Raw genomic sequence first — 72,089 nt, forward strand, 5'->3', positions numbered from 1 at the left:
CACTGTACCACCTGCTGTCGCTGCTCCGTCCTAGCTGGAGGCTGTCGCACGCGCTCCTCGTCGCGTCGACGGCCATTGTGCTGGCCTGGTGCTACTCCCTCGAGGAGTCCCCCGTCTGGCAGCTCGCCACGTGGAGAGTTCGCCAGGCTGAGAGCACCGTTCTGCATGCGGCCAAGTGCAACAGAGTGGATATAGCCAAGGCCAGAGCCACCTTCACAGCGCTCAAGCGACAGCTTGAGAAGCGGGAGACATCCTCCGGAGCAGGGACAGGTGGATCGGAAAGCATCTTCCCTCCGGCTTCCTTTCGCCAACGTGCCGCGTCTATAATTGTGTCCTGGTTTGGAGTGAACTTTGCCTTCTATGGTGCACGCATGGTCCGCACGAGTTTTACAACCCACTGGGCAGTATCGTCACAGCTCTTCAAAATTCTACTCCTCATCGCTACCTACTATAGCCTTAAAAAAAGAGGCCAAAGATTCACGCTCTCCGTTGTGCTGGCGCTGCTCTCTCTTTCTGGCGTGTTTCAGACAGTGTCCTACGAATTAAAGTTGACTATCGCGATGCCATTATCCTCATTGATGGTCTTAAGCGCCACTACTGCGGCTATGTGCGTCAACTATAGCTATGCCGGCGAAGTGTTCCCCACTGCTATTAGAAGCGTTGGATTCTGCATATCCTATTCCGTCGGCCGCGCGGGAGTCCTTCTGGCCACATTGATTGGCGCTTTCGGCGGACACCAGCGGGTATTAGCTTTGAATATTCTGATGACGGTACTGAGTTTGTTCAGCGCGGTGGCAGTTCAGTGGCTTCCCGAGATATTCTACCATCAAAAGAAAGACACGGATCCTGGCACGTTGGACGCACGGGAGCGCATGGAGGCCCTGAAGGCTTTCCTCGATCCATTTCGAGCATCTGAGAAAGCGGGAAAGTCAGGCAAGCCGGATAGGTTCCGGAAGTCAAAGCAGGCGCCGGCAAGCCTTGTTGCGCCTGCAGCGGAATGCGAAGCGACATCTGTGGCGCCGTCTCCTGCGTTAGCCACATGCCCTCCGCAAGGGACCGGAACGGCTGCTGAAAACCTTGTTTTGCCTTTGAGAAAGAGCGAATCAGCTTCAAAAGCTAGTCGTTCGGCAGGCTCTTCACAGCTCAAAGCTGGATCACGTTCACAGAACACTGGACCACCTCTGGTAAAGGCTACATCCACTACGGAAGATGCCGGAGCTCCCCTTGAGAAGTTTGCGCAACCTTCGCAGGAAGTTCGATTACCTCTGGAGAAGTCTGCATCATCTTCGCAAGATTTGCGGGCTCCGCAAAAGGCCGCATCGAAGAGTAAGAAGGCGCGAAAACACAATACAGCTTGAGGTGCTGGCTTGAACTGAACATCAGGACAATGTGGTTCCGTATTGTTTCTTTGCGTATTGAGTTCTCATCAAGGAACAATTTCAGGTAGACTTGCTACGAATTTTCTAACATGTCGGCTGCTAGAACCAAAACCCACCAAAGATTTTGTGTTTAAACATTTTCGCTATGATTCGCTTCTTGTGTGTTCCGCTCCTTGTCGAGAAGGACTACTAGTGGCGGGCCAACGTTAAGTTTGCTATCAGTATTTTTGTGAAGTGGCTGCTCTCTCGCTTACGGTTACTGAAGACAATCCCAATCGTCATTACATTGCTCCTGAAGTACGCTTCGGTAGTCCTGTGTGCTGTTTAGCCACATTTAATACATTGTAGAATTTAGTATTTCTTCGCATTTTGAACTGCGTAAAACCCTGTCTACTCTATGCGTTTGTGTTTTATGACTGTTGCAGAACATTAATGAGAAAATTTTGAGGGAATATTAGATGCGTCGTTATGTGTTTTGGAGTAATCCGTGACAATAAGCAACGCAGTCTCAGCGCATATTGAGTCGCCCAAAATATTACTTGCCTTGTTTGTGTTTGTACAGTGGACCATGCAGATTTTATTTTTTTTTATGATGGAGCTCGTCACTGGCGCCAGTATAGGTGCTCAGAGCAGAGAGCCGGTTGCTGGTGGCCAATGTATTACGAAGGGGTATTGAGATTCCGGTGTGTAAAAGAGGAGGAAATAAAACCAAATGAACAATTTGATACATTTGTTGTAATTACTTTTTCAGTGGAGGAGAGAGGCCATAAAGCCACGACAGCGGCATGACACGGGTCCTGCCCCCTTGCAGATTGGCGTCTTATAGATACGGCTATGGCACAAGTGATTCATAGGTAAAGAAAAAGATAGAACGCAGAATTATTACCAACTTTTTGAGGAGTTATGGAGGCCACAGCAAGTATCGAAAATGAATGTGAGTAGACATGAAGAAACAGTCATCAAAAAGTTATGTGGGAACGACCAAAACATACCCCACACTTCACTTAGGTAATGATGACGAAAATTACTTAGTAATGAAATTCGGATTAAAAAAGGACGAAATGACACTTACTGCAACCTATTTAACAAAGTGGGCAGTAGTATGATAATGATTCTTTGCAGTAGTTTACTCGTGGCGTGTGTACACTTCACGTTTGAGCATGACGAGACAAGGTTCTTGCTTTTCCAGCTGCGCATTTACGCCAAGATGCTATCGTTGGTTTTAACACAGAACTTGAAGCATTCCAACAACCTGTCAATGGTTTGGTTTGGTTTATGAGGTTTATCTTCCCAAAGCGACTCAGTATACGAGGGACGCTGTAGTGAAGGGCTCTCGAAATTTCGATCAACGGGGGTTTTTGAACATGCACTGGCATCGCACAGTACGCGGGCCTCTGGAATGTCATCTCCAATAAAATTCGACCGCTCTTCCCGGGATCAAACCCGCGTCTTTCGGATCATCGGCCGAACGCTAAAGTACGGATCCAGCGCTTTTTGCATTTTTACAAGGGCTATGTGAAATCTGTTCAAATCTTTCAATTTGCCGTTTTTAATAACAATAGATGAAAATACTACTTCACAGTCTTTTGGGCTGAAAAAAAAATGACTTCAAACTGGTATTATTTGACATAGATGCCTGCGCATCAGGTGCTAAGGTGGTAGCTGGATCAAGACATTCGATACCCCGCGGTGCAAAAAAATTGGCAGTGGTTTAGCTCTGGTTAAACCTGGACGATTGCGAAAGCAACGACGAGAAAGAGAGAGGCGATGGAGAGCGCGTGGCAGCGACGGCGGCCCCGGCACGCTAGCTATTCGCGCCGCTACTGCGCATGCGCAACCGGCGAGGGTGGCGGGGACATCTCTGAGGGCATTTCACAAGCTAAATGACCCGAGTGCGGAACAATGGGAAGGCCTGCTGACCAGCAGCGAGCTCACGACCCAAAGGGCACTGGTGCAGCACGCCTGCGAAGCAGCAAGACTCAGCGGTGCCCTGGAATAGGGGCGCCGACCTTGTGAAGAGGCCGAAGACATGAAGACATCGGCCCACCGCTAAAACCTGATTTTTCGAGCAATAAATGTTTTTCTAAAAAGACTAAAAATGAAATAGACTTCATACTGTGTGCACACCCTGGCATCGTAGAGGATGTGGAGGTCCTCGGTAAGGTCCGTTGTAGCGACCACAGAATGGTGAGGTCTCGTGTTAGTTTAGATTTGAAAAGGGAACGGAGGAAACTGGTGAAGAGAAAGGCTATTAACGAGTTAGCATTAAGAGGGAAGGTAGAGGAATTCAGAATGTCGCTGCAAAACAGATTTTCCGCTTTAACTGAAGAAGATGACAATAGTGTTGAAACAATGAATGATAATCTTACAGCTATCGTTACAGAGTGCGCCGCAGAAGTAGGTGGTAGGATTGTTCGACAGGATACCAGCAAGCTATCTCAGGAGACTAAAGATCTGATTAAGAAACGTCAAAGCATGAGGAAGTCTAACTCCACAGACAGGATAGAACTAGCAGAGCTATCGAAGTTAATAAATAAGCGCAAGGTAGCCGACATAAGAAAGTGTAACATGAAGAAAATCGAGCATGCTCTAAGGAACGGAGGTAGCCTAAAATCAGTGAGGAGAAAACTAGGCATAGGTAAAAACCAGATGTATGCGCTAAAGTACAAACAGGGCAATGTCATCAGCAATATGGATAAGATAGTTGAATTAGCCGAAGAGTTCTACAAAAATCTATACAGTAGCGAATCTAATCATCAAGTTACTGAGGGAGGCAGTCGAGCACATCAATGGGACATCCTGTCAGGACAACCTTGGACTTTAGTCAACCAAATGATCAGGCAGGCTTTCGTACAGGATACTCGACAATAGATCACATTCACACTATCAATCAGGTAATAGAGAAATGCGCAGAATATAAGCAACCCCTATATATAGCCTTCATTGATTACGAGAAAGCATTTGACTCAGTGGAAACCTCAGCTGTCATGGAGGCATTGCGGAATCAGGGTGTAGAAGAGTGCTATGTGAAAATATTGGAAGATATTTATAACGATTTCACAGCTACTATAGTTCTCCATAAAGTCAGCAATAAAACTCCAATACGGAAAGGTGTCAGGCAGGGAGACACGATCTCGCCAATGCTCTTCACTGCCTGCTTACAGGAGGTATTCCGGGGACTGGAATGGGAATTTGCGATTCGCTGATGACATTGCCTTGCTAAGCCACTCAGGACAAGAACTGCAAAGCATGATCAATCAGTTAGACAGGCAGAGCAGAACGGTGGGGCTAAGAATTAACATGCAGAAAACCAAAGTAATGTTCAACAGCCTATCAAGGGAACAGCAGTTCGCCATTGGTAGGGAGGTGCTGGAAGTAGTAAGAGAATATGTCTACTTAGGGCAGGTAGTGACCGCAGATCCGGATCATGAGAGGGAAATAACTAGAAGAATAAGAATGGGGTGGAGCGCATATGGCAGGTTCTCTCAGATCATGAATGGTAGCTTACCAATATCCCTGAAGAGAAAAGTATACAACAGCTGTATCCTACCGGTACACCTATGGGACAGAAACGTGGAGGCTAACAAAGAGGGTTCAGCTTAAGTTAAGAACAACGCAGCGAGCTATGGAAACGAAAATGATAGGTGTAACGTTAAGAGATCGAAAGCGGGCGGAGTGGGTGAGGGAACAAACGCGGGTTAATGACATCTTAGTTGAAATCAAGAGGAAGAAATGGGCTTGGGCAGGGCATGTAATGCGAAAGCAAGATAACCGCTGGTCCTTAAGGGTAACGGAGTGGATTCCAAGAGAAAGCAAACGTAGCAGGGGACGGCAGAAAGTTAGGTGGGTGGATGAGATTAAGAAGTTGGAGGGGGTACAGTGGCGGCAACTGACAAAGGACAGGGTTAATTGGAGAGACATGGGAGAGGCCTTTGCCCTGCAGTGGGTGTAGTCAGGCTGATGATGATGATGAAATGTTTTTCACTCACTCACTCACTCTGAGTCACCCGCGCAGCGACGGCGGCGGCGCGCGTGTTGTTCGCCGTGTGACGTCACTGCTCCTCGCGCTTGCGCAGTATGGCCTTTCGTCAGCTCCGCGAAATGGCTCGGCGACTCGCGTAGTGTTGCTTTAGCAAAAAAAAAAGTTTATTAAAGTTATCCAAAAAGTCTTCGCCTCCGTGGTCCATGACACTAGAGAATGTTTTTGCTCATTAGGATGCAGAAGAGTGTTCCGCTTCTTCCGTATTATATCACATTTGCGCGTAGTGTCTTTGCAGAACACAGTGATGTACTACATGTCTAGATTTTTTTTAAACATTGTTCTTAGGTTATTTTGAAATGATTTGAACTGCGTCAGTAATTATTTATCCTTCGTTTTTATTACCTGTGCGTAGAAGCCATTTTTCTGCTGGATCATCTTTAGTATCTCGTATGTCCCTCACTGTTTTCGTACACCGCGGCGCCTCTTTATATTCTTGAAAGGAAAATCTAAGTGATACGTGTTATTAAAATTGCTGATGAAACGGTGATAGGCCGTTTCTGCGCAGCAGTTCTACAGCCTGTGGCCAAGGTTTGTGCATTATGGAAATGCATTATGGAAAGATATGATAAACTGATGACATGAATAAAGTTGTCTCACCGAGGCTTTCTAAAGTTGTTGCATGCTTTTCCAGCAATATGAATGTGCTGACATGATCACTTTTGCCTCTGCAAACTGTATCTGCAGTTCTCTGATCGACTTTGAAATTTGCTATGAATACAACTGATAAAGAAGTCTCTTGAGTAACACATGTCAGTTTAGTGATCAGATTGGTAGTCCTTAAGATGTAATCACTCACTGAATTTCTTTTTTGGAGGCAAGTTATCACCAACATATTTACATCAATGTCTGCACACAAGGTTAGGTCAAAAGCTGCCTCTGTCATCTGGCAGAGAAATGTACCTAAGAAAGAATGCAACTTCATCATGTCTCCCGATAGTGGTACATACACAAAAGAGAAAATACATCCTTTACTGCGCAAAGTCACAATGTCATAATCAGATATCAGTGTGGTGAATTCTTCAGTGCTCTAGCAAATGACGTTTCCTTTAATAAGAAGCGCAACGCCACTTCTTCGCTCGTCATGCCGATTTCTGAAAAAATAACAGATAGCCAGAGGCAGAGAACAAGCGTTATACTTGTGTGCGCCACGTTTCTTTGAGCATAATTACATCAAAAGGGACAATCATAGTTTGAAGAAGTGTTGCCTTATTGTCTTTGTTAATGTAGGAGCGAACATTACCATGAAAAAACGACAAACTAGCCTTTTTTGTAATTAGTTTGTTATCGTCACATCGGTTATGGCCATTGTTTAGTTTTTCCTTTCGTGTTCCTAGCAGGCAAACCAAACATGTGTGTCTATACTGTTTTATCTAAGTCTTCAGAGTGTGTAACGCGAAGGACATTTTTCGTTTCTGATTTACGCACCAAGATCTTTACATTCCTTGCCCAAATGTATCTCCAACCAGATTGCTTCTTCTTAGCATTTACCAGAAAGGAGGGACACAGATGTTCCTTTATGTAAACAGTTGCGTTCCCCTCAATCCCATGTTCGTCAGACTGTATGTTATATTTATTTGCTTGTTCAAGGAAGCAGTCACGTTTTGCCCTTTGTGCGAACGGAATAACAATGTTTGGTGAACTGTCTTTATCTCTGGTTGGAATATGGTGACAAACCTTGATGTCAATGTCCTCGACAGGCAATCCAATGATTGTGCAAGTTTCTTTAGCTGTTTCCAGTGCATTCTCACTGTGAGTTTCCGGGTCGCCATTTCATTCAACTTTGAAGGACCTGAAGCACAATTCATTCTGAACACGCCTGACTTCATGGTCATGAGGAACATCACGCTCTTCCTGCAATAAGTCCTACAGCTTATTTAATGCCCTATTCGTCTCTGAAGTACAACGTTCTGGTCACACAAAACCAGACAAGACAAAAAAATGCGAACTGTTAAAAACAGCCAACCAGCCGGACAGCAGCAGCAGCAGAAACTGAAGCGGCAGGGGCGGCGGCGGAGGCGGCGGAGGCGGCTGGGGTCCTTTGCCGGCATGCGAGCTGGCGGTTTCCCTGTGGAGCGACTCGTAACATGCGCCGCGCGGTGCGGCAGGCGATCGTGAGTGGCTCGCTCCAGTGCTGTACAGCGCGCATAGGCATCCATCCGCGCCCTTTCACCTAAGGCATGTTAACCGCTGGTCCCAAAGGATAACGGACTAGATTCCAAGAGAAGGTTCCAAGAGAGGGAGAGATAGAGAGAGAGTGAGGATTTCAAATGAAGAGATACTTCGGCCGGCACTCCGCGCACTTTGGTCTCCTGTGCCTCTCGTCGTCTTGTCTTCGACGCTCTCCATGGCCTGTCCCAACCACGAATTCGCGCCACGCAGCATCTTCGCACAAAACGTTACGCCTGGCCCGGCATCTACAAGGACGCCCGCGTCTGGGCCCGTGCCTGTCTGGCTGGACAGCAGTATAAAACTCAGCGACACGCGGCCTCTCCCTTCGGCTCGTTCCCTCCGCCGTCAGCCCGTTTTGACAACGTGCACATCAATATATTGGGTCCCTAGTCACCTTCAGCTTGGACATTCATATCTTCTTACTTACATCGATCGGTTTACTCTCTGGCTCGAAGCGTTCGCCCTGCCTCACGCCACCAGTGACACCATCGCCACTACATTCGACGCCGGCTGGGTCTCCGGTACGGGGTTCTCTCGACCATCACCACTGACCGTGGCACTCAATTTGAGTCTTCCCTTTTCGTAACCTTATGACTTTACTTGGAGCTTCCCGAATTAGAACTACTCCTTACCATCCAATCGCCAACGGCATGATCGAACGCTGTCGTTCGCTAAAAACATCCCTCAAAGCCCTACTCGACCTACCCACTGGACTGCCTCCCTACCACTGGTTCTGCTCAAACTCCGTGCTACACTGAGACAAGATATTCGTTGCACTCCGGCAGAACTTGTCTTCGGCTCGCCCTGCGTCTTCCTGGTGAATTTTTCGAGTCCACCAATTCATCCACATGTCCTGATACCGATTACGTGACGCAGCTCCGCCATTTTTGCCGTCATCTCCGAGTGACGCATCTCCGACGCCAGTCTCGGCCATCTTCACACGTTTCCTTCCGCACTAGCGAATTGCACACACGTATTTGTTCGCCGAGACTCTATCCGCAAGCCACTTCAGTGCTCCTACGACGCTGCATTGCGTGTACTCGAAATAATACCGAAGTTTTTCATCGTGGACACTCATGGGCGCACTGACACAATTTCAATCGACCGTTTGAAGCCAGCCTTCACAGAAGACGCCCCGTCCACTGGGCCTACATGTGTGGTTTCTCTGCACCAACCGGCCGGCTGGCCTCCTCCGCCATATTTCGCTGCTACTCCTCAGCAGCGGAAAATATCGTTCCGGATCCCAGCTCCACCGGACTCCTTCACTAGCAATGAGGGGGGGGGGGGGGGCTGCTGTAACAGCAGCAGCGGCCTTACGCAGCAGGAGCAGCACCAGCTGTCGAAGAAGATGACGCCGAAGTGCCGCCGAATTGAGCTCCCCTCTTGTGGCGGCGTCACGCGCCTTTCGGTTGCACGCCATCTGACATTCTAGCACTCCGGCCAGTAAATCAATCATTTCCTTCATCGAGCCGGCCTCATAATTTCTGGGTGCAACAAAAGCAAACGTGGCAGGGCGCGACAGAAATTTAGGTGCGTTAATGAGATTAAGAAGTATGCGCGGACACAGTGGGTGCAGGTGCAAAAGACAGGGTTAATTGGACAGATATGATAGAGGCATTTGCCCTGCAGGTGGCGTAGTCCAGCTGATGATGAGACTTGAATCTGCTGGAACGAGGCCATTGTTTGTTCATTTCCACCGACTCTATACAGGTGTGTGCTCTCTGATGTGAGATTTCCGGCAATAGGAATAAAATCTTATGAAGTGAAATCAGTTTATTCCAACTAAATTGTACAAAAAATCTCTGCCTCTCCCGTAACCGAGAGTAGAGTAAGCATGTAATGTTTACGGGCCTAATGTCATCTCGGTGGACACCCGAACCGCACCGTACAGGAAGGGAGGAACGCCACCACCCGTTCGGCGCGATGCCTTGCCCTTTGAACGCCGCGCTTCTCCCCCGGGCCCCTGTGCGCCTGCGCGGCTTTGCTTCGATGCGCGAAGCCTATGAGAGATCACGTATGACAACGAAGTGTATCGTGGCATTTATGTGCTTTTTAAGGCGAAAGCCTTTAATGTCTCATCGTTGTAAGCAGCAGTTGTCGACAGAGAATGTCACGCTTTTCAGTTGGTCGAAACGGTCGTGACGTCACAGTGCGCCAATTTCAAACGGGGCCAATTGTACTTTGGCTAGTAACTATGCAACCAATTGAAGGGACCATATAGTGATGCTCCAAGTAAGTGGGACTGAGCTTAGTTAGTTGCTTAATTACCCAATTTCCCTAATTAACTTCTCTAGTCAGGCCATATAAATAAATAAGACCTAGTAAGAAATTGGTCGAGTTCGGGAATCGAACCCCGGTCTTCGGAGTGCGAGACGAGCATGCTATCCACTCCGCCATGCCAGCTCGATGGTTTGGAATGAACAAAGGCACGTCTAGTGAATACGGTGTCTTCGCTCACTGCCATCCTCCTCCCTTCCCTTCCGGCGAGGTTTAGGTGTCCACCGAGATATGAGAGAGAAATACATTTCCTTTCCTCAAGAACCAATTTACCGACGAGCGAGGCGTAGAACCGAATGGGCGATGGCGTTCTATGGACTCCCTGGCAGCGTTGCAAGACGCTCTCGCGTTCCACTCTTAGAGGCGAAGCTTAACATCTTAACCACACATCAGTGACCACACTTTAGGTCAAAAAAGTGCACCCCTCCCCCCCCACCCCTGAATTTTGATGGGTGTCCACCGAGATATGTGAGACAGTTACTGCGTAATTTTCTTTCCTCAAATACAATTTTCATTTTCTTCATTACGGGCCATCTTCGTCTTTCTTCTTTCACTACCACTTCCTCCGTTCCTCTATGGTGGGGTTCAGGTGTCCACCGAGATGACAGAGATTTACTGCGCCATTTCCTTTCCTCAAAAACCGTTGCGTTGAAACGGCAAGGCATCGCGCCGAACGGGTGGTGGCGTTCTGTGGAATCCCTGGCAGCGCTACAACACGCTGTCGCGTTCCACTCCTAAAGGCGAAGCTTAAGCTTAAGTTTAATTAGCAGTTAATTAGTATTCAGGCATTAATCAGTAATTAACCATTAATTAGTGATTTGTCATCACTTAGTAATTAGTACTCAATTACATGTGACGCCACCAGTGCCACAGAAGCACTGAAAGTGGTGCGGAAAACGCTTTCGCCTCTATGCACTTTAGACAGTCAAAGTGCCCCCTGAATTTTTGCACGCGTTATCAGAAATCGGAAATTATAAGTCCGTGCATTATCAAACGCACAGCGACTGATATCTTGATAAACATTGAGAAGGCACTGGCAGCAATTTTTTTTTTTTTACTCCTTTGGAGACCAACCGGCGCTTGCATGCCGGTCGCGTAAGAGGGCTTAGAAAGTCTCGTTAAATCTCGTTAAGTCTCGTACGGTGCCCGGATGTTCTCGTTTCAGACTGGAATTCAGTGCCCGGATGAGTGGATTTCAGTGCCCGGATGATGGCTCTCGGTCTCGGCGTGACGTCACCACACTGCCGACAACGGGGGCTAAAAGCATTTCATGCTTAAAAGTCTTCTGCTCATTTTAAGCACATAATGTTTGTCAGTAGACCAGAAAGGATCTTAACCTTATTTTGAGGGGGATACGCAGCATTAACCTATAATAAATGTAAACAATTTTGAAAAAATAGCTCTAGCACAAAGTTGAAAGACAGCGTTTCTCACGAAGTACAAGAAAAAAAAGAAAAAAAAACAAATTAAAAATCGCTCTGTTCCTGCGCCGAAGGTCTCCACGCAGATCAAAAATCGCATATTTCCGCAGTTAATCATGAAATTTTCGGTGGGCCATGCCTGCAATTCCAAATTGTTTTTCTTGCTCACATGAACCTAATGACACCAGAATTGCATCCAAGGTACCGATCAAGCCAACCGAAGAAGAAGAAAAAGTGTAGCAACTGGGACGAACGCTACCCAGCAGCACACTATTGCGCCGAGGGACGTCAAGCCTCCCTTCCCAGCGCCTCATCATTGCGTGCGACTACCTGCACCTGCCCCAGAAGAAGAAAGAATGAGACATGGTGCCTTCTTACACTGCACCTTCTTGACAAGATCATCTTGTCAAGAAGGTGGCCTTTCTTCTCTTTATGTTGGTCCACTTGTCACGGTGGCCAGGTGACAGCCTGCCCGCCATTCTGCGGCAAGTTCAGGGCAGTTGCCAGCAGCCCAATATGGTGCTGGGTATGAGCTTTACTAGCGCTTTTAAAGCGCAATCGGAGTCTCGCACGCCCAGCCAGTGGCTACTTTGAAGCAGCCGCCTAGCTAGGGAATGGCGCTTCGCTTAACCGCTGCACCAGTGCACCAGTAATGGTACGAAGACTACCCGCGATCAGTTAATGTCAAGTATAGAATCAGCTATTCCGCAATAGGGGCATGGCATATAGGTAGGACCCAGAGGAAAGAAATATGCGAACAGGACCCCAGGTAGCCGAGGGAAACCACAACCGGTATCGCGCCATATATTTCAGGCGAAGCTTAATGCCCCCTTCCTCCTTTAAGTTTTTTATGCAGAACTCTCAGCGTTCTTACTGGCACCAAATCCCGTCCTTTTAGGAAATAAAACCGATAATGTGCTCATCAGCACCATACTGGAAAGCCGCAAGGGGAAGAAATCCTCTGCCAACAGGAACAACAGCGCGCAGGAGTATCAATATTCCCTGGGGCGTCCAGTACGCTTCTGATTGTTCCTGAGTATTTGGGCGCGCTCAAAATGAATAAAGTATACTTTGAATATTACTCATACCGAGATCTGTAAAAAGGCACGGTCTGTTCCCGCAGTCTGTGCCTGACGTTGCGCGAGCATCTGCTCGGGAACCGCCCGTTTCCTTTGAGCTTAACGCCTCACCATCAACGTGACGAGCGACTCGACATTCGATGTTTATGAATCTGCCATACAGAAAAATTACATCCGCTAAGCTGTTCCTTAAAACAAGGAATTAAGCAATAAGGTAGCACTACTGCGCCGTTCCCGCGGCTGTTCAGCTCAGCGAGCATTGTATTCACCCGTTGTCATACGTTTCGAGAGGGGCGGCTCCTTCCATGGTCCAGAGTGGGCCAGGGCGCAGCGCAACATCCTCCTGGGTAGCAGATTCAAGAAACATCCTCTTTGAAGGCGGGCGGGCGCTGCGTCGGCTAATCGACCTCAAATGGGCCAGTAGCATCTGCAGAGACACGCGCGGTGTTATATCCTGCTCACCGAGGCAGCCTGTTCCCCCCGAGTGCGCCCTTTCGGTGGTGCTGGGGCTGGTTTTACTGCAGCCACAACATCGGCGAGGGGCGACGCCGCGGCTGCAGCTAATTTATGACGACAAGCTTGGTCGACCCGAAGAACACGTGTAACGGCAGGACGAGCTGCGCCTGTGATGGCAATCAATTTCTGACGTTTGCGACCTCCCTAACAGAGCTGTTCGCTCTAAGAAATTGGGAGCTATTATATCACAGGCCTACAAGAGCTGCGGTTTCTTGAGTTATTTGAAAATGCAGCAAAAGTTTGAGGCGTACTCATAAGTTACCAGTCGGTCTGATCCTAAAATTTGGTCGTTTCTTCTATACGGGTTTCAGCGGCTGAAGCAAGGAATATAAACTGTTAGCTTAAGTTTAACAGGGCACCAGCATGACAAAGGAGCGAAGCACGAGTTTCACGGTGCTACCTGGGAGAGGAGGCGTATTAAAAATAAAAAAAAAAAACGTGATGTCATAATGATGTTTTTGGAGCGCAGTTCGAACGTTTTATATAAATTATAGAAGACAAAGCCAACGACCAAAAAGTCACAACGGCGCACGGACAAGTCGACAGATAGTGACACCGATGGCGTTCTACGTCACACCAGCGGTAACTCAGGACGTTCTACGTCCGCCGCTTACGAACGTGGGTGGCGCTGATGAACACTCTCAAGGTTAGGTTATTTGTGAACATAGATACCCCCGAAAGCAGAAGATTTGACAGCGGTCGCCGTAGCTCAGAGGTAGAGCACCGGACGCGTAATTCGGAGGTCGTGGGTTCGGATCCCACCGGTGGCATGTGGTTGTTTTTTCTTCTGCTTTTCTAATCGATAACATATTCAGTAATATTCTAAATTGATCAACACCACAAAATAAATAAATTAATTAATTAAAAAATCCCCTGTGCCCCTTGGTTTCTGTGGCTGTTGGCTTCTTTCATCGTACATAAAATAAGCCGATTTAACTTGACAAAAAATTTGCGCTCCAAATTAACTCAACTCATAAGTGTCGGTGCTGAACTGGCGGAATAATTAGCAGGTTTTGGTTTTGATTTTGTGGGGTTTAACGTCCCAAAGCGACTAAGGCTATGAGAGACGCCGTAGTGGAGGGCTCCGGAAATTTCGACCACCTGGGGTTCTTTAACGTGTACTGACATCGCACAGTACACGGGCCTCTAGAATTTCTCCTCCAAAGAAATTCTAGCCGCCGCGGCCGGGATCGAACCCGCGTCTTTTGGGTCAGCAGCCGAGCACCATAGCCACTGAGCCACCGCGGCGGCAATTAGCAGGTTTGCCCAAGCATTGCTCTCACTCCGTCATCGTCCCTCTTCATTTCGTAGAGCTTCATATGAAGGCATGCTAACGCTGTTGTTCGGAGCCATCTCCTTATATAAATAGGGTCCTAATGTTAATGCCACAGCTCTAAAAAAATGAATCGCACGGCTTAAGTGACTTTACTAAAGACAAATATGGAAGTGAATCAATGGAGGTCGTGCTACGTTGGAAGCCATGTTTTATTTACTCCAGATTACATACTCATTTGCGTCGCGAAATAAAAGTAAATGGAATCCTGAACACAGGGAATGTGACCACCCTGCATTAAGCTTCTGAGAAGCCAACAAAAGCAGACACTGGTAATCGTGAAATGAGCTGAGTGCATCATTTGTGAACGAAATATTGTCAGACTATAGAAGGGTCACACTCACCGCCAAACATTGTACCATCAACGCCAAAACCCGGTACAGTGCGTTGCCTTGTCCAGCTCCTTTCTTGCGGAGATAGACAGAGTAGTGGCGTTTAATACTTGAAGCTTTAAACAGGATCCGTGAATACGCTGCCTTTTCCTGCCCATGCACCCCGCAAGACACCCGCGACGCATCCCGCGATACATAAACTGGCCAAGGACACTTTAACCTTGGCTAATCTTCTCGTAGCACTTCTCGCAGCCGCCGTGGTCACCGGTGTTGACTCCCATCGGCTCAGGTCACTTCATTTAGGAAGCAAGACACAGCCCCCGATGCCCTGTCGTAGCGCAGCTTGCAGCAGACTGTCCGCGCTGCCCTCGGAGGCCATGAACCGGAGCGCCTCGCCCTGCGTCGACTTCCATGACTACGTGTGCGCCGGATGGCATCGGGCCCGCTCGCAGACACTCGACCAAGCCGTGTGTGACGAGTTCATTGCAAAAGTCACGACACAAGCCAGGCGCGTTCTCATTCCCGAGCTCCATCAGACTTCGCATGAGAAGGCGGCTCAGTACTTCGCCGCCTGCGATAAAGTCGTTTCCGCTTCGCAAGACCACCTCGATGACGTAAAGCGACTGCTTCAAAATGGCGGCTTCAAAGGTAGGCATGAACGCCGACATAGTAGGCGCGATGTTCTACATGTCTCAGATCGTCAGGATACCTGTTCTTTTACGTTTGTCCATAAACGGCAGTGCTGAGTCCAGAACAGTCGTGATATCCGATACGGTGCCGGTGTTTCACATTACTGCTAATCTTGATAGAGAAACGAAGCACACGAGCGCCAAGAACTTTTTCCGTGCTCTCTACGAGGCCTTCTCGGCCGGTAACGTTTCTGACGTCGACAGGCCCTTCAGAAGCCTCGTCGATCAAAAGAAGCGCCTTCTTTCGTCGTTGAATGCATCATTGGCCACGCCGAAAATAGCAACCAGAACCACTTCCGATATTCAACTTTGAACCAAAGCCACCTCGAATCGACGCTGGCAAGCAGCACTTTTTAAATACTGGAAAATACCGACCAACCTCTCAGTGCCCGTAACTATACGCAACACAGCTTACTTCTCGGCCGTATTATCACACTACAGAAGATTAGGAGTGGCGAATCTAATGGACCTCTTTGGTTACGTGTGTAGAGGCACTGTTATCTCTCTTCACTCAGTCTGTTTGACGTCCGATGACTTGCCTGTGATTTTTTTCCTTCCCGTTGGTCTATCTTTCACCGACAAGAAAATTATGTCCAGCTATTACGCGTCTCAACAGGCTTCGATTAAACACCGCGAGCATTGCTTTCGTCAAGCTGACACGCTCATGCGCTACGCATTACAGCAAACCTTCGTGCGCGAAATTCTTTCAGCAAGCGCCGGCAACAGTGATGTCCCCTCACTCGTTGAACGCGTCTTGATTTCCGTGGATGACACCCTAACAGCCGGCTGGTTGTTCTTCGGAGAGTGCCCCGCCTACATCAGCGTTAAGGAACGATTCCTGTACGCGTTGATCGCATGCGAACCAATTCGTACAGAGCGTGTTTACGCGTCTTTCCCCGATATGACTGAGAGTCCTCTTGTGAACTGGATGGCTGGAGCCGAAGCGGCTCAGGCGACTCTGGACGACGACTCGCTCGGTATTGAACTGCCACTCGGCCAACACCAGCGAACTGAGGAATAGCTAATCGAGCCCGTGTGCCTCGACATTCCCTGGAACGCAATGGACGTTCCACCAGCCGTCAAGCTCTCGGGCTTCGGGTCGAGGGTCGGGGCCAAGATATTCCTTGAACTGCTGTCCTCGCCGAAAGGGTGCTACGAGTTCCAGAGATATGCAGAAGAACTGTGCAGTTGTATTGTGTCCAGGGAGCCACAAGACGCGGGGAATTCAGAAAACGTGAGGGACGACGTGCTTGTGTCAATATTCTCCTCCGGTGTCCTGTGGCCCGTCCTGGAGGCCTTTACTACCAACGTGGGTACCCCTCTTGCGGATCTCCCGACCCTGTCGGAACCGAAGCTCTTATTTGTCCTCGGTTGTCTGCTGCTGTGCGGGGAAGAGCATGGCCAGGAAAGTGCAGTCTTCCCCTAAAGGACAACGTTCTTTTTGCGCGAGCATTTTCTTGTCGACGTGCCACACCTATGAGACCCGGGGCTACTTGCGCCCACAGGGGTTCGTAACCTTTTGGTAGATACAAGAAGTATATAGCCCTTTTATGCGCTTAATTTTCTTTAATTTTTTTTCACCCCATACTATTAAAGACGGGTGAGCGCGATAAAGAGCACTACTGCCTGCCACAACCACAGATGTGACGTCAGAACGCAGAACTGCTTTGGTAATCATGTCATGTGAAGACTCTCATTTAATTCGTGCAAACGACTTTATGAATCGCGAAAATAGGCTTTATGAGTCCATTACGTGCGATTGTTTTAGTGATTTTTTTGAGCACTGCAAGACGGAAACAGCAAATTTTTCCCAGTATTGAAGTAGTCAAGAGTCTGACGAAACATCGTCTGGTCAGGTAGAGGCATAATAAAAACATAGGGTCACTGACCCTATGTTTTATTTTGCCAGTATTGAAGAATAAACTCTAGCATCATAGCCTCCATCAAACGCGCGGTGCTGTTGATTGTTCATTTATTGTCACACTTAAAGACAACAAAGTTTACTCCACAGAAGCTTATGAAAAGACTGTTTTTCGCGATTTGGTACGAAACAGCACGCAGGCAGTCACCTGATAAAACACGCGGAAAAACGAAGTTGTTGCGTTTCACGCAGACTCGGAATAAAAGGGCAGAGGCAATGAAAGCCACAGGTATTATTTTATTTTTATTTTTGCTCAGCACTTCTGAGCCTTCCGCCAGACAGTACTTCTATTATTCATAGATTCAGTAATTTAACTACTTGTAGCACTCATAGCGGGTCTTTGAAGGGACAGTGAGGAGAGCTCTATTATTATTTTTTTTACAGATAAATCCGATAGTTCGGCATTTCATGGCTTTGTTGAAACTTGGCCGGCAGCGAAAGATGCATTTATTTCTAAGAAATTTGGATTCGAAGTTGAAAAAGTTTTCCCGCCGCTCTGATTCAAACTTGGGATTCTCTTATGACGACACAGGACTAAGTGACGTGTCACATGACGTGCACTTGACGTAACGCAGACTCCGTGATTTCTGGCGGCCAGCAGGGCGCCCCAACGTTACTAGATTACTTCTTCAGTTTGCAAACTCCGACGCCGCGGATGTCACCCTTGCCTGTACCGCCGAGCGGTGGCGCCAAGGTAGATGTACTATGGTAGCGTAGGCTGCATAGAAGCCCATACGTTCAAAACATGGCGGCTTGTGGTGCGCAGCCAGCGCCGTCTTCGAAATGCGTCGACAACTAAAAAGTGACGTCATAATTAAAACAAAAACGCGATGTTGAAGTCACGTGTTTTAGCGACGACATATCGTGACGTCAGCGTCACGTGCTGCATGGCGGCAAAAATAAACTGCTGAACGCCGCGACGCTTCAGCGCGACACCCGACACGAGAACGAGGAAAGAAGACACGACGAGTGCCGGCCACCAACGCTATTTTTAGGAAGTCAGTTCTCGTTGTGCCTTTTTCCTTCGTCCTCGCCTCAGGTGTCGCGCTGAATGTCGCAGGTGTAGCGCTGAAGCGATGAAATATGACGCCGCCAGACAGGTTATCGCTCGCACATCGTGCAACCGCACACCTCTTTTTTGCGTACGGGGGCCCCATGGCCACAGACGATGCCCTTTTGGGGCAAAAGCGACAGAACCGCACCCAACCGAACGAAACTACACAGAAGCGCTGGCAAAAGGGAAAAGCGGAAACTGTACACGAACGATGCACACCAAGAACTCGAGCAACAAGCAACGAGGAAAAAGTAGGGCTAGCAGAATCGAGTTTCAAACAAAAGTAAGCAGAATGGTCAAAAGATATGACAAGGGTATGACATCAGAGCACCGTCAACCTTGGCATCGTCCCGCTGCCATTGCCGCTGCTCGGAGCGAACGCTGTCATAAAAATTTTTACAAAGGAAGCGCTATACTTTCTAACAAAATGCACACAACTAAAACATTTTAAAAATGAATCACTGCAATAGTTTGCGAATGCTTTTGAAAAACAAAATATGTCCTAATTATTTTCCTCTTCTAGTCGTGTTTGTCCACTCATTTCATTTTGGCGCCTTAGTTCCACCACTAATTTGATGTCGCTAGCACTTGGGTTCTGGACCGCATTCAGGCTCTGGCTTCGCGACCTATTTCAATTCACCTTGGTGGCGCTCTCGTCGCTGCTTGACCCGCGTTCTCGGCAGAGTAGCCGCGCTGACCACGTCAGCAAAGACTACAGCAAAGCGTTTTTGTGCCAGGCGTTCTTTTTTTGGGTTAAACTGCGCTGCAAGTTGAGCGCTGCTCCTCTGTTACAGTGCTCTAGAACCTTGGGCAGTGTGTCGTGCGGCGGCGGAGGAAGGGCTCTTTTCGCGATGACTGCTCCGCTGGCGGCCAGGGGGCGCTGCGTGTAACAGGTGTGCCAAGCAAGGCCTGCTCGGCTGCTCCGCGAGCCGTCCGCTGCGTTGCCGCGGTAGGGCCGCGGTACGTTGTTTAAGTACTGAGTGGTGCATTTTTGAGGTATTTGCTGGCTGCTGATGGCACATTTACCTAAGAAGGTGCAACATTTCAACAATAATGCGTTGTTTCGTGCAGTGCGCAGCAGTAGAAAACCGATAATACCAACGACGAAAATTTTGATCGGTGCACGCTTTAACGGCCGTTAGCCATGAGCTAAAGTACAGGTCGCATTCAGCGTGTGCTTGCTGGATCTCACGTTTCCGATACTGTGCACACAAGCTGGTAAATTCGTTGCGTGGAGGCAATTGTTCGAAGCCTGCGGCGTTTTGAAACTCACGCCCAGGACATTTTCATTGGTTTAGAAAGTTCGCGCATTGAGCGAAAACAACGGGTCAATGTGCTGACATTTATTTATTCAAGTTCCAAACATGACACAGCATGCAAAGCAGTGCCTTGGCAGGCTACATGCACCACAATCATTTGCACCTCCTCAGCTTAAGGTGCTTCAGTCGTTCTCGCTGAGAGCTCCTGTCTTTGTTCAAAGATTTCGTGTAGAATCTGAACCTGAGGAGCACATAAAACTTAACAATTCGAAGGGAGACATCACTATCATGGGCAGGACAGCCAACCATTGGAAGGGAAATACCATGCAGAAAGGAAGCAAAATCAGACATGCTTGCTGCACTAATCTTTCTGGTGCTAAAAAAAATAGTGAATGAGTCTTCCAGTGTGGTGATTAATTTTGCAAGTTGACCAGACGGATACAATAGGCCGCCACAATCAAACTGCCGGATAAACTCATTTTGCGAGATCTGGTTTGCAGCCACCTTAGAAATTGTCAAGCATTCAGCACAAAGGCTGCATCCTGTGCTCTGCAGCGCTTTACGGGCCACATACCCAGCAACGTGGGTACACGGAAAAGGGAGCGAGGTTCCTTGCACGACCGGTAACCACTGTTGCAGCCCGGCACAAAACATGTGGTGTCCCTTTTGTCTCGTCGTCTCTCCGTCATTGTGCACGCATTACTCGCTTAATCCAACTCTTAAGCACAGTCAGACGTCAACAATACACCAGAAAAACGCAACACACGGCGATGCAACGCGCACAACAACAAAACACAAATTCTTCTCTGCCAGCACGTGAAACGACTGCGCGTTCGAGCTGCGCTTCCACCACTCCTTGGCACTCCTCTTACTAGCAGCGCCCCCTGGCCGCCTGGCGCGCCTGTCATCGCTGCGACGGCCGCGCCTCCTCCATTGCTTCCCAGCCCGGACGACACACTGCCCAAGGTTCTAGAGCACTGTACCTCTGTGTCCTCGCCACATTTATATAAGTGCGTTTCGAGCGACGCAGCTCGTGCGGCGTTGGCTCTGGCTGCAACGCAACACAGAAGCGCAGTAGCGTCTGTGCACCCGAGCTATGCGTCCGTGAGTCGGTGCGGCCGAGCTGTCGACCTGTCTGCTCCGAAACCAAGGCAAGATAAGCATTCTACGTAATGTGCAAGCGCAATTCATACTCACCATCGCCAAGGCTGCAAACATTTTCTGGAAAGTGCTAGAAGATCTAGAGAAGTGCAGCCTTGCTCGCTTGGGTTGTGCTGAGAACGTGTCGGCATTCACTTGTCAGATACTGAACTTTTATTATTGCTACACGAAAGCTCTTTTTTTTCTAGCACGTCTCTTGTCTCTTGCAAAAGCACGTCTCTTTTAACAGTTTCGCCCATTAAAAGTGGCTCCCATTAAGATGTATAGGATTTTTTCCTATATGAATTGAATAAACTGCTTTCAATCTGATCTGTGCTATTACCGTCATTTTTCGCGTTTTATGACCTTAATAACGTCGAAGTTTCACGGGGGTAGTCCTGCATCTCCCTTTAAAAAGCAGGTATGCATCGTTGACTGTCTTGCTTCAAACCGATGGTACTTGGCCTTAGGTTTCGATATTTTCGGCAACATGCGACTCATTTACCGTGTCGTGGCTCGCCGTAAGCAAAGAGTCATTTAGTTTGTAGGCAAGAAAATGAAACAAGAAACTATACCCGACCAAGAACCAGATTTCTCATCGAAATAGCTAATGATTCAGACATCCCGATCGTACCTCTGCCGCCCAGGACCGTTCGCGCAGCCTTAATGCCACTGTAATTGCACATTCAAAGTAATATCTATCTTGGAAATATCTTCGTTAAACAGGAATTACCGTCGTAAAGTGGCGTGAAACACGGAGCGCTCGTCTCACAGCGATAGTTCGTGTGACAAGAGACCGGCCGGAGCGGGCCAACAGCGTCGAAAGCGCCACCTCACGAGAGCGAACCGATTGGGGCCACGTTTGGCCGCCGAACTGCAGCGGAGTTTGCAAACTGACCAGGTAATCTAGTAACGTTGGTGAGGCCTGGCAGCAGCCGAAAAGAAAGCTACCGGTGGCCGCACGTTGAAGGCATCCATCGGCTATTACGGCCGTCGCTACCGTCACCTGCTGTACGCTTGCACCGGCGTTTTGCCAGCGTTACGATGGATCCCGTTCTCGAAGTCGTCAACGAAGTTCTAGCAAGCAGACACCTTTAGCATACCGTGTCATCGTTAGCGGAATACTGGGAGCCCGCTTACCGCCGGTGAGCAGGCGCTCATTGGTCCCGATGCTGCAGGCGCGCGCGTAGCTGCCGGGTACATGGCGCCATCTGGCGACGTCAAGGAGATTTGGGCATGCACTGGCTGCGCCTCAGTGATTCGTGGCTTCTCGTGTTCTAGTGTTGCTGGAACCATTGGTTCAGCAACACAGTTTTGTCCTATGACGTCATTACGCTTGTACTTGCGAGTTTGGCCTGTGGCGGCGATACCTGTATTTTGGTTCTTGCTTATTCCTACGTTCCAAGAGCTTTGTTGTCAGCATGACGTTTTTGTAATCAAGAGCTGGTATTCTGTCGATACAAGCCAACTTCAATTTCTCCTCAGTGTTCCTTTAATTTAAAATGAGAAGCGAAGCACAGCACCCACTACGACTTCCATACTGGCCGTTGTGTGAACACTCATCATAGAAAAAGAATGGGGGCTTTCAGGAACCATGAAATAAAAATTCTTAAGAGATTATTAGAGCCGGCTGCATAATCATATGGGGTGTGAAAAATCTATTGTTACGAAATCGAATTGAATACGAATTGTTTATCTACGGTAGCGAATGTGTACAAGTAGTGCCGGTATAACAAAAATCTAATACAAACCGAACATTAATCGCTACTCGAGCGAGTATTTATGTCCAGGGGCCGCTATAGCTCGAGGGGATAGAGCTGCAGCTGTCGAAGCACACAACACTAATCTCTACTAGGGACACGCAACATAAAATCATTTTAACTGTCTAACTGTCATGTCATGGGTATAGCAAAACGACCTTCTGCTACTGACAACGGAAATTTAACGCCCCATCTGAGTTGATGAGAGGGACGAATGTTGTGAGCCATGACCTCCGATATTATGGACGCTAACCCTGGCTGAACTCTGGTGCGTGATCAAGTCTTGGAGGCCATATCTGTGAGCATAATTAACGACCCCACATAAACGGACCCCGCATCGCGGCACCGAACGAAGTCAGTCAGGGCAGCATGATGTCTGGCTTCGGCGTTGGTTCTGTTTCGAACTTCAAATCTATTATTCGAAAGCTCATCGAGAACTTGAGATCGTATTCGATTCGTTCATTTAGAGCAATCAGCATGAACTATCTGATTGGATATTAAAGGATTTCAAATATTTGCACGCCTCTGTTTATTCTTTCATTGAGTTAGATCCTGCCATGGCTCCCTGTGGCACGGCGTCGCATGCTTGTTCCCAGTCTCTTATTTATTTCGCACAATAAGTACTTCACACTTACACAATTGCAAACAAACGGAGTCAAAACATGACTTCTATAACATTTCTGATCAGTGCACTGGCTGTGAGTTTACCTTAGCACCTAGTATCAGAGCAGTGGGTTGACGCAAGCGCGAGTTTATGTGATTGTACTTCGTACCACATCACTGTTGGAACTATTCTGGATTGTACGGGAGATCTTTCCAATAAGAAAGAGAGCAAGTTTGAGCCATTAGTTATTGATTACTGTGAGAAGCACACTTCTTCTTATTTTGACAGCGACAGCTGTTAAGCGCCCGTTCACGGGTCTCTCGCGTCGTAGTAGTAGCAGCAGTAGTATGTCGTAGTCGCCGGTGTAAACTGTCAGTGCGTTGCCATGGCAACCATTCTAAGGTTGGAATAAAGGCATAACCGGTAGAGGGGAAAAAAGAGATGTGTCGCGTAGAACGAGGAGGGTATGACGAAAGCTAAGGAAAGCATAACCGCGCTGTGTTTACGATCGGATCCATCGGGAAGATGGTTACCATGGAAAAAGAGGGAGTGGCAAGAGTGAAACAATCACCAACCGGGGCATGTTTAACATGGAAGAAGGAGGGTATGGCTACAGCTTGAGACGGCGCAACCGGCTAGTGATTGCCACGGTAACCACCACTAGGATAGTTACCCAGGAAGAAGGAGGGAATGGCAAGGTAATACAAAAGCTTAGGAGGAGAATAGTTAGTGCGGAAGGGGGAAAGTATGGCGAGGGTATAAAGCGCAAACGGGGGTGGTTATTCTGGAAAGAGGCCAGGAGGGTTAGTCGAGAGCATAGGAATGCACAACCGGAGAACGGTTACCACGGTAACGAGCGAGAGGGTAGTCATTGTGGAAGGAAGAGGGGGTATATGGCAAGAACGGAGGAGTATAGCACGGCCTCTTGATTGAGAGTCATATTTGACGACGCCGCCTGCATAGAGCGGCAAAATGGAAAGGAGAGGTTGTCGAAAAGCGAGTATGTGGGGAAAACTTAGAAAAGCGCTCTACAGCTCTACAGATATGAATTCGGTTTCATATTTTCTAACTTAATTTGTCGTAAAATATAAATTTCTTAGCAGATATCGCTGAATTGCGACTTGCATAGGGGTAACCATCCTGTTCATTTTTTAACTAGTTTTTCTCTTGGGGTATAACATTCAAAGGCCATTTTAATCTTGAGAATAAAAACTGGGAAGGTCCTCTTTCGACGTGAATTGGTTATTAGCTTTTCCATTAGAGGAACTTGCACTCCCAACTCACCACAATCACTATTAGTGCGAGTAATGAAAGCGTCTTGTTATGAATAGACAAGTTTTTAGAAAAGCTGTTAGGGACTATTATAAAGGACACACGACTGTGTTTTGCGCCGATCTGAAGCGTGTTTCTTTATCCTAAAGAGCACTGCGAAGTTGTGAATCAAACGAAAGAGGTGGAGTCACGAAATAAAGTTTATTCAGAGCAGCTCAATTTATGTCACCGGTGAGGGATGACACTGAAGACGAAATTTTGTTTGGTGGAGTACTTTCAAAGACAGCTGGCATTCCGCGCTTTAGTCTGAGGACATCGTTTATATCTTTCTTCCACTACAGGCGTGTGTGTAACGTGTTGCAATAAATTAATTACTTTGAATTACTTTTCTACCAATTCGGTAATTAATAAACTTTTACAGCCGGCAGCGTTTTGGTGATTCATTTACTTTTTCCTGCGATTGATTACTGATAACCAGTTTCTTTTTTTAGAAAAAAAGTAGTGACTAGCGGTACAACCTTGGGAATCTCAACTTGACTGGAAACATCGCGGTGTTTTCTTCGTGACAGAGGGGATCGGCTACGGCGAAGCATCCTGCGATCATGTCCGAACAACAGCCGGGTAACCATCGACTTCTACGGCACTTCCCGTCCCGATATATCACGTGACCGCTCTGCAATGGTGCCACCTCCTCTCAGATGGCCCGACAACTTACCTCCCAATATATATCCAACTCGGCCGCTTACACAAAAGCAAGGAGCAACACCTAAGCGCGGCGCTTCATAGGAGGCGAACTGTCGCACGGAAGCAATACACAGGCACGAGCTAGTGCGCAAGTCGTTCTTTTGTTTTCATACCGCGCTTTGGTCCAGAGTATACAATGAGGGAGTGTTCGGCGTAGCTCCTCATCACTTCACGAGTAAATGCGGAATAATTAGCGACGACAGCTTCGAAAAACAACGGCATTTCAAAATTAACAACGTGTGACAAAGCATCAAGCAAGCCGGAGTAGGTCAGTGCAGTCTTATTTAATATGTGTTACGGCATGTTCGAAGGAAAAGGACTCTGTAATAATCGATTAGTTTCCTAAAATTGTTCAGCTTCTTTCCATGGGCGTTAATTGGCGACTTTAATCTTGGACGTTTTAGACGGACTACTCGCAGTTGTATTCGATTACTTATTTTCTGTAACGTGCTCAAGACTGCTCAATACCGCACCTTCACTCCGTGGCAGTCGTCGGCGCCGTTGCGTGACCAGCTCGCAATGGTGTACGGTGTACTGAGCGCTTTAATTTTGAGCGCTGCCGTTGCCGACATACGTGCCATACAGCCAAGGTGTGGCCCTGCGATTGAGTGTATGCCTCTTCAATAACACCAGTTAGATGCGGAAGCAGATATTCAGCCTCAAAGGTGTAGCTATTATACCACACGGGGTTGAGCCGCTCTGGGGTAAAAGTCTTATTTCTCAGCGACGGCAGAGCAAGAACGCCTCAGGGCGGCGTCAGGAGGCTCCTCCTGCAAGTCATCTCCAACTGAGCTTTGCCAGGCGACGCCGCGAAGACAGACACTGGCTTGTCTGAGCGCAACACCTCTCGGCGCCGCGCGCGCAGGTACGCAGCAGCCAGGATCACTATTACGACCACCGCCGCTAGAGAGCAGAGCAGCACCGGAAGCCATGGGGGAAACGACGCGGCTCTCGTCCTGGGTTCCACGTGGGCCGGAAAAACAGCAACGGCCACGTTGGACGGCGGTGACCGGAGCCCCCCGTGACTCAAGGCCACCACGGCAAAGAAAAGTTCGGGCGCGCCGTCGGCAGCGGCCCATTTGATTTCCAGGGACACTTGGTGGAGATCCCCTGCCGCCGGAGGCGTGCTTAGGCGGCTGCCCGCTATAAGCTCGGACTCCAGAACCCGGTGCACGGATGAGTCGTTCCCAGTGGCTCCTTCCGGGAGTATTCGGAGTGGAGCAGCTGCAGCTGCTGTGAAGAGCTCGAAGCCGGCGCCTATCCCAATGATAGAAAAAAAGCACAATGTAGGAGAAATATGTTCTAAAAGAATTTTAGTGTGGGCTAGTTCGTTTACACTTTCGACGAAACAGATCAAAAGAGCGCAACGGAACGAGGACGAAACAGAAGAAACACAAAACACAGGAATCGTGTATCTTCTATCTTGTCCTCGTTCCGTTGTTCTGTGTTAATCTGTTTCGTAGAAAGTATGAACCAACTGGCCCACACACGAATCCTCTTAGCCTCTTTGTGAAGTGGGGCACAAAGAGCTGTCGTCTCTTTCTACCCCGTCTCCTTGTATTCTGCACCTGCCAAGGTGCTTAGATAATGTTAGACGCGATCGCTCGGCAACATCTGACGTTCTAGAGGTCCAGGATAGACACCATGCTACAGAGTTCTAAACTCACACAGCCGTGGTTAATAGAGTGTTAGCTTGCGGAAATATGTAGCTGAATTTTTGAAAATCGTAGTATTTACGGTATTTTCTTTTACGATGATATAATATACAAAATGCAAGAGGAGGGCCGCAGAACTCAGAAATGATTTGTATCCCGATGTGACTGCTCCACCTTCCCCATGTCACTACTGCAAAGCTAAACGTATAGCAGCTGTACTCAGGTGATGTCTGGCAAAGTATAAAACGGTGGAAAGTAAACTGTTTTCCGAATAAACATAAACTGATGTGTTTTCACAGCCGGCGTAACCACTGCCTTTACACTCACTGAGTGGCTAATGTCAAGCTAGAATGCCACTCATACAAATACCTGTAGGAGCCATTTTTGTCAGGATCACTCCTTGCGCACGAAAATAAAACGCATTGGCGTTTCTTCCAAGCGTTTACTGCGTTTTTTGAGGGGCCGTCTACGGCATGCCCTTTTGCCACCTACTACTCTCTCATTAGGCCAAAACTATAATACGCATATTCTATCGGGAGCACGCACCAAGCAAATTTCATCACTACGCTAGATTCACTTCAAAATTGCGCCACCAGAATTATTCATTCTGCAATTCATAGACATCACTGTATTGTAACGTAATACAGAATCAGGTATGACCGATCCGCCCCATCAACGTCGCGCTATTGCTTCTCTTTGTCGGTTATATCAGCCTTTTTTTTTACTTTGCTTAACGAATCGCTCACATCAGACCAGCACCTCGCATATGCCATCGCGCTGGCCGTCCGCAACAAGTTTCTTGCCAACTGGCCTGCACCCTCACTTTTTCCCCGTCTTTCTTGTACAGCAGCCGAGTACGAGGCATCTACTTCGGCCCCCTTCGACTCTAGTCCGTTTTGTTTTTGCGCTGGTTCTTCAAAGATAATGACTGGAATGACCTTTAGAACGATGTTGCGGCAGTAATCTGTCCATCGAGCTTTCTTGACAGCCTAAATAATCAGTGCAACGATCTCATGTGGTAATCTTGATGAAGCATTTTTTTTACTCCAACACCTTTCCAATACCCACAAAGCGTGATCTTTAAGGCAATAAAATGATGTGAAGTGAAAGGTACGTTGCAAGTCCCGTAATCTTCCTCTCGTCGTTCACAAGGCGGTGCCACATTTGGTAGCAAATCAAAATTGGGAGGTTCACAGCAATCGCGGACAGGATGGCACCTAGCGCCAAGTATCGTTCCTGCATCACGGCACCATGCTTGCTAAAGCGCCAAATACAGTCCTGCTTTCCTCACCACAGTTACTACTTTTTTAAAAACATCACATGAAATCCATTTGGCATATGCCATGGTTAAGAGCCACACAAACAAGGTTAAGCGCTTAGAGGACAATGAGATGCCCATATTAATCCAAGCAGCATCAGTGGCAAAAAAAAAAGTTTCGATCGGTTACTGCACTGAGACGGATATGCCGCCAGATCGAACGTCAGGTGGAATGAACAGAAATGTGTGTAGAAGTATTGCTATTTTAGACCAATTTTTCGGCATGCTCGCGTGCTCTTGTCGACTTCTCGCAGCGCTTTGCTTTTATGTTTTCATAGACAACGCCAATTTTATTTGCTCTTCAAGAAGAGATAGTTTAGTAGTTTCTGAGAAATTTTGTCTGAACATAATTTTTCACTTTACCTTTAGGCGCACAAGATAAACTTCTCTTTAAACCGTCGACGTGTTTTGCTTTAACGGCACGCAGTGCCAATTATCAGACTTATTAGTTGTAGAAATTGATATGCCTGTGTTCTTTGCTGTTCACTTTTCCCTTTTCCGAGCTCTCTTTAGCTGCAGTCTAATGATTGCTACTCACTCTAGTTCATTCCTGCACTCATTGTAACTTCTGCTTTGCGTTATATCAACACCCGCGTTGCGCTATAAAGCGTTCTTTTCACGCCAAGGTACAGGTACATAAATCTGAAAAGGTCGCTCTTCTTAAAATGCAAAGTCAGGGGGATGCCAGCGCTGGTAACAAAATTGTCAATAGACAATAAATAAAGAAATTAAATAACCAAACAATACTCACCATAGCTAAACAAGAAAATAATAATGAACATTCAAGCTGAGAAGGAGAGAATATTTGTTTCTGCTGGCGTTAGCGACAACTGGAGAGGTTACGCGAAATAAAGGACATATTAAAGTAGAACGTGATAAGCGCTGGGCTGAGAAGCAAAAGAGCGCTGACAAAATACTTTCTCAGATCATGCCAATATGCTAAAATCCCACAACATGCACTAAGTTCTAAGTCAAATTTATGATCGTTGCTCTTTTTAACAAACAATATCCGGAAAAAGTAGCTGAGGAAAATATGATCTGCGTCAAGCCTGTATTTTTATAGTTTTAACACTAATGTAGCACTTTTAACTTCTCCTAGAATTACCAGATACTAAAAGTCTTTCGTTGAAATTTTAAAGAAAAATGGAAGGCTCGTTTTTTTTTAAAATCTCATTGGAAGTACGTCCCCCACGTTTTTGAATTGCTGTTGATATCAGTGCCAAAAGAAAAATTTCCTGACCGTTTAAAAAGTACAAATCTTGACAGACGATGGTGCAAATTAGAGATTAGTACTGAGAAAAAAATTTCAGCCTGATGTTCTTAAGTACTCCGTCTTGTCCCGTAATTGTCCTAAAAACTTTCCTTATTAAAATCCCGTACTTTTACGACAATGCTTACGCTTGCTTTTATGCAAGAATTCTAGGAGCCAAAAAAATTTTGCCAGTGCTTCGAACAGAAAGGTCCCACTCTCTTTTTTCCTATCTATGCTTATATCGTCATATTAAGTTGTATTTCTTTTACTTTGATCCACTTATTTCTGTACAGTCTATCCGCATCTCGCTCTCCTGTTCTGTGTTCAACCCCTACAAAAGGAGAAGCACCAGCCAAGAGAAATCACTCTCGCAAAAAATGGGTCCTCCTATCGAAATTCGCAAGATTGGCCATAACCCCGTAGGCAGATCGAGAGCCTGCCACAAGTGTAAAATCGGCTTCAGTGATTTGGTTTGTGCGACAACGCGGATAGTAGTGCTAACGCCATAAACAATTGAGAGAACAGATACAAGCGTGTTAGAGGCCATGTGATCGCGAAGGAATGCAGTCGTATTTTAAGTGACATATAACTATGCGCCCCGTACGCGGGAGGCGCTCGGTGGCAGATCCTGGGCTTGCATCTGGGAAGTGCAGTTGAGTGCTAAAACACTACTTCTCGGAATCAAACAAAACAAAGAACCTTGTGGTCTCCATTTACTTGAGGGTGCAGAAATGAAATAAATATTACCGTGACTTGGTTTTAAAGCAAAGGCAGCGAGCGCAGATCAGCTTCCCTGGTCACTGTACGAGAGCATTAAGCTATAGCCACAGCCGATTGCTCCTCGTGTTGTTGGTGCCTCAAAAGCGATGGCACATACCCACGGTGGGGGTTTGGCCAGGGCTTGGTGCAGATCCAAACAAGCTGCAACACTCTCTCGCGCAGTGCTTTGCACATCTTCATCAAATTTCATCTCCGGCGCGAACGGATAAGATGATCTTAACCTCCATCAGAGCTTAATCTAAGTCTAATATCGTCGGCAGACATGCCGATGACTCAGCAAAGCAAAAACTGGAGCCAAGCAGCCAAAAGACATGCTTGCGCACGTGTACTCTGATTAGGTACATTAATACCCTACCCTTTTTTTATCGGTTCAGGCCCGGCGGTGGGCTTGCGGATGCCGACGGCAACGGCGCAAAACCGAATAAAGAGCTAGCAACAGCTAAAGCAGTTTCTAAAACTGCTTCCTAGAATGTTTGCCTACACACTTCTCACCAAGCGCACGACCACTGTAGCGGTTGCCCATTAGGTAGCTCATCCGCCTCATTTACAGATGTTGCGCTCATAGACTGGAGATTGATTTTTAACTGTGCGACCGCAGATGGGATTGTGGATTCCGGCGATGGCGCAAAACTGAACGAAGAGCTAAGAACATTATGGAAGTAAGAATCTACGCAAGGGAATCCACTCACACGTGCCCTCGTCCAGCTGGTCTCCAGGCGCGGTCCAAGCGAGGGTGGCCAGTCCTCCCCGGGCAGTGCGTTTCGCTCCCAGCACGCGCAGGTCCCGTACAGTGGAAGGTGGGTACACGAGGCCACCCTCCACGACGCCCACCCAAAGACCGCCAGCGTCAGCGTAACGAAAGATGCTGGGCTCCATGCCATCTGCTTCTGCGTGCAGCGGGTCAGATGACGAGAGGCACCGTAAGTGAGGCTGTTAAAAGATAGGCGTAGTTGTGTGCGCAAAGTTCACTTGCCAGGATGCACAGCCCATTGAAATACTCCGAACTGATTTCGAGCGACCTCGAAGGTATTTAACCTCTACCGAGCGTACATTCAGTATTGGTAAAGCTAATCTTTGGGCACATCCCAAAACTTAATTCTGCACCAAAAAGCATCGTTGTAGAATATCAATCACAGTGGATTTTACCAGAAGCATTCTAATTGTCACGTACACCCTTCAAGCAACCCTTCCCCTACAAAATAACCTTCCTCACTAGTATAGCATACGCTAAAATTTTTTCTATAACTATTTGCTCTCACTGATATTGTACATAGCTGTAATGCAGTATATAGTGGCCTTTTTTTCCCAGTTCTTTACTTCCATGCAAGGCCTGGTAGCAATGTATTTCGCCTCCTCTCTAACTGCTACCACCGCTGTCACATAAATCCACAACTTGCAGAGGCCATCGTGTGACGTACGCCGTGGGGGGGGGGGGGGGGGGGGAGGGTGTTGTTCCGGGAGCGCAACCGAACTGCATAGCGGCCGGGCTCGTCGAAGGTGCCGAACACTGCACTGTACACTCCGTCTCCAGGGTGACGTCAGTTCCTGCGTCACAAGTGAAGGAAGCGATACTATAGTGGAAGAAGTGACCCATTTTTCCTCACACAGATTACGGTCATGAATTACTTTCTCACACGGGCAGTTTGATTGTGTAAGGAATTCTACGATGAACTCGTTAATATTGAGATGTAGTCGTGACGGCATTCCAGTAGTTAGGAATACCGATAGGCTTACAAAATAAACTGCTTATTGGGCTGATTTGCGCCCACTGTGGCGGTTAAAGCAGCAAGCGTGCCTGGTGGTCGTCCAAGAACAGAATCTCTTCCGTGGTCGGTAGGGCTCAAGTTAAGCAGAAGAACCTTCGAAAGAAGCCGTTGCAACAAAGTAGAACGATGGAGAAAAAAATGCGTGAGCCTGCGAATATTAGAGGCAGTTCTGCTCCAATCTCTCATCCCAAAATAATAAAGTCGCGTGCCAGCGGCTTTGAGCATGAAGAAAGAATACATGGTATCAAGACAGCCTGTAATACGGCTAATATTCAAAACATGGCAACATGATCACGTTATGTAGGTCCAAGGACATGCAGGATTCGGTGGCAATACTAGGGCTGACGCCTTAGCTCCAGGGTCTTTTAAATTGTGTGGAATGAAGCAGTCAGTAATAAAAGTGTTCAACATGAAAGGAAGTACCGATTGCAGCATCGGAAATTAGGTTGGAGGTCACTGATTTTGATATTATCAATATGGGCAGCTTTCTATTGAAGCTAAACATTAGGCTATGAAGATCCTGGCGTGTAATACAAAGGAGGAAAGCTGAAGAAACTGTGCAATATAAAGACCGTGGAACCTCACAGTGGGGTAAAGGAAACTTCCTGGATACCTGAGATAAAAACGCATTAAACTCAGAGGCCGCAGGGGACAAATTTTGGAAGTCTCTAGCAAGTGATGATTGCTCTCGAGGGCTTGGAGAGCGCCGGGAAGTGGTGTTCTTTGAAAAAGCTGACGCGCCTAAGGAACCTTTGTAAAAAACAAGCCTCATGTTTGTTGGACGTATTTCTAGCTGTAAAACGAGTGGTCCAGTTACTTCGAACCTCGGATACACGAAGACAGTCAGATTCATTTTGAGTGGGCTCCACTGTACTCGATAGAAAGACTTTCATTACTTCATTCTTTCTTCCTTTCTTTCTTTCCTTCTTCCTTTCTTTCATTCTTCCTTCCTTCCTTCCTTCCTTTCTTTCTTTCTTTCTTTCTTTGTTTGTTTCTTTCCTGATCTCTTTCTTTCTTTCCTTCTTTCCTTCCTTCCTTCCTTCTTTCTTTCTCTCTTTCTTTCCTTCTTTCTTTCCTTCTTTCTTGCTTTCCTTCTTTCTTTCTTTATTCCTTTCTTTCTTTCATTCTTTCTTTCTTTCTTTCTTTCCTTCTTTCGTTCTTACTTTCTTTCTCTCTTTCTTCCTTTCTTTCCTTCTTCCTTACTCTCTTTCCTTCTTCCTTTCCTTCTTCCTTTCTTTCTTTCTTTCTTTCTTTCTGTCTTTGTTTCCTTCTTTGTTTCCTTGTTTCGTTCTTCTCTTCTTTCCTGCCTTCTGTTTCTTTCTTCCTTTCTGTCTTTCATCCTTCACTCTTTCTCTCTTTCGTTCTTTTTTTCCTCCCTTCTTTTCTTTCTTACTTTCTTCTTTTCTTTCTGTCGTTATTTCTTAATTTGTTTATATCTGTCCTTCTGTCGTTCCTTCTTCCTTTCTCTCTTTATTTCTTCCTTTCTTTCCTTCTTTCCTCCTTTCTTCATTTCTCTTTCTTTCCTTCTTTCTTCCTTCCTTCTTTCTTTCTTTTTCTTTCATGTTTTCTTTCTTTCTTGTGTCCTCGGAAAAAGGCCAAGAGGGGGCCGAGGCTCAATGCGACGGGACACCTGACAAGAGCTCCGGCCCTCTTTCACAATGTACAGTCTTTGCCAACAGTAACCGGGCACAGGTGGTTTGTTTCTTAGCCGCGTCACGAAGCACTCATGGCAGCCCTTAAGCTCTGATTCCGTGTAAAGAAAGGTGAGACCTTGTCCTTACATTATGACACCGTTCGGTCTTTAGGGCTGTTGTAAATGCTCCATATTATACGTATTAGAAGCAAAAACTTGTTCCTAGGTTACTTTTTGCAAAGGGGGTACATAAAAAACACCATTACAAAGTTCAGTCAAGCAGTCCGCCTACGATCAGACAACGACAATTAATTGAAAGGAAGGTAATTGCTGTCAGAAAAATATGCCAATGCAAACAATTTGACTTTCTATACAATGGGTTGATAGGTACGATATAAAATAATCGACTGGAACACCGGGAACATAAAGACTATAACATGAAACCAATGCATGCACTACACACTAGTTTTAAGTGTGCAGCTTCTACACCGTCGGGCGCAACCGTGATATTCATCGCGAAGCCAAGACAGCAGATCAAACCAAAGTTAGTAGGAACTGACAAGAGAAATTTGCATTTCTGCTTTTTTGGTTTTTGCTTCTAATACGTATAATGGAGCATTTACAGCAGCCCTAATGACCGAATGGTGCCATAATGCAAGGACAAGGTCTCACCTTTCTTTAAGTAATATCCGCACTATGTATGAAAGACGCTGCGCATTCCTGCTTATCCAATTCTGCCAAAATACACTCCGCCATGCTAATTTTGTCACTGGCGTTAACAAAAATGAAGACTAAATACTTAGCGTAAGCGCTAGCGCTTGGCAGCTGCGCACTCCGGTTACGATCACCCATGGCTCTCCAGCATTCTTGCGTCTCGCAGAACATCACTGCAGCTGCGCGCGCTCACTATTGCAGCTGTGTGAAGCTCACTGTGCGCGCTCACTGTGCGCGCTCGTATTTTCTGTCCCTGAAACCACCTGTGCCTCTATTATGTGGACAGGCACTGTTGCTTTGAAATCTGAATTAAAGGATTTTTCACCTAAATCTATATTCACGTTTTTCACTGTTTTTTTTTCGTGCTGCATCTCGAAATGTTTGCACAATTCTGATACGGAGATATAAAAACAAAGTTTAATTAAGAAGACCAAATTTTATTTTTGTTTAATGACGATGAAAATAAAGTCACTGAAAAGCACTAACCTGCACGTGTATGCCTGATAGCGATGACGGGCATCACGATGTACTCGCCGGGTTGGCCACAGGGCCAAGGCTGCTCTGTGCGTGGCCACCGCGAGTACTCGTCGGTGAAGATTCGGATTGGCGCATGCGCGCGGAGAGAAGCCGTGGAATCCCAGAGCTCCGCGGGCGGCCAATGAGGAGGGAGTCCGATGGTGACGTCACGTAGATGGACGTAGCCGCGAGTGGCACGGTGAAGGAAAGCCGAAGAATTGGAGAGGACAGATTGCAAAGAGAAAACCACAAAGTCAAGCAGCAGAAGCAATATTTCAAAGACCTCACTTAATATTTCAAAGACCTCACTGATTTCTTTTCACCGTCGCCCCATTTCATCGCGCCAGTGTACACTATTAATAACTGATCAATTTGTTCGGTCAATCATTACAAATACTTAGGCGTCCATATCTCTCGTGATCTAACTTGGACTCTCCATGTCACCAACATAACTAACTCTGCCAACAGTGTCCTTGGGTATCTTCGGCGCAACGTTGCTCTAGCACCAAGATCTCTCAAATCGCTCGCTTACGAGACTTTCGTCAGACCTAAACTTGAATATGCTAACTCTGTCTGGGATCCCCTTCAGACTAGCCTAATTAATACCATTGAGTCAGTTCAGAATCGTGCCGCCCGGTTCATCTCATCTGACTACTCCTATCATACCAGCATCTCAGGTCTGAAATCACGATTGCACTTACCTACCCTAGTCACCCGTCGGAACGCAGCACGTCTCTGCTTATTTGACAAGTTCTTTCATAACTTTCCAGAAGCCAACCGATTAATTCCACGTGTGCGTCGCATTTCCCGCCATAACCACCCGAACGCTGTTTACCCTGAACGTGCACATACCACCACATTCCAGCAATCATTTTTCTTAAAGAGTGCCCGTGACTGGAATGACCTTTCTGCTGAAGTGGCCACCATCATGAATCATCGACTGTTCAAGACCACTATCGAGGAAGCCTATTCATCAACGTAATTGTTGTCCATTTTTTTTATTAATGTATATTTTTTGCCGTGTTATCCCCACCCCTCATGTAATGTCCCGAAAGGAACCTTTGAAGAAAAATAAATAAATAAATAAATAAATAAATAAATAAATAAAATAGCATAAATTTTATATTTCACGAGTTTCTAATGAAAATTCTGTGGAAAATAAAGTAGATATATAGGTTGTCTGCTAAATTTGGCCATGTTTGTTTGAAAAGTGGCCAACATTTTAAGAAGACACGTTGAGCCCTATGTTGGCATGTGACATGTCTTTAATTGAGTGCTTCTATAAAATGTTTTACGCTGTACGCAAATCAGTAGCCCTTACATTACTGCATATACACGAAGTTCATTCAACTCATTTCTTTATAGAGAGGTCAGGTGCGCCATGCAGAAAGCACCACCACATCTTAATTCTGAAAACGTAATGGGCTAAAAGACGTTGCTCTTTAACTATACATACATGTTTAGTGCCATTGTTATTGGGTTATATCTCGAAGGAATGCGTAGATTCTTATACAGAAAAGCACTCTTATACCAGCTTCCGGTCAGTATGCGTCTAGTTTGCTGTCACTGCCTTGGGTCTTTCACGCCACAAGAATTCCAGTGACATTTGAATTATTTTCTGCAATGCAGTATAAAGAAATCATGTAGCCTTTCGTTACGGCACAGCCAGGAAAGTGGATAATTTAAAAAAGTCACACCACCGGAACCTTCCTTCTACAGAACCAGACTCTTGATTATCCTTTCAGCCTCCCGGCTAGGACAGCATGCCCAAAAGAGTACACTGCGTCGGAATGCAACTTGTTAATATTAATATACAAGAGAGAGCTCTAAGTACGAAAAACAGCTAGAAAAAGATCTGAATCGAATCCCGCCTAATTTCCCGCTGACAGTATGAAATGCTTCCTGGCAAAGCGAAAATTGAAGAAACATTTTTGTGGCTGAACGCCCGATGCAAAACTTTGAGGACGAGCAACTGTCAAAACAAGTTGGGTGGTCTTAAAACCAAAGTTTCTGCTGTGACATACTACACTGCGTGACATTGTACGTAATAACCTTGCTCTTGAGAATTTTCTGGGAGCGGCCACTGCCAGGGAAGCCTCCTGATTATCGAAAATGAAAGCACCAAACTCGAGAATATTGAGCGTATGCAGAAGCAGCGCACGGTTCTCCACGAAAGCCTAATCTTACAGATTGTCTTACTGAAATGGACGAAGCGTCTGCTGGATGTGTGTGGTGATCACGACACCTTAATGTCAGCAAGCAAGGATTGGCAAGGATTGGCAGTCGGCAAGGATTGGCAAAAACCCGCGGTTCACTCGCGGAGCAGGATTGGTGATTATGGTTTAAAAAGAGAAGTATTGAATAACGCATCAGTAGTGAAGCAACAGACTATTGTCCTAACCTGGTTCAATCGAATCATATGTCTTCCAATTTTTAGCGATGTCTTAGCAAACCTAGGGAAGGTCATAAAAGGCCTGTGTGGAACAGCCAGCAAGAAGCACGTTGACGATTTTGGCTTTGTGGTCAGGAGAACACATAAGAAGGTGGTACTTACGAATTCGCTGGTTCATTTCGCAGTGCAACCTCCCCTGACTGCTAAACAAGTATAAATTTGATGCTAGGCCCACAAGAAGCGACTTGCGGGAACGATTTCTAAACGCACAATAAAATCCTAAAATGTCAGTCCATCATCACATTGTGTTTTGTTATCAAATACTGACGTCTTTGCGTAATTATGTCGTTTACAACGGTCTTTTTGAACATGTATTATGTTTCAGTACACAGTCAGATTTATATTGCAACACTAGCCGTGTTTTTCCTTGTATATAACAATGAATATAATATTGTTTTTTTTTCTTTTGTTATATTTTAAACATATGTCGACATCGCTCTACCTTGTTACGGCCTCTTGGGTCTCGTCGAGCTGCCCCGAGCTGCTTTTTGCCCGAGAGCTCCAACCATGTAAATATGTGGTGAAAATAAATGAATTGAATTGAATTGAAAGTAACAAGCTAATGTTTCTGTCGCTCGGCTATGAATCAGCGTAGCAAGACATTTGGAAGATGTGCTTTGCAGTGTGGCCAAAATATTACTCGGCGCGTTCTAAAGCGTACGACGTCCACTGCGGCGAAGAATATCATTGCAGTTGCGGACGCGTGGTACGCCGAAACTGAAGGAAGCCTTGCAACAGCCCTTATTTCTGGAGAAGGCAGAAGAAAATAAATATAAGGTTAAAAGCTGAGTTGTGGCTTTATGGCAGCTGCATGTCTGGTAGAACTAGGAATATCTTTAGCGGTGGTAAATCTGGTAACTTCGATGGTAGAACTATACACGAAACTACTCGGTAGTAGTGGTCGTCAGCACCTGCTTAAGCTCGGAAAGTGCAATCCCCGAACACGTGAATACGAACTGAGGTTCTTTTTAAGAAAGGTGCGGATTAGGAACTTACGTTTTCCAAAGAAACTTGAAAAGATAGCACCGAATCGACCAGCCCGGTTGTGTCCAGTTCACTGGGATGAGGACTACTTCCCAGTTGATATGTAACGCTCCCGAGAACCAAACAGTCAGCAATCACGTAAATGCTCTACTGAAAACTAAAGCTCTTCTACTGACGGTGCACCAGTAACGTTCACGAAAAAGTCAATGCTTCACCTTCAGCTGTTCCAGGAAACCTGGGTCCATAGGCAGCGCCTCATGCACAGCGACCACTAAGTCCACGTAACCGCCGTCATCTTGCAGACGGATCATGGCACTCGCCTTTCCATGCAAGCCCACAAGAAGTAGGAGCACCAGTGCATATGCAACGCGGCATCACGTACAAGCATGTACACACCTAAGGCGAAAAAATTGTTGTACAGCCTCCGAAAGCAGACCATATTCGCTCCTGTCTCTCGGTAAACTCGATGAAAGGGCTTTTAACGGGGCTCCGAATTAGAGCGACGAGGTGACAGCAACGAGCGCTGCGATGTCGTCGCCTTGATTCTACTGCATATAGGCGCCAACACACTGTGATCTCAGGCACTGGGTTACGGTGTTCGGCGCCCGCCCCGTCATTGGCGCCGCACCCTGCTGTGACGCGCGCTGCATGGGTGCGTCGCTCCTCGCGAGGCGTCTGCGTCTCTGGGACAAGTCACGGAAGCAGCAGATAGGACCGGAAAACGCGGTCGCCTCATAATGCACACAGTCAGCGCACATGCCGCGCTGACTGTCCACCGGTTATAGCTAGTAGCACTCGTTGTGACAACGCTCCCCACATTTCTATCTTCTCTGTGTCCTAAAAATAAACATGCATGCTATATCACCGTAAAAGGAGTGTGAACGTGAAGACGCATGAAGTGATGGATATTCCGGATAAGAGAAGTTATAGGCAGGATGCACGAGGACTTTCCTTTGAATAACTTACAATGAACGTTTTGCTGGGTGGCAGGTGCGTCCAAATACAATATAAACAACATATGTGAGCTGCTTTATGACCCGGTAGTCTGATGCTGATTCCAGCAAACAAAGTATTGATCTCCCCCTATTCTCACAGACATTTTAGCAGATTGGCTAGCAAGGCTTACCAGGATTGAGTTATGTTCTGCGCAACCGCACTGCGTGATGATTTTAACATGGGTCCAAATTCCAAAATTGGCAACAGCGATATAAACAGTCCAACAATTTTGAAGAAGTTGTATAGGGTATTTTTGAATAATGTGACGCTGCTTGTGCGGTTATAAATGAATAGCATGAAGCATGCCGAGTTATCTACGATTATTTAGAAGATGAAAGTGTGGAAAGTGGAGGGTGCCAGACTAGGGGCGCATAATCTAAACTAAACCGAACTAATGACTTGCACAGTTCTCTACATACTTGTCTAGAGTGTTGGAACGACGGCCTCTGTTGCCCATTCATGACGATCACCGCTTTCTGGTGGCCTTGAAATAGCTTTTAGGGCCATGGAGAGCTAAATACTATTCATGGAAAAGCGTTCGTATGATGTGGTGTTCTGTTTAGCACAAGGCCACTTGTAAATGACGCTATAGTGTTTGTTATCCGAGGTGTGCCTTTCAAGCGCTCTAGAAAGGTGTGTGGACGACTTACAGTGTTTTACTGCAGAATGTGCATTTAAAAAATCCGGCGTAGGTATCCCACTGCTTTCTTTTCGCTCTTAATAAACTAGTTATTGTCAGACTTCTAAGTATGGTTAGTTGTTATGTGCACGCCTAAATTCTTAAACCCTGAAACGGGTTCTAGGAAATTTAAGCGCTATAGGAAACACATTTAGCAGGGACAGGATTAGCACGCGACCCGAACATAAGCATACGTTTCATAATATATAGGTGCACAAGCCAAATTTTACACTAATTGAAAAAATTATCATTTTGTAGCTTCAATATGGCACAGTTGTACCTGGGTGCACGGTATATAAGATAGTCGATCGTCACCGAATAAGTCAATAGGGGGGACGATAGAGCCAGGAAAATCGTTATTATAGATTATGAAAAGAGGAGTAGCCACAAAGGGCCTTCGGCACCCTTGATCCCACAGACCTAGCGGGGAGCTGATATTATTTAAACCTGGATACTATTTTCAAGTCACGAAGAATGAAAAAAAAAATTAGCTTTTATAAAAGTCGAAGAATCATTTTTAATCACTCCATTTCTATCCTGTCACGTAGTTACTTTGCCGGAAGCCACCGGGAAGTGCTCCAAAAATTGTTTATCAGCTGCAGTGCTGCTTACTGTATATTATGAAATGGTAGAGAAGTCCGCGTTTTATTAACCCTTCTTCCTTTGCGGCATTTTTATCTGTGCCATTTCTACTGCTCGGCGGAAGGCTTGCTTCCTCGCCTTCCAATATGGCAGCCTGGAACTTTCAGTGTTCAGATGCAACGATACAAAAAAAAAGTTTCAACACGTCGCCATATCACTGGCGTGCTTTAGAATTTTTTTCTTCCGATTCTACCGTTGAGAAATAATTTGACTTTAAATTGACTTTTAAATCAATCTTCTCAAGAGAACGTTTTGATAATATGTAGGGGTGTGCGAATATCAAATTCTTCGAATACGAATATAATACGAATACTTGGCTCCGAATATCGAGTCGAATATCGAATAATCAAGGACAGACGCATTTAACCACTACAAAACATTTATTTGAACACCCAAGAACATCACAGTTCAACTATCGATGATTAAATGAACACAAAAGGTATGTGTGGCTTCATAAAAAGTATCAGTCTCGAACATTATTCTTAGAAGAGTGGAAATATCAGAGAAAATGGCTGGTACACAGCATTGATTAAGGCTAGCTTACCATCAGCACGAACGCGCGTTGCTGGGATGAACATAAAAGGTTGCCGTGAAGGAAAACCCGGTGCTCCACATGGTCAGGCAGAAGCAGTTCCCTTCTAGCTCAAAAGACTCCTCCAGCCACAGAAAATGCCTTCTCACTTGGCACTAAACTGGCACGTATTGCGAGGTACTTCTTGCACAGCTCTGACTATACCAGCTTCGCAGGTATAGCCACAAAGAAGCTCACCAGCGCAGTCAACTACGGAATGCCCTGGGAGGAAGGAATGCGCATTGCTGTGGGCGCCGCCTGGTTGTTATGTCTCTGTCGATAGTGCGTGCGGACCGAAATGAACGCCAGTGCTCACAATGAATATTCGGCTAGATACGGATATTCGCGTCGGGTCGAATAATCGAGACAGCACGAATACTTGGATTTCGAATCGAATACGAATACTAAACATATAATATTCGAATTATATTCGAAAATTTCGAATATTCACACACCCCTAATAATAAGTTGAGGCGTTATTGAGGTTTTTTTTTTTGAGATACGATAACAAATAGGCCGCGGCGTCCAAACTGAAACATAAAATAGGAGGTGACACTTGAGCTCTGCCTTAAAGATGTCAGGTGAAGGTGCGTTGTAGCGACCACAGTGCGGTAAGGCCCCGAATTCGCTTACACTTCTAGAGACAACGGGAGAAACTAAGAAAGCGGAATCTCATTAAAGAGTGAGGCGTAAATGGGAAAGTAGAGGATTTCAGGGTACCTATGCAGAACAGACATTCGGGTTTAACCGAGGAAGATTATAATGTTGAAACAATGAACTATAATCTCACAGCTATCGTTACGGACTGCGCAGTAGAAGCAGGTGGTAGGATGACTCGACAGGATAGCGCAAGCTACCTCAGAAGACGAAAAATATGATTAAGAAAGGCCGAAGTATAAAAGGGTCTAACCATAGAGACAGAACACAGCTGCCAGATGTATCAAAGTTAACAAAGAAGCACAAGGCAGCCGACATAAGGAAGTTTCTTATTCAAAGAATCGAGGATAGTCTAAAGAACAGAGGTAGACTAAAAGCTTTGAAGAGGCAACTAGGCTGAGTAAAAACCAGATGCATGCGTTAAAAGACAAACAGGGCAGTGTCATTAGCAATATGGAGAAGATAGTTAAAGTGGCGGAAGAGTTCTAGAGAAGTCTATACAGTAGACAACGTAATTATGGTATTAATAAGAGACGGAGTTCAGCACAGCAACGCGATATTCTGCCAGTAACTAGATAGGAAGTAAAGAGGGTTTTTAGAGCTATAAAAAGGGGGAAAGCAGCAGGTGAGCAAAAGGCAATAGCACATCTCTTGAAGAACGGAAAGGAGATTGTGCTAGAAAATTTCGCCATCCAGTATACGCCATGTCTCGTGACCTCGAGCGTACCAGAAGCTTTTCAGAACGCAAACAATTACCTGAATTCAAGCACTTAAAAACTTACAGACCGATTACCTTAGTGTTCGTAAAAATAAAAAGTATTTACTAAGGTGATCACTACTAGAGTAAGAACAACCTTACACTTTGATCAACCAAATGAAAAGCCAGGCTTCTGTAAAGGATACTCAATAATGGACTATATTCATAATATCAGTCAGGTATAGGGAAATGCACAAAATATGACCAAGCCCTACATGTAGACTTTATTGATTACGTGAAAGTGCTTGACTTAGTGGAAACAAAAGCAGTCATGCAGGCATTGCGGAATCAGAGTGTAGAGGAGCGTTATATGAAAATATTGGAAGATATCCATAACGCCTGCACGGCTACAAAGTCTTCCATAAAGTCAACAATAAAATTCCAATAAGGAAGAGTGCCAAGCGGGGAGCCTGATCTGGCCGATGCCATTTACTGCCTCTTTACGGGATGTACTCCTAGGCTTGGATTGGGAAAGGTTGAGGATAAGAGGTAATGGAGAATACCTTAGCAATCTGCGACTAGCTGATGACATTGCCTTGCTAAGTCACTCAGGAGACGAACTGCAAGGCGTGATCGGTCAGTTAAATAGGCAGAGCCGAACGTTGAGTACAAAAAATAACATGCAGAAAACCAGAGCAACGTTCAACACTCGCACATGGTCGCTGGATGCTGGAAGTGATAAGGCAATACGTCTACTCAGGGAAGGTAGTGACCGGTGAACAGGCTCATGAGAGATAAATATTTACTAGAATAAGAATGAGGTGGCGTGAATATGGCAGGTTCTCTCAGATCATGATCAACAATTTACCAATATTACTAAACAGAAAAGTATGCAACAGTTGTGTGTCACCGGTAGTCACCTGAGGTGAAGAAACGCGGAGGTTAACAAAAATTGGGCAGCTTAATTTACAGGCAACGCATCGAGCTATTGAAAGAAAAATGATAGGTTTAACTTAAGAGACCGAAAGAGGCAGAATAGGTGAGGGAAGGAACATGGGTTAATGACATTCAAGTAGAAATCAGTAGTATGAAATGGGCTTGTACACGGCATATAATTTGAAGGCAAGATTACCGCTCGTGCTTGAAGGCAGCAGAGTGGATTCTAAGGGAAGGTAAGCGCAGGAAGGACGCTAGGAAGTAAGGCCTGTGAATGAGATTAAGAAGTTTGCGGGGATATGGTGGCCGGAGCTGGCAAAGAACAGGGTTAATTGAAGAGACATGGGAGAGGCTTTTCCTCCGAAGTGAGCGTAGTCAGGCTAGTGATGACGATGATGACGATAATGAAGGAGTGAGGTGATAGCTTAATAGGTTCACGCAAAAGTTTGGTTTAGGCATATTTTAATATCCCAAAGCGACTCAGGCTCTGAGGAACACCATAGTGAAGTGGAACGGAAATTTCCTTGCATGGGGTTTTTTAACGCGCACTGACATCGAACAGTACACCGGCCTATAGAATTTCGCCTCCATCGAAATTCATCCGCCGCGGCCGGGTTCGAACCCGCGGTTTTCGGGTCAGCAGCCGAGCACCATAACTTATGAGCCACCGCGGCGGCTTAAGCAGAAAATTGAAAATTGATTTTTGAGGAATGGAAATGGCGCAGTAATTCTCTCAAATCTGGTTGGACACCCGACCCTTGCCGTAAGGGTAGGAAGGAATGTGGGAGTTAAAGAAGAAAGAGCGAAGGAGGTGCCGTAGTGGAGGTCTTCCGAATCATTTCGACCACCTGGGAATGTTTAACGTGTAGTCACCTCGGACAACACTCGGATAAATTGTGTTTTAGGAAAGAAAATGGCGGATTATCTGTCTTACCTATCTCGGTGGACACGTGAACCGCGCCTCAAGGGAAGGAAAGAAGGTAGGAGTGAAAGAAGGAAGAGAGAAAGAGGTGCTGTAATGGAGGTCTCCGGATTAATTTCGACCACCTGGGGATCTTCAACGTGCACTGACATCGCAGAGCACACGGGCGCCTTCTGTGTTCCGCCTCCATCGAAACGCGGCCGCCGTGGCTAGGTTACAACCTGGGAACACCTGCTCAGTAGCCGAGTGCCTTTTTTAGGTAGCCATGGCGGCTAGTGAGGCGAGTATGAAAAATGCTCTGTAAAGGAGACAGAGAGTAAAGTTTAATAGAGGAAGGCTTACCCTCTGCTGCTAGTCTCCAGGGGAGAAAGAAAAGACTGTAGTAGAATGGAAAGTTGGGCGAGTTGGTATACGTTCATTTTGGGTGGAAAAAACAGCGCGAAAAGGACGGAAGACAAAGATGAAGGCTCTCGGCGCTCGTCCGTGTGGTTTCCTTCATCTTTGTCTTCCGTCCTTTTCGCGCTGTTTTTTCCACCCAAAATGATAGAAAGAAAAGAGAAGGAAAGGAAGAGGTAGAGCGCAAATGAAAGGTGATGTTGTCATAATACAGTGAGATGTCCACACACACATCTGCGAAGTCTTGACTCTTGAGGAGAGACTTAAAACAGATTATGATATGTGTTGGACATGGAAAATCTGAAGAAACAATTCAATATATTTAGTTGGAGTGTGGCAGTGTCCTGCTGGATGTTAATGCTAGCATAGCTAGTCTCCCTGAGGCCCTATCGTTTAGTAATTAAAAGATGATGCGAACGAATCTGCGGCAGGCTTTAGGGAAAAACGTTTGTGTGGCTGATGGCAGGCGCACGCCCACCCGCTCACAATGAGAACGCAGTCACTCCACTGTGGAAAGGTTTTTTCGTGTGGCACCGGCATATTAAAGTGCAGGTAGTAGTAAACAACTTCAAAAAATTTCAAAAACAGTTTTGGAACATTTGGCATTTATACTTTTTTTTATCAGTAAAGGATGTTACGCCTGCAAACGTGATAGACTCGAGGGAATTTTGTGGGTCTTCTTGAACAAAAAACTAAAACGTGACTCGAATTTTAAGGTTTGCATTTTTGAAAAATATGTCGCTTAAAAGAAGCCGTTGCAATTACTTGTCCCTATTATCTCAAAAAAGAAGAAACCGATTGAAAGGTTTCCACTAGCAATTTCATAATACACGCCCAAGGTAAAATCGAAATTCTTGAAAATAGAGCCTTTGTGTGCAACTTTAGCCCATTCAATACTGAAGGGTCCCCGGGAAAATAGCAAATATTATTATCAATTATTTCCATAAGTTATTGAGATGAATTCGTTTCGGGGGAGAAATAGCCTTCAAACTTGTTCGCCTACACATGGTGCCCCGCGCCCTCCATGCTCTCCAATCCAAATCCACTCCACATTAGGAATTCCCTTAAACTTTTCACCAACACCGTTCCTACTTCGATTTGTTGATCAATTCATTCTCTCCCTCAAATACGGTAGGCGTTCCTTTTCCTTCGGTTGATAGAGCGGCTACTCCAGTGGTGCTATGGTCCCACGTCCGTAGTCCAGACCAGGAGACTTCTTCAAACTGCGCAGTTTGAGCGAAAGTTGTATAGTTTTTCTTTCTAGTCATGTAGTTGCGCTTGGGTGGAGGCTAATGAATAAGAATTCCTTATAAAACACCTACTTTACCTTGAGAGAAAGCAATGAAGGGAAAGAGGGAGGGCAGGGATGTTAGAAGTGTTTTTTTGGTACCCTACACTGGGGAAGAGGGATGAGCGGATTGAAAAAGGAAGCACAAAAGCGCTGAGATGCCGGTGGTGGTGGAAAGCTTTTATTGAGGCTGTATACATGAGAGAGTGGCGACTGGCCTTAAGGGCCAGCCACTTAAAAATTCTAGGAGAGGTCCCTAGTCCGGCACCCCTGTAGCTTCCACGGCAGCTCGGCCCTAGCGACGAGGGCTCTTTGGCTCTCTAACGTACAGCAGCCGAGCAGGGCAGCCTCCCAGCTCTCTCGATTAGGTGAGGGGAAAGGGGGCGGGGGTAAGCAGGGTTAGAGGAGCATGCCCACACAATGTGGTACGCGTCCGAGAGCGCGCATCCACAATGCGGGCACTCCCCGTCAAAAGCCGGATTAAAATATTGCAGCACTGCCGGGCAGACTACCGTGTTGGTGTATAAGTGAAGGAGCCAACGCTCATCGCTTTTGGTTAGCCCTTTCTCAGGGGAATGAAAGCGGCTATGCTGTGTTTGAAAAAATTTAATAATTTGTTTGTAGGTGATACCCGGATCAGGTTCTCATACCTCAGGCGGCGAGTGACGAGGCGATGCCCGGTGGTTGAGCGTGCGGGCGGAGGCGTCTGCAGCCACGTTGTCCTCTAGTCCCGCAGGTGCTGCGGTACAGATGACGACAGGTGTATTCGAGTGATCGCGATACTCACATTTATGTAAAATTTCGGCGCGCGTGAACATAGCCGTCCTTGTAGATCGACATGATTCCCGGGAGTCGGTAATCATAACCCAGGAGCCTGGTTCTGCAGCGGCGAGTGCTATGGCGACCATCCCCGCGTGTTTAATGTTGAGGGACGGAAAGTGATGCCCTAAACGTACGTATTTTGATGAATAACTGCGGCCTTATACCATTCCCCGTGGCGTGGGCCAGCAGCATCCGTGTAGAAGACTCCGTAGCGAGAGCCATAGCGGTCGATGAGGGCCGTCACGCGCACGGTTCGGCGGCTCTCGTGAGTCTCTTTTGTCATGTTTTGTGGCAGAGGTTGGACCTGTAGCGCGTGGCGCCAGTCCTCTGGAACCATGGTCTTTTCCTCTGAATGCGCTTTGTAGGCAATGTGCAGGCGGTTTAGAAGACTATTGTCGGCTGAACATTTGTTCAACCGCAAGTATGAGCTTTGCCCATACCCTCTAGGTACCAGAAGAACTCCGCAGGGAGCAGTCTTCTCTCCCCTCCTCTTTAATCTCGCCATGGCTCACCTCCCTGCACTGCTTAATGATGTCCCAGGCATCAGGAATGCCGTTTATGCAGAGGACATCACGCTCTGGGCAAGACATGGATCGCTGGGACAGATCTAGGCCCACCCCTATTGAAAATATTGAGCGTGAATTCTGCGTGCCTATCTTTGCGTGTTTATTGCCACGCAAAATGCGACGATTGAGCGAGGTTGCAGAACGCGACATATTTCACATAATTTGCGCAAGCCGAGCAAGCTCGCAAACGCGAGACATCTCTCACATAAAGTGCGCAAGCCGCGTAAGGCTCGTACAGCAGGAGACATTCTCGCGTAATATGCGCAAGCCGGGTGAGGCTTCCAGAATGTCCGAGAGCCAAGGGCGAGTCCCAGAATGTTCAAGAGCAGAGTCTGGGTCACAGAGCACTAGACAGTGTCAAATGGAGTTACCATCATGATAGCGATAATACCTTGCATGGCTGCAAGGCTCCTACATTACTGCTCAACACGTTACGCCAATGCCCTACCTTAAGGCCTCCTCATCTGTCTGTCACTGCCTCATTCAGCATGCATGTTGTGAGATAACAAGCTTTGCAGAAACGGTGCTTCGTGGGATGGCTCTCATGTGTGTAGCATGCTTGCAAAAGGACATAGATAAGGTCACCTTAACTGGCTTTATTAATGCCACATCCCTCATGATGGGTGCCACACAGTGGCTAAACAATTTCTTCAGTTTCTCCAAGTCCAGCAGGTTGGCGTCTTGATACAGGTTCTCACTATGCAGCACCTGCAAAAAGGTAGCAGTATATGCAAAAAAATTCAGTTCATCTGTTTTCTGGAAATTCCAGAAAAGGGCACAAGTAGTTCTTCCATTAATGAACTAATGATGATTTCGAAAAGTTTCAGGTTTGAAATACAGACATTGGAAAACCCGACTCAAGCACGCAGGCTGCTCAGCATCAAACCTGCACAAAATCTAATAACCGTGTCACACAGGCATTTTGAAGGCTTTCAAATGGCTATCAGCTCAGTGGCACTTGAATGCAGCTAAATGGGCATTTCCAATAGCCACAGAGTCCCTAGAACAGTGTGGACATCTATCAAGATTTTGAAGGCTTTTCAGTGGTAGAAATTTGCACTCAGACATGGAGCACTCGCAACTTACACTAAGGAATAAAATCAAAGCAATTTAATCGCTGAAAGAATACTCAACATGAAATGTACAACTTATTTCACTAAAAAAAAAGAAGGCTGGCCACAAAACACTGCAGCAAACGTATTATCACTGTTGCCAATAGCACAAAAACAATGAATACCACCTTTTCAAAACTGCGTGAGTGCTACAACAGCTTCCCAGCAAAATTATCAACTGTGACAGTGGCGCCACAGCAGTTTGGTGTGAGGTGATGAAATATCTCTACGGCGATCAAGTATTCTGTGCAGCAGCGGCATAACTCCCTAGTTGAAGTGCAAATCTCAAAGCTCAATCTCCCACCTTAACTGTTATCTTTAAATACATATTTAAATTCATTGGAGCGTGCTGCATAAGTAGGTGGTCAGATCATTCGAGAGGATACCTGCAAGCTATCTCAGGAGACGAAAGATCTGATGAAGAAACGCCAAAGCATGAGGACGTCTAACTTCAGAGATAGAATAGGACTAGGAGAGCTATCGAAGTTATTTATAAGTGCAAGGTAGCCAACATAAGAAAGTTTAACATGGAGAAAACCTAGCATGCTCTAAAGCATGGAGGTAGCCTAAAATCAGTGAAGAGAAAACTAATCACTGGTAAAAACCAGATGTATGCGCTAAAAGACAAAGAGGGCAATGTCATAAGCAATATGGATAAGATAGTTAAAGCAGCCGAAGAGTTCTAGACAAATCTCTACAGTAGTGAATGTAATCAGAACGTTACAGAGAGAGGCAGTAGAGCACAGCAATGGGACATCCCGCCAGTAACGAGGGAGGAAGTAAAGAAAGCCTCAGGAGCAATGCAAAGGGGTAAAGCAGCTGGTGAGGATCAGGTAACAGCAGATTTGTTGAAGGATGGAGAGAGTGTGATAGAGAAACTAGCCACCCTGCATACGCTTGCCTCGTGACCACGAGCGTATCAGGAGCTTGAAAGAATGCGAACATTATTTTAATTCATAAGAAAGAAGATGTCAAGGACTTGAAGATTTACAGACCGATCAGCTTACTATCCATTGTCTACAAGGTATTTACTAAGGTAATCACTAATAGACTCAGGACAACCTTCGAATTCAATCAACCAGATGATCAGGCAGGCTTTCATAAAGGATACTCAACAAGAGACCACATTCATGCAATCAATCAGGTGATAGAGAAATGGGCAGAATACAACCAACCCCAATATATAGCCTTCATTGACTACCAGACAGCAATTGACTCAGTGGAACCACAGCTGTCATGCAGGCATTGGGAATCAGGGTGTAGAAGAGTGTTATGTGAAAATATTGGAAGATACTTATAACGACTGCACAGCAACCATAGTTCTCCATAAGGTCAGCAATAAAATTCCAATAAGGCAAGGTGTCAGGCAGGGGGACACGATTTCACCAATGCTATTCACCGCCTGTTTACACGAGGTGTTCCGGGGCCTGAAATGGGAACAGTTGGGGAGAAGAGTTACTGGAAAATACCTAAGTAATTTGCGATTCGCTGATGACATTGCCTGGCTAAGCCACTCAGGATATGAACTGCAAAGCATGATGAATGAGTTAGACAGGCAGAGCAGAATTGTGAACAGGCAGAAAACCAAAGTAATGCTCAACAGTCTATCAAGGGAACAGCAGTTCACAATTGGTAGCGAGGTGCTAGAAGTAGTAAGAGGATATGTATACTTGGGGCAGGTAGTGACCGCTGATCCGGATCATGAGAGGGAAATAACTAGAAAAATAAGAACGGGGTGGAGCGCATATGGCAGGTTCTCTCAGATCGTGAAAGCCAGTTTGCCAATATCCCCCAAGAGAAAAGTCTAACACAGCTGTATCTTACTGGTACTGACCTATGGGGAAGAAATGTGGAGGCTAACAATGAGGGTTCAGCTTAATTCAAGGACAACGCAGCGAGCTATGGAAAGAAAAATGATAGGTGTAACGTTAAGAGACCGGAAGCGGGCGGAGTGGGTGAGGGAAAAAACGCGGGTTAATGAAATCCTATTTGAAATCAAGAGGAAGAAATGGCCTGGGGCAGGGAATGTAAGGCGAAGGCAAGACAACCGCTGGTCCTTGAGGGTAACAGAGTGGATTCCATGAGAAGGTAAATGTAGCAGGGGGCGGCAGAAAATTAGGTGGGCGGATGAGATTAAGAAGTTTGCGGGGATACGGTGGCCACAATTGGCAGAGGACAGGGTTAATTGGAGAGACATGGGAGAGGCCTTTGCCCTGCAGTGGGTGTAGTCAGGCTGATGACGATGAATTTTAACTAATGTATACAGCACTCTATGCATTACAGTTATATGTGTCTGGCCTGCTACAGCCTAGAAATCTTCCATTACAAAATAGGGAAGTGGATAGCAAAACTACAGCACAACAGTGGCTATGAAAATAGATATGGCACATCTGCAGGTAGTAGTCCTGGAAAGTGCATGTTTTTCAGTCAGAGTCAATAACACTCTAAATTCACAGATGCCATCTCTCGTGTATGTCAACAGGCTATCACAGAAGCTCAGACCAGGAAGACTATCAAGAAGGAAAAGGACCCAGAGATGAGGGGCAAAGGAAGTACACAGCATGAGCAATGACTCACAACTGAATTTACTGCCAGAAACCTCATTGCAATCGTAATTGAAATTGTAATCATGTAGGAAGGTTGATGCTTGCATTGCGCATGACACTGTTTTTAGCTGAGCGGTCGGGAGCTTGGCAGTTCCTTGCATCTGCTAGACATGGTGCCAAAAAACAAAGGCAGCATTGGAAACATTCCCCTGTCCAGATGGACAAGTTACAATGACCCACAAGATTGTGGAGATGAGGCAGCTAGGTATGCAAGTTCTACTCCCTTAATATTGGGTTGATGCAACAGCCGGCCTGGACAAAGTACACCTGCCTTCAAACCGTAATGTGCGAAATTTATTGGTGCACTATATAATTTGGGCAATCTAAATTAGGCTATGAAATCAAAAATTTTCACTAATACTGCTTTCCATTTACTTTCATTTACTTTGATAGCACCTTTATCTTCAATCATGTAGCAAAGAAGTGAGAAAAAACACAACCGAGCACAGTTTACATTTGTTAAGCTGTGCTTGACATTGTGCTTTTTTCACTTACTAATGCCTGTCTTCCATTAGTCAATGAGTGGGCAAAGGTGCTCAAGCTTATTAGGGGCCAAAAGGCCCTCACAACCTTGCACCTGGCTCCAGCATTCTTCAAAGAATGAGATAACTGGTGTATGCACGGAAGGATCGCAATCCTATGTCACTTTTCTTCCAATGGACGCATTTCCTGATAGCTATTTTTGGCAAGGCTTTTGCATACAGAGGTTAAAACAGATGCCAAAACACCAGCACCTTGAAGGCCGGCTACAAGTCACAAAAACCTTTCATTTACAAAATATATGCATGAAGGCAACAGAGCTGCGGCCTTCAAGTTCTTGCAGCAATCAAAACATCCCTTTGTAACACTGGCCTTGAATGCACCACTATACTTTTGTGGCAGGCCAAATACTTATACAATTTATGTTTTAAAACCACACAGAAACCCACAACTGCCATTATGAAAACAACCTAGTAATGTAACCATAAGCGTACCTGGCCAGCATGATCAGCATGGAAAGGCGCACAGCTTGTGTGCAGCTCCTAAAATGAAAGCAAATTCACATGATTAATTGCAATTTCCACAAAGACATTCTTGAAAAATCATGTTTTTGCACCACTCAGCCTCAAGCCTGCCTTATTGCTCCTGCAGCAATGAGGCAAATCTGAGCACAGCTTGGGGTGAGCTGGTGGTATCACATTACGCACCTGACACTACGTGCATCAATCCATTTGTATGATTGAATTTCAGAATGGCGAAAAAGACACAGACACAGGAAAAAATGGTGGGTGGATGAGATTAAGAAGTTTGTGGGGATACAGTGGCTGCAAGTGGCAAAGGACAGGGTTAATTGGAGAGACATGGGAGAGGCTTTGCCCTGCAGTGGGTGTAGTCAGGCTGCTGCTGCTGCTGCTGCTGCTGATGATGATGACAGCCTGAGCACACCTACAAAGTAAAACTGTGAACTCGACCCAGCAGCACTTTACTGTGTTGAAAGAGAACAGGTAAAATTGAATTACTGCATTACCTTGTTATTATCATTAAAAAGTACAGGGCTCTAAGGACTTCCTAACTTACATCGAAACGAATGGGTTACAGTGAACTTTCACGGATTACACTAACAGGCACTGAAAATCCAACACCGCTGCCCAAGAGAATATTAGGCAGCCGCGCTAGCCTTCTTTTGCGCTATGCTACCTGATACCAGATTAAAATTCCAGAGCAATTTACTCATACTCCAGCACTGGGATACGTTATGCCCCAGACTGATGCAGCTGTCTTAATAAAGGCAGAGAAGCTTTCAGTGTGGGTCATGTGTGCTGTGGCGTGAACACATGCACAGGATCACCTGCTACCATTCAAGTCCTCTGTGTACACAAATGCAGGTGCAATAGAAAACCCACATCACAAATTTGGCTAGTCTGGTCGGCCAAGCATGGGCCAGCTGATAGCACGAAGCAGCAGGCGCGACACATACCATCATCATCAGCCTGACTAGGCCCACTGCAGGGCAAAGGACTCACCCATGTCTCCACATTAACCCTGTCCTTTGCTAGGTGTGGCCACCATATCCCCGCAAACTTCTTAATCTCATCCGCCCATCTAACTTTCTGCCGCCCCCTGCTATGCTTGCATTCTTTTGGAATCCACTCCATCACCTTTAAGGACCAGCGGTTATGTTGTCTTCCGATTACAAGCCCCGCCCAGGCCCATTTCTTCCTCTTAATTTCAAGTAGCATGTCATTAACCCGGGTTTGTTCCCTCACCCACTCCGCCCCCTTTTGGTCTCTTAATGTTAGACTTATCATTTTTCTTTCCATAGCTCACTTTGCTGTCCTTATCGTTTGGCACGTGTTTTTTTTCTTTGTAATAAGGCATAAAGTATTATACACGGATTACCACATGGCATCCTCCTATGACCGCTAAATAATTTATAATCAAATTTCTTTCTGCTGCTGTATTTGTTTCGGTTTCGACAGCTGAATGATGGCTGTGACGTCAAAGCGAGGTTATTGGTCACGTGAGGCATGAAAAACTGCAATACAATTGGTACTTCTGGCTCTTAAGGAATGCTGGCGTCAGCGCTGTAGCGAATTAAAATGATGAAGCAGCGATTATAAGTGCAGTTTTTCCACGCCTCACGTGACCTATAACCTCTCTTTGAAGTCATAGCCATAATCAAATTGTTCACCGAAACAGGATGGCAGAAAAAGTTGATTATAAATTATTTAGCGGTCTCACGCGAATACCAGATGGTTATTCATGCATAGTAGTGTCTTCCGCATCATTATAGAGAAGAAAACATGCCACCAAGATTAGGTGTCTATACTCTTTAAGCTGAACTCTTTTAATTAGCCTCCACGTTTCTGTCCCAAGTGAGAAACATGCAGGCTAAAGGAAAGATTTCAGCTTAAGTACCAAAGTGGCTCTAATCACACGATGAAGCGGAAAAACTCTCGACACTTGAACAGAGAACAAATAGGAATTCCAGCAAAATTTTAGATTCTTGTAAGGCTATCAAGCATTTCTGAATATTGTAAACTGCACTTTCACACATACAGTACGCATGTATGCCAAGCTCACATTCAGTAGCCCTGTTTTCCGGCTGTAATTATCACGGTCTGAGCTCAGTTACAGATTTAAAACCAGCCAAAAGATGCAACACAGGAAAAGAGAAGAAAACAGGTTGGACTATCAATTGAATTTTTTGTGAAGGAAAAGAAGGCTCGCATGAAGATGCGCCACACATGACCCACACCAGCGAAAGGCAGGACAACAAATAACTGTCACTGATATACAAGCACGTCATCTAAAAGAGAAAATTCTTTCCGTTGAAGATTGACTAATGGCTTCGCTACTCATACAGCCGTTGCCTTGGAGATATGCATCAAATACCTTACAGATTTGTTTACCACTTCTATACACCACTGAAGTGTCACAGAAATCAGGCATGCACACTGATTGGTCATCTTATGATTTACACTCACGACATTGGCACTGTAGTGCCAGATTAGAAGCTGCCTTCCCCCTAACGAGTTAGTGCTCACTCAGGAACACATTAAAGACACCTGCACATATCCCTGAAGTAGTTTCTTGCACAAGCTAGCGGAATGTGATAAACCACTTCCTGCAAGTCCTGAACCTAGTTTTATGGGATACCATACTGCTATCCCGGTTTTTAACAGCAGCGCAAAGGCCATCAACACAATGATTGGTGCAAAAATTACATTTAAAAATTTTCCCGCCACTCGATTTGAACTCATGAAGTCTACACAAAGGACTCCATGATAACCGTTCTGAGGTGAATGTTCAGCCTAGCCTCTGGAATCTGTGCTAAAAAAAACGGAGTCAGCGCATCGCAATTTACTTCCGAAGTCAGCCGGTGCTGATGACAATTGTATGTTTTGCTTTCTCTGGCTTATAAAGCTCCACTTTCAGAAAAAGTGTCGTCTTTGTGGTTAGGATGCGGAACTTCATCATCACAGGTCAACTTCAGCTTGCCATCAGTGTCCCTTTAATGCCTCAAAGTTGAACAATAGCTCCATTCATAGAGGAGGGCTGTGCATAAATTTGGACCACCAAAGATTCTTTAACATGCACTGACATTGCATAACACACGAGCAAATATGCATTTCGCCTTGTCGAAACGAAGCCACCACAATTCAATCCCGCGTCTTTGGGCTCAGTAGCCGAACACCAATGCAGTAGGCCACAGCAGCAGGTGAAAAACAAGAGAGCCCTTAATAGGCAACCTAACTTGCCAAAATCAACATAACGAGGGGTCACACAAGTAGCAGTGGACTAGGAAAATAAAAGCTACTTGTGTCGGAAGATTTCTTCAGTGCTTACCTCAAAAGCCTGCTTGCTTACTGGGCATCCTAGCACCAAGTGAAAGGCTGGCACAGCTATACTGGAGAGCTTGGAAGAGGCATTGCTGGTAAAGCTATATGGAGCTTGCTGCAAGGTAAAAAGACACATTTAACAGCAGCACAGTGCAAAAAATGGACTAGAATCAAGCATGTAAGGCAAAATGCAAGGCACAAAAAGGAGCCGGTCGCAGAATGGAACATGACTGTTTAACCACATTTCGAAGTGGGCCAGGCAACAAGAAATTCATAACCACGGCAGTCATTCACAAGCTAGCCTCAGACAAGACATCACTTGCATATCGATATCCAGCACCGTTTCTACAATACATGCCACCATTCAAAAGAACAGACCACAGCAGAACGATATTTTCAGTAGAAGGCTGGTTTGCTTCAAATTCTGCATGCGTCCCTCAATTTGAAATCTGGCATGATTTGCACTGATTTCACATTCTCACAGGTATGATGAATTAATAGTGCCAATTGCAGAAAAACCACACTTTTTCCTTTAACATCAAATAAGGTATTGGAGAGGTACCTCAGCATATTTAAGTCAAAGTCAGATTTATTTGCGCCATTGGTTATAATCATGAAACAATCAAGTTTATTCTTCGTACATATTAAAGGCTCAATTACCCTTAAATTTCACTGCAACTTCGGGATTTAGGGCAAATGGAGCTAGGGCACCTGTGTGCATTTTGCAGTTGTTTGTACCATTTCAGCTCCGAGCCAAAGTATGAAAAAGCGAATGCCAAAATAGAGGCGAAAAACTTCAGAGCAATTTGTTTTTATCTCACCGTTCTGCTACTCAAGGCTCGACTACACTGGCTCGGCTATAAGTACGAACGCAGCTGGATCATACGGAGCTTCGTACCTTAAATACACAGTTTATAAAAGTACAAGTGAAATACAAGTGAAAGAGGAGGAAGCTCAATCCTAACGCAGCGTAACATGCGGTGAGAATGTAAAGCCCGGGCCGAAGATCTATTGGCGGGCACATATTCCATTCTCGGCGAGAGATGAATGGCAGTACGGCGGCAGTACGGCGCCGATATCGTGCACCCCGCGATCGGATCAGCTGTGCTGCCGCGATAGGCACTGCGTCTTCGCGTCTCTGTACTAGCTGTGTTGACGTGGCCAGTTGTGCGCAAAGGCTTTGAAATAATGAACAGGTTCGAAGAAAATTAACTTACCCCCAAGATGCGAGATGTCACCCGGGTAGTGGTCTCCCACCAGCTGCTCCGCCATGGAGGAAATGAGCCCCCCGTCAGCATAGCGTTTCCAGTGAAGGCGCGCAAAGGACGACGCGCTATCCGTCGAGCCCGCTGACGCACGCTATAAACACAGGTTTACTCAGCACCTTACCGCGTTTTCGTACATCGCACCAGCGAATTTCACTGCTGTCGGCACATCACATATCGGAAGAGTGACAAATGCTCATGCCAGCGATGGTTCATGCCCTCGACACCACAAAGGAGGACCACGACAAACGTAGTAACGCTGACCGCCATGCTGTCCCTCCCCAGACGCTGCGTTCGTTGGCTAGCGCTTCGGCCAGTTCCGGCTTCCTTCGGCCCGTTTAGAAAGGCATCGCCTCCAGGCATTCCTCCAGGTCGTCTCTTTCGGGCTCTATGCTTTTGGGCAGTGCGATAGCAAAGGACTAAAACCAAATGAAACTTTCGTTACAAAAATAATTAAGTTCTTGTGCACACATTAGCATTAAAAACTTGAGAAATTTGTGACGCGTGGACGCATGAATATGCGTGTCGGTACGTGCGTGCGTGCGTGCGTGAGTGGGCATGGTCTAGCGCGTCAAATCCAAAGCCTATCCGACATGCTGCATGGTTTCTGAGATCACCGCCATGAGCTTCGCTTGTTTTCTCGTGCTGCTGCTGGGCGGTCTTGCGCGCCGCTGTTACTGTGCTGGAATCGCAAAAGAAGAAGGATTACCGGTGTGTGCTGCCGGTGGGCGCGCTCTCATCCAAGAGTAGTAGTAGCTCCCATTTAAGCGATCCGTCGGGGCATATGTGTTATGGATGTCTGGTCGACAACGATAATGAGGTCAGCAGTGCGATGCCGTCGTTTGATGAGTCGAACCTTTCGGCCTATTGCACTGCTAACTTCGTTGCAAAAATGCCTGGCTCATAAGCAGCGACAGTGGCCATTGTTTCTGTGGTGTGTTTCGATTACAAGACGGCGCCCTTCTACAGTGTGGCTTCCTTGGAAACTTAGTCGGCGGTGTGCCTGCAACGCCTGTCGCTGTCAGCTCAAACTGACCGCCTACGAGCGCTGCCTTCTTTTGCGATGTTAACGGTGACGGGACACTTACTGCCTGTGGCCGGAGCTTATAGCAAAAGCGAAGAGTGTTTTGTGTGAAGGTTTGACGAAGTGCGTGTGTCAGTCTGGACCCTTAGCAAGTCATACGAGATGCAACATGCAAAAGTGGTCCACCAGTCGCTTCAGCAGAAAGGAGTGCGGATGTTTTTTACGTTACTTCAATCGAGAACTGCCCATGCAAATATTTCAACTCGTCTCTTGCCTAAACAGCATAGTAAAGAAGCTAAAGCAACAAAACTGCTGTTTCCATGCTGTATATTGATTCCGCACTCGTGCTAGAGGTGGGAAATATGTAGCAGTTATTGGTGGAGTTACAGCCTATGAAGCACGTGCAGCTTCATGTAATTGCAGGTTAGGATATGCACCTTACTTGGTATTGACTTTGTGACCAGACATAGCCATCTGTCAACTAAAAGAAATTTTCTTGCTATAGGATTCTGCAGGATTATGTATGCTTCTGGACACTGAATACCGGGTGCGTCACCTCTCTTGAAAGCACTCAGATTTGTGTACTTATCAGTACGTTTGAGATGAGAAAATTTTATCAGCTTCTTTTCTTTATTTTATAATTAGCTACACAGCATGTTGCAAAAAAAATGTTTTAAGAAAAAGTATTTCAGTTTAGAGTAGAACAGTTCAAAAAAGTTGTTTTGGGCATTCTGGTAACTTCAAGATGGTATCTGATGGTTGCATACAGACGCGCAAGTCAAACCTCAAAGGGCATCAAACTTAACAGTACCGCTGAGCTTATCCTTTCGTGCTTTTTATGTGTGTGTAGATCACCTGGGAAAGTTCAGTATTGGATGTTGGATTTCATAGTTCTGCTACAACTTTTATCTTCCTTTCTACACATGAAACATGACTGAACTTGATTACATTCCCCAAGCAAATACCTGACGCCTTACAAGCGTTCCTTACTGTGCACAGTTGTCCCAGTGCATTATATCCACTCATGTGCAGCACACTGTTGTGTTGCTCTTGGTCTCCGAATGTGACTCTCAGCAATATGATGGAATCATAGTCCATCCAGATGGTCTTTCTGGAAGTGCAAATTTCAAAACAGATTGAAGAAGAATGAAGAGTGTGATACTTAGCCATGCATCATGCAATGCTGGTGCTAATCAGCAACATGTGTGGTATATATACTTCGCACATTTGAGATTCATTGGATTTGTTCTGGAGCCATACTGGGAATTAATTAATCGATCTGTGATTTGTCACTGGAATTGAGAGAGGGCACTAATTTCTGAACTTTTGACACCAACTGTGAATTCAAAACTGTCTTTTTATGTAGGCTTACATGGCCTTTTTACGTGTATGTAAATTTATGCTAATGACTGGAAATTGCTTTGGAAATGGTTTTGGAAATTGCCTCGTAACATTCCTGTTACAGCTCACAATTCGCTTTCTGCACGTCATGTTTGATTGAACCTGATTATATCCCCAAGCTTGTTTGTTGCACCTAACAAACACTGTTGCCCTTTCAGAGTTATTCCATTGATTGACTCCTTTCGAGTGCAAGCAACAAATGGTTGTGTTGCTTCTGATTTCGAAATATGGCTGTCTGCATGACGGGCAACAACGTAAGTGCTCTGGATGGCCTTCATCATGCATCTATAAGATATCTGTAACTTTCAGAATTGGTTAAAGGAAGAACTGAAGGATGCTGTAAGAGTCATTAGCAGCTTGTTTTTTACATTATTTTACAATGAACTTGCAATGTTGACAAGTTCTTGCTCAGTGTGCATGTTGTCATGTACAGTTCCCTGCAGTATCGAAGGGAAGCATTTTGCACTAAAAGATAATTTTTTGGTTATTTGTTTGCTGAAGTTGAAAATGATTAATGGGTACTTACGCCAAGACGAAAATTATAAAACAGCAAAACGTGAGCTTATTGCTCATTATTGAGAAGTAATCATTAACTGAATGCTCGAACTTTGTTTGCTTTCACCCTAAATGGGCCTTTACAGTCTCGACAAGTTGCTACTAAGCAAGCAAACGCACACATGGCCATACGCAGCCTCACGGAGCTTGCTCAGTATGCACATAAGCACGCACAGCTTCGGCAAGCCCCCTCTCAGCACGCAGATGTCCACGTACAGAGAGTTGTCCACGAGAGTCCACGATTTTTTACACGCAAAGAGTGTGCGTGGACGTCTATCAGCTCACAGTACGCGCATATGTACACACAGGACGCACAGAATGCGTACAGGTAACGCACAATGTCTGCGCAGTCGTGTGCAAAATGAACGTGATCGTACAAAAATCACTGTTCTCGTGCAAACTCACGCAGAGGTTTTTCAATAGGGACCTGCAACAAGCGGCGACTATCGTGTACAGATACGCTCGCCACTGTGGCCTGGAATGCTCCCGGACCAAAACAGAATTCTTGCACCTTGGGGCCAACCCGAAGTGCATCACCAAAATTGGCCTCTCCCTTGCTAGCGGCCCTATCCCTGAAAACGATGAGGTAAGAGAGTTGGAACTCTTTAATCACCGCAACCGCAAGATCGACACAACCCTGCAGAAGCTCCGCATGATTGGAGACAAGGTCGGCCGCACGGTCCGCCGGGTATCTAAATTTTCGCCTGAAGAGGTAGTACCGAAACTTGCCGCCGACACTCCAGACTACTGCCAGACATTCCAACCCGTTGGAGTGATAATATATTTTGCCAGCGGACAGTTTGCGGCCAGCGTATGGGACGACGTGCTCAGCACCGTGAGGGTCGCGCTGGAGCACAACCGCTCCGAGGCCGGCCTGGCTAGCGTCGGTGTACACTTCACTATGCCAGTCTTCGCGGAAATGACTCAGAACCGGGCACTGAGTCAGTTGATCTTTGAGCGCTTCAAAGGCTCGTTGCTGCCGCTCACCTCATATAAAATTCTCGTCTTCGACAAATTTGTGAAGGGAGCTGCTGTGGTGGCAAAGTTGGCGACAAATTTTCGTGAATAGGAAGCCATTTGCAGGAACGTCAGTAGTTGCATTAGACTGGCAGGCATGGGATAATTCTTGACAGCTGCTATAGGTTCTGGAAGCGGGTGAGCGCCCTCCGCAAAAATCCTGTAACCGAGGTAAGAGATTTCCACAAGGCCAAATCGAAATTCCTCGCGGTTTAGCCGGATGCCAGCTTTGTATAATCTTTCAAGAATGTTATCGAGATTCCGGTGATGCTCATCGTTGCTCCCACCGACGACCAAAATATTATCGAGGTAGACCACACTGGCGAGGTCTTTGAGATGTCCGAGTACCATGCTCATGGCCCGCTGGAAAGTGCTAGGAGCAGTACGCAGCCCGAAAGGCATCCGAGTAAAATCGTACAGCCCGGAAGGGGCTCGAAAGGCTGTGTTGTGCTTATCCTCCTCGGCAACATTTATCTGCCAGTGTCCTGAGAGTAGGTCGAGAGATGAAAAGTACTTGGCGCGTTGGACGGCGTCAATTGCGTCGTAGATGCGGGGAAGGGGGTAGTAGTATGGGATCGTCTCCTTACTAAGATCCCTGTAGTGGACGCAAAACAGTAGAGTGCCGTTTTTCTGGCGTGCGAGAACAACATGGGCTGCCCAGGGGTTTATAGAAGTCACTGGGACCTCAGGAGCAGGGCGGCAGCAGTCCGTGGTGGGCGAAGATGAACACACAGCACGCGCAGCGATCGCAATGCCGCCGCTAAAGAGAATGTTCGTCTTAGTCTTTACAATTGCCCCCGAGAAGAAACGGAGACAATTATGGCGATTTAGGCCGCCGGCAGCATGGCTGGTTCGTAGAATGGCTTGAGACGCCGGACGTCAACAGTCTCGCGTCCACGGCGGCGGCGATCAGAAGACGGGTTGAAAGGTTCTACAGTGTAATTAACAGGAGATGTGTGCTCCAGGACAAGGTATGGGCCTTGGTACTTGACGAGAAATTTTGATGACAGGCACGGAGTATTTGTCAGAATTCAGAGTCACACAAGGGAGCCATTGGGGAAGTGTGGCGTTGTTTGACAGAGGTCGCGGTGGGAATGCTCTCTGCACTGGGTGTCAATCGTCAGAGCACGGGCGATGCGGCGACAGTCTTCGGCGTGCCGGGCGGCTTCAGACAGGTGTATACTCGTGAGTGTCAGGTTGGTACGGCCGAATGGTGTCGATGGTAGCAGTAGGGTGGCGGCAGTAAAGGAGGAAGAAAGGAGAGAAGCCAGTAGCAAGCTGCGTTTCGGTATAGTACGCATAGTTTATATACGGAAGGACAAGATCCCAGTGCATGGGCGGTCGAGTTTGTTCGACGACTTCGGCGTAAGTCAGTGGACAGGGGGCAGGTCTTGGGACGACGTTGGCATAATTCAGAGGGGTGGTGACAGGTCAGGGGGTGGTGTCAGCGTACGTCAGCGGAGCAGCGACAGGTGATGGCGAATGGGTGGACGGAAGCGCCTCAGCAACCTGCTCTCGAATAGCATGTTGGAGAGCCGGCGCCAAATAAGGTGGCGACCCTGGACGACTAGACAAAAGCGAAAGCTGACGCGCCACCTCCTCACGCACAAAATCTTTAACTTGCTCTAACAGGGAGGAGTTATCAGCTGCGGGTGTCAGTCCGGCAAGTGATTCTGCCTGAGCTGAGTGCTGACGAGTCAGGAACCTCTGCTTACGCAGCTCTTCGAAGCTCTGGCACAGCGTGGTGACTTCCGAAACGGTGCGCAAGTCCCGCGCCAGCTGCATTTGAAAGGCGTCATCATCAATGCCTTTCCAGATCTGTTTTATCTTGTCAGCTTCCGGCATGGCGACCTTCACTCTGTTGCAGAGGGCGATTACGTCTTCTATATAGCTAGTGAAGCTTTCGCCGACCTGCAGCGACCGTTCACGCAAGCCCTGTTCGGTGCGGAGTTGTCTGACAGCCGGGTGACCAAAGACTTCAGAGAACTTCGTCATGAAGGCCGACCAAGTTCCAACGTGCCCTTCATGGTTGCGATACGATAAGTTGGCGACGCCGGTAAGATAAAAAATGACATTGTCCAGCTTGGTCTCGTCATCCCATTTCTTATACAGGCTCATCCGTTCGTAAGATGCGAGCCAATCACCCACGTCATGTTCATCTGTTCCGCTGAAGATAGCCGGGTCCCGCTGGCGAAGGGAGCCGGCACAGATGACAGTCGGTGGACCTGCTTGCACGGCTTGATTTTGGGTGTCCACAGGCATCACAGGCGTCGGAAGATTGCGGTTACGGAGCTCCACAGCCGTTATCGTTACCCGCACCTCCACCAAATGTAAGATGGGGGTTTAGAAGGCACTGGGACCTCAGGAGCAAGGCCGCAACAGTCTGTGGTCGGCCAAGGCGAACACACACCACGCGCAGCGATCGCAATGCCGCCGCTAAACAGAATGTTCGTCTTCGTCTTTACAGAGGGTCTTACGAAGCCAGCAGCCAACATATCGCGTACGTGTTTACCGATAACCCTTCGCTCGCGTTCGGCTAGCGCCACAGCGCGACAGTGATGGGCAGGTGACTGTCGGTTGGTAAGTGGTGGATAACCAATGAAGTTGCAGGAAGCTGGGCACTACTCTAAGCGGTAATGGCACAGTGCCGTGCAGCAGGGCAGGCAAGGTCTCAGCGCCAAGAAGGTCACATTTCGAATGCTCGTCCACCGGATGGCTAGGGGTGGTAAGGGCCACGTGAGGGCCATGGTGAGGGCCATGTCCCCGGACATGTGGTTGTCTGCACCGAAGATGAGGTCACCAGGGAAATCCGCAAACACCGAGACAGCCGTCAGGACCTTGCAGCCAGCCTCAGTGCGGATGCATAGATCCACTGCACGAACCGGAACGGCGCTGCCACCCAAGCCTTGATGTCGAGACGAGGACCAAGAGTTTAGAGGGAAAGGTGGATGACATTGAAGCAAGGTTGTACGCTCAGCACCAGTGTCGGCGAGGGTGGTCCACTCTCCGATGCCCTCGACATGCACCGGCAGGAACGGAAGGGGATGGTTCTGGAAATGCATGCGCGGGCGGGCGGGCGGCGTGATGACATTCCTTGGAAATGTGGCCATGTCGACAGCACGAAAACCAACCTCAGCGCTGCGGGGGTGGCGCGGCAGACGTCCCGGCGGCAGCGAAGAGCCCGCGACGACTCGCGGTGTCATGCAAGGCGGCAGCCGCTGGACAAATGTGGAGAGGCTGTCAGTATGCACAGTGGTCATAATCGAAGCGTGGGTGGCACAGTAGAGTCCGTCAACGATATACTGCTTCGCGGCGAGCGCGGGCCACTCCATATTACGGGCTCAAGAAGACGCAACTTCTCGTAAATATACATGGCGACGACTTCATGAGGAGCCTCGTTTCGCGAGCGCATCTTCGAGAATTTCATGTCGTACGCACTGGCCAGGGGGTAAAGGCGGCCGGAAGGGCAGCGGTCCAGGCCGGCCAAGTATGGTAGTGGCGACCTGCATGCTGGTGCCAGGCGCCGGCTGCACCGCGGTGATGGTCTTCCGCGAAGGTGAGCATGATGGCAGAGGACCATGCGGAACGCCGGCGGGCGACAGCATCGACAGCTTGCACCAATGCTGTGGGATCGTCGCAAAAGCCATTAAACTCTGGAAGCAGGACTGGCGATGCTCGCCCGCCGGAGGACCTAGAGGTACGACCAAGCGCAGAGGTCAATTCCCTGAGGGTGGAGAGGGCCTCGGGTAGGAGGGCTTGGGCCTAACCCGCCAAGGAGGCGGGGACGCCGTTGTCGGACGGGGTAGTAGCCGCGAGCGGTGAGCGGGCCGGCCGAAGAACTTCCTAGCCGCTACGGAGAAGGAGCGGATCGGCGAGGTCCGGTTCGGGTCCGACGGTCGCCTACTGCGCCACATTGAAAGAGAACAAGGAGACGTGGCCGTTCGTTCGAACGCATTGGTTTATTCTGCTACTTCCTTGTAGTCCTCTTCCCTTGCTCCCGCATCCCATCCGTCATCATCTTTGTTACGGCATCACACTTACAGCCCGAGTGAGACCACCCCGACCTTGCTCCTCCTTTGCAGCGGCTGGGGCGTCCTCCAGCTGCCTCACTGAGCGCCCGTAACCGCCATCCCGTCCGAGAACGGCGTCAAGGCCTCCTGGGCGGATAAAGCCGAGGCCCTATTTCTCGTAGCCCTCTGTGTCCTGTAACTTCAGCTCCGGGAGTTGTCTTCCTGTTTCACCACCACGATCGGCTCCAATTTCATTGGTTGGCGAAGTCTAGGGCTGGCCTTGTAACATGACCGCCCTAACTTCTTTATTGTGAAGCCTATAAATATGCAAGCAGCAGCACTGGATGGCACTGTGGGGAAGTTTCGTGCTTGGCACGTGCTTCTAGAAGTATCTAGGCTTTAACGGGAACCCTCCGGTCGATAAGTAAGGTCAGGTAGAGAGCTTTCTCTGTGTGAGGATTTCCCATTAAGTTGTAGCGCGATTGTAACTTTGCTTCTGTAACTCAGTTTGGCCTTGTACATACGTGTAAATATAAATCTTCCTTTGACCTGCAAGTGACCATCTTGCTTATTGATCGCCGAATCATCAACGATTGGAATGGTCCGAGCCCTACCGAAGAACTCAACGGACCATCAAGAAATTACTCCTGGCCTATTCCACGCCGTGGGTATGTGCCATGTCACTAAGACAATAAAAAGAACAAAGATGGAGCGCTTGGCATTAAATCATGTTATTGCCAACAGTCAACTCGTCTTATTCTTCGGCTTGCCGTCATGGTGTGATGTGCTGGAGAATCATCGGCATCCTGATCCTGCAGCTTCGGTGTCCTGTGTCAGTCGTGGTCGTCAGTCGTGAGTTCCTGGCCTACGTCGCCCGGCTTGCCCACGCCTTTCAGGCTCGAACCGACCCCGCTGTTGCTCTCCCGCCCTGTCCCCCGCCCTGACCACACGGCACAATGAAGAGGAAGCGTAGCCCTGACCGACCCTACCTACCGACCCGAGACGCAGCTCCCATCTGAAGAATGCGCCTACTAGGCACATGTGTTGGAAATTATTCCGGAGTCCTCCACTACGGCACCTCTTCCTCCATTTCTTTCTTTGTGTGTTTCTTTCTCTTTCCTTTCTTTCCTTCTCTCTTTCTTCCTTCCTTCCTTCCTTTCTTTCTTTCTCTCTCTCTCTTTCTTCCTTTCTTTATTTATTTATTTCTCTCTTTCCTTCTCTCTTTCTTTCTTCCTTTGTTTCTTTCTTTCCTAATTTCTTTCTTCCTTTCTGTGTCTGTCTTTTTTCCTTTCTTCCCTTTTTTCTTTCTTTGTTGTTTATTTTCTTTCCTTCTTTCTTTATTCCTTTCATTCTTTCCTTCTTTCTCTCGCTCTTCTAGTTCTATCTTATTTTCTTCCTTTCTTTCTCTCTTCCTTTATTTCTTTCTTTTTCTTTCTTCCATTCCTTCTTTCTTTCCCTTTCTTTCCCACTTCCTCTTTCATATTTTCTCTGTCTCTTTCTTTCCCCTTTCTTTCTGTCTTTCTTTCTTTCTTCCTCTCTCTCTCTGTCTCTTTCTTTCCTTTCCTTTCTCTCTCTCTCTTTCCTTCTTCTCTTTTCCTTGCTTTCTTTATTTGTTTCTCTGTTGCTTTCTATCTCTCTTCCTTTCTTTCTCTCTCTTTCTTTATTTCTTTCCTACGTTATTTCTTCCTTTCTTCCCTTCTTTCTTTCTTTCTTTCACTACCGCCTTCTTTCCTCCTCTGAAGGTGTGTTTGAGTTGTCCAAAGAGGAGGGAGACAGTCACTGTGCCTTTCGTTTCATGAAAAACATTTTTTATTTCTGATAGCAGATATTGGTTGCAGACCGAACCCACCTTCGGCTTGTTTTCTTTAGCGTAATCTCGGCCTTGGCTGCGGATTTCGCTCGATCACGACGCTGAATGCACAAGTGTGAACGTGCCATAGGAGAGGGCATGATGACAGGTGCCGCGTCTTGTCGTATGCATCGATATTTTACGAGCCCTTATGTCGTCAGGCTTAACAGGCATATTATAGAGTCACTGCTTACGACAAAACCGGGGCGAACAGGACAGAGATGCAGTGGGAGAGTAGAATTGAATCAATGAAGTTATCAAGCCCCAGATTACCGCTGGCATGACTTTGAGAACGTGTACAATAGCCAGCAGGACTGCACATTGCAAAGGCCTCTTTATAGCACATTTTAAACAACAAACTCCGTATTTACAATAAAATATGAACAAAAGAGGGACGAGCTTCGAAGGGGTTCATCAACGTTTCGACAAAAGGATTTGCCTTCGCCTTCATCGGGACACCTCTTGCGAAACGTTTACTGAGCTCCCGCAGGCTCCCCTTCCCTAGATCACTTTATCTTGTAAGAAACCAGTCTATCAGCCCCGTCTATACCATATACTGATTGCTTAATCTGTTCTGCGCGAATAAAGCTTGAAAACACTACAGTTTTAGGAAAGGGTAACCCAGCCTTGTGGCCTTAAAGAAGTGTGGGATGTCAGAATGCACATGCGCAGAAAAAAAGGCACGCCTTGCGGCTTAGGTTAACGTTAACGGCTAACGCTATTTTGCCAAAATATCGTGCTCCTCAAAGCCATTGCACTTTCGGGCAACATGGCCGCGGAGGTCGAAGCGAGGCCTATCGCTTTAGCACCTTTCGTCTTTCCCGCTCCATAGTGTCTCACGTTAGCGAGAAATGAAAGGCGCACGAAGTTTTTTCCTTTGTTTAAAAATGTCTTCGCCGCAAGATTTTGCGATAAAATGCGGCATATTTTCAGATTGCTTACGGATTTAGAGAAACTAAGCTTACTGAGAACGAGTCTTCGGTTACCACGGAGGTGAGTTTATTTATTTATTATTTATTTATACAATACTGCAGGCTGTTAAGGCCCAAGCAGGAGTGGGATAAACATACAGAGAACTCCGACGACCAGCAGAAGACGACGCCAACAGCAGAATTCAGTGGAAGGGATGTAGTAAATACGGAGCATGAAAATAAAACCAGCCGCAACAAACAACAGACAATATTTATTTTTCATTTCATTTATTTGTCCCTTAAAGGCCCGAAGGCATTACATAAGGGGGGGCGTACATACAGGTTGGAGGGTAGTGGCAGAGAACACACAAAAAAAAGAAAGGGGGAAAAATACACGGGGTACAAAAAGAGTACAATAATATACAAACTAAAAACAAGAAATAAACATACAAAAAGAAAACAAGGAACAGTTGGCACTTCGGTGTCGCAGTATGAATATGTTTATGAGAAGTAATTAGCCAGTTTCTCGCGGAAAAGGCGGCGATCGGAGCATGTTATTATGTTGTCGGGAAGGCCATTCCAGAGCACTATGGAGTCGGGAAAAAATGAACTGCTCATTGCGGAGGTGCGGGTTTTAATGCGTGCGATTGGGTTACTGTGGTTTAGGCGGGATGACGTACGTGGGGGTGGCTGCAGCAACAAATGTCTTGGTGAGCGATAAAAGAAAGAGTGAAAGAGGCATAGACGGGAAATAACACGGCGAGTTGCTAGTGTTTGAAGGCCGAGGGATCGTTTTAGTAATGTTACGCTGGTATTTCTTGAGTACTGCGATGTAATGAAACGGGCGGCGCGATTTTGAATGGCTTCAAGGTCTGAGATGAGATAAGATTGTGATGGATGCCAGACAGATGACGCGTACTCCAATTTAGGACGTACGAATGTTATATATGCCAACTTTTTTACTTCAGGTGATGCAGATTTTAGATTGCGCCGGAGAAAACCAAGTGTGCGTGATGCTTTGGAACAGATGGTCTGAATGTGTGTTGTCCATGACAGCGATGATGTGATGTGTACTCCTAGGTATTTATAAGATGATGTTCTGGTGACGGCGACCGATTTTATGTTGTAAGTGCTATCAATAAGTGTGTTTTTGCGGGAGAATGATATGGATTGGCATTTATTTAGATTAAGAGGCATGTGCCATTTGTCACACCACGCTGAGATAGTGGTTAGATCCTGTTGAAGAGCGGCAATGGCGCTAGCGCCGTGGATGGGGCTGTAAATTACGCAGTCATCTGCGAATAAACGTAGCGTGGATTTTATGTTAATCGGTAGGTCATTGATGTAGATGAGGAATAAAAGAGGTGATAAGCCTGCACCTTGAGGTACGCCGATTTAACGGTCAAGTTCTTGTTCAATGGCCGAAAGCACATTTTCGGATACAAACACATGAGGGGGTAGGTTGTTCCAATCTTCTATAGTTCGAGGAAAGAAAGAATATTTAAATTTATTGGTGCGGGCAAACAAAGGAGATAATTTATGCGGATGACAATGCCTTGTTACTCTAGTTGTTGATGGTTTCATATACAGTCTAGCCCGGTTATAACGAAGTCGGCGGGAATCGGCAATCACTTCGCTATATCCGCTATTTCGTAATATGCGGACTACGAAAAAAAATGCAAACATCGGCATACCGCTTTATTGCCGCTGAAAGAAATCGTCCAGCGTCCCCTGAACACGTTTCGCGAGTGCGGACTTCAGGATTGCGACGAGTGCGGACTTCAGGATCCGCGATAACGATAAAAATGAGCCACGCTTCCAACATGCACAATGCTGCCGCGCTTTCTCCCTGCCGTGCGCACAGCGGCACCGACATAAAACAAAGCGCGCGCTGCCACACCTCCTGCGGACTGCAGTCCAGCCGTGGCGCCGACTGCCTGGGAGAAATAGAGAACCGCGATTGGCCAAGACGGCCGCTCTCTGCGACGTCATCGAAAAAAAAAAATGCTGAGGCTCAGCTTGGCTAAGCCTTGGGAATGCGAACATCCCACGGCGACGGCGCGAGGTGGAGGCCGGCTCTCTCATCCGATGTCACGTGGTGTGACGTCACGGTGTCACGTGGTGTAACGTCACGGTGTCACGTGGCGTGACGGCTAGGGGTCCTACGGCGACGGCGCGAGGTGGAGGCCGGCTCTCTCATCCGATGTCACGTGGTGTGACGTCACAGTGTCACGTGGTGTGACGTCACGGTGTCACGTGGTTTCACGGCTAGGGGTCCCACGGTACAGTGTACTAGAATAGGGGCAGTGTGTTCAGGAGCGCTTGCCGCTGAGGCGCTTCATGCAGAAAGCACGAGATGGCGCTACAGGAGCATGGGCTGTACGGTACCAACGGCGCAGCGCTGGCGCTGCGCGTTTTTAGAAGTGTTGTAATCATCCTCCGCCTCGAACAGACGTGCAAATGCTCGGAGGATGTGGAGATGCATGCTTGGAACTGACGTTCACATAAGAGATTAATTATATGTGTACTTTAGCGCATCACAACGCTCATTAGACGGATTTATTAACAAACCTGACAGCAAAGGGTTTGGAGACACCGAAATAGTGGGGTAAAGCCGTTAAATCTGCTGAGCCACGCTACAACGTAACCAGAAGTTATTCGAACGTAAAAAAAACATTGATTAATGGGTTTAATATCCGCAAGCAACACTCGCGCTTCAAGTAGCACCGTAGTAAAGGGCTTCGATTGAGTTGAAGCAACTCGGATTCCAGGTGCATTTTCTTGCGCAGTTCGCACTCATAAAAATGCAGCCGCTGTTGTAGAAAACACAAAACTGTACACGGCCCAAAGCCAAAGGCCTTCCCTGCTTGGTATTTACCTTCTTTCGCGGTAAACATGGTAAACATTTGTCCCTCGTTCTATCCTCCGGTTTCGCGAATTACCCGCAATGACTGGATTTGCACAGTTTATTCGTGACTTTTATTTACGTCATGAAGAGCTCCCCAACGTCAGGCTCATGTACGAGTCTGAGACACACCAACATCACACATTTGAATGAAAGGAATAAAACAGGTAGGAAAGAGGCCAAGTAAAAGGGATTAAACACAGAAAAAGAGCGAGTACATTCCAATCCAAACAACGGAGACCTACAGCGGAATTAATGTGCTTAAATGAATTCTTTAATTCATTTTTGAATTATATTTACAAAATTGGCTTTGGAATGCACAAAAAAAAAGCCGTGTATTTAGATAAAAAAAAAACGCAAAGGAGCGTCAGCATATGTGTTGCACAAGCCTGCTAAGAACAACGGCTAACTTTCAAGTGCAATTTCCTTTTTCGTCGTGCTTCTCTTGACTGATTAAGACCTTTAACGTAAAAGTGCAGCCTTGTTAAGACATAAAAGCGCACAACTGCTGATGTGAAATCATCAGCATGCAATTTGCACCCTATGGCATAGCCAAACTTGGTTTTCACTAGAATCATGACATCGACTATGCTGTCGCTGCAGAGTTCCTCTTGGCTGAAGAAGATTGTAAATATCCCCTCAAGTTTCTTTACTGCTTCAAAAAGCAACTTGGAGGGATACAGCAAGCCTCCCCTATCACAAATTTCTGTGAATTTTGAGACTCTGCTGCTGACATTTGAGTTCTGCAAAAGAAGAGAGCGGCAGTGCTCACATTTGTTGCGAGTAAGAAATTTCCGCGCAACATACCCTGCCATGTAATGAACGAGGCGGTCATCGCTCTTCTCCTCCACGTAAGCCCGGTGCTCAGCTGGAGTACTGTTTAGCCTTTGTTCTACCACCGTCAGATTTCCAGCTTCAACTAACTCATCAAGAGATGCAACGTTCCCTTCCATATCAGATTTATCAGGTGAGTGAAGTAGCGAGACCAAATCTTCATTGGCCTCAGTGTTGCCTGTTTGCATTGCTTTTGCCAAGTTATAGAAAGACAGGCAGTTGACGACAATCAAGAATTGAGATGGCGTTGGGTGGTCGTTGGATCCGCACGACTGCCTCACAATACCAAAGAAGTTCTCCAACTTATCTTGACTTAGTCGAGATGTTAATAGGTATTTAAAACCCTCTCCCCCCAAATACTCTAACAAGGCCAAAGTGCTGCACAGTGTCACACGGAGCCCATCTGCCGTCGACTGGCTCAAGAAGCCGCCAACTCCTTTTGCATGTGATTCCCAGCGAGACAAAAACTCGAGGAATTCCTTCAGAGTCTTCACATTTTCGGATCCTGGACGAAGGGCTTTGGCTGGGAACCGAGAAGTCATGATCTTGATCAGCTTGTTGATAGCCCTGAAACAGTGCGAAGTTCATAAATAGGCTAAAGTTATCATTTATCTGCAACGCTTGTAAGGGAAACTAGGAACACAGTTGATATGCACGTTCCTGAAGGCGGTAATTCTGAACAGCGCTCACCCACCACAGTGGTTCATTGGCTACGGTTTTCTGTTGCTCAACATGAAGTGCCCGTGCGGCCGAAACACCCCGTTTCTTCACAAGCAAGGTGGAGCTCAAGAAGCACGCTGCAACCCGCCGCAACACACGGAGAACGCGTCCGTACAGCCGGTGCGACTGCAGCGCCACCACATACATCCGGGACCTGTCTACGCTGCCGGCTTCACGACGGTGCGTGGCGCGCTCCGCCGCCTGAACACACTGCCCCTATTCTAGTACACTGTACCCACGGCGACAGCGTGAGTGGTAGCTCTAGCAATATGCTTCGCATAAAAAATCGTCTCTGTTCTTTTTACATTTTTCCCCTGCACGGCAT

General features: G+C 46.7%; 2 protein-coding genes across 2 annotated transcripts; both read right to left on the minus strand.

Moving 5' to 3' along the window:
• Positions 1–25,256: 25,256 nt before the first annotated feature.
• Positions 25,257–30,877, minus strand: LOC149362359 (uncharacterized). Its single transcript, XM_089569704.1, has 2 exons — positions 30,686–30,877; positions 25,257–26,248 (listed from the first exon to the last, which is right to left on the minus strand). The coding sequence occupies exons 1-2, from the start codon at positions 30,870–30,872 to the stop codon at positions 25,737–25,739; spliced, it is 699 nt and encodes a 232-aa protein (XP_089425830.1). The 5' UTR covers positions 30,873–30,877; the 3' UTR covers positions 25,257–25,736.
• Positions 30,878–38,264: 7,387 nt separating this feature from the next.
• LOC149362360 (uncharacterized) lies at positions 38,265–56,996 on the minus strand. Its single transcript, XM_089568273.1, has 5 exons — positions 56,491–56,996; positions 55,281–55,388; positions 51,926–51,973; positions 47,819–47,941; positions 38,265–38,381 (listed from the first exon to the last, which is right to left on the minus strand). Exons 1-5 carry the CDS (start codon positions 56,569–56,571, stop codon positions 38,265–38,267), a joined length of 477 nt encoding a protein of 158 aa, XP_089424399.1. The 5' UTR covers positions 56,572–56,996.
• Positions 56,997–72,089: the final 15,093 nt, after the last annotated feature.

The sequence above is a fragment of the Amblyomma mixtum genome, chromosome 2 (assembly GCF_055824585.1).
Source record: "Amblyomma mixtum isolate Tamu chromosome 2, ASM5582458v1, whole genome shotgun sequence".
Taxonomy (NCBI): Eukaryota; Metazoa; Arthropoda; class Arachnida; order Ixodida; family Ixodidae; genus Amblyomma; species Amblyomma mixtum.

Bases quoted from the DNA above. Each gene is read 5' to 3' on its own strand.
- LOC149362359 (XM_089569704.1), bottom strand. From the start codon at position 30,872: ATGGAGCCCAGCATCTTTCGTTACGCTGACGCTGGCGGTCTTTGGGTG. The intron at 26,249-30,685 runs GTGAGTGGATTC...TCATTGGGATAG, and splicing joins CCAGCTGGACGAGGGCACGT to GCGCCGGCTTCGAGCTCTTC.
- LOC149362360 (XM_089568273.1), bottom strand. From the start codon at position 56,571: ATGCTGACGGGGGGCTCATTTCCTCCATGGCGGAGCAGCTGGTGGGAG. The intron at 55,389-56,490 runs GTAAGTTAATTT...TTTACCTTGCAG, and splicing joins TGACATCTCGCATCTTGGGG to CAAGCTCCATATAGCTTTAC. The intron at 38,382-47,818 runs GTGACCTTATCT...TTGCATGGAAAG, and splicing joins CATTAATAAAGCCAGTTAAG to GCGAGTGCCATGATCCGTCT.